The sequence below is a fragment of the Bombina bombina genome, chromosome 1, assembly GCF_027579735.1.
Source record: "Bombina bombina isolate aBomBom1 chromosome 1, aBomBom1.pri, whole genome shotgun sequence".
NCBI lineage: Eukaryota > Metazoa > Chordata > Amphibia > Anura > Bombinatoridae > Bombina > Bombina bombina.
Window position 1 is genome coordinate 1,446,067,739 of NC_069499.1, and position 72,089 is coordinate 1,446,139,827.

The 72,089-nt window shown below is 38.5% G+C and overlaps 1 long non-coding RNA gene across 1 annotated transcript; it reads right to left on the minus strand.

Annotated features, from left to right (window-relative positions):
* Positions 1-382: 382 nt before the first annotated feature.
* Positions 383-55,256, minus strand: LOC128643228 (uncharacterized). Its single transcript, XR_008399788.1, has 3 exons — positions 54,586-55,256; positions 2,380-2,511; positions 383-941 (listed from the first exon to the last, which is right to left on the minus strand). It is a non-coding gene; the product is annotated as an uncharacterized LOC128643228 (long non-coding RNA).
* Between the last annotated feature and the right edge of the window lie 16,833 nt (positions 55,257-72,089).

The following is a 72,089-nucleotide window of genomic DNA, read 5'->3' on the forward strand; positions in this document are numbered from 1 at the left end:
CATTGAAATTTCCCAAGGCAATTTAGAGGAGGAGTGTCCCAATGATCCCACAGATGATACTTATATCCCTCAAGACATTATAGGCAGACACACTACAAGGGCAGGTGTACAAAATCGTTTGGAAATAATTGAAAGATATTTTTCCTGTAAGTATTATTGCAAACTATTTAGCATTGTGTATTATTTTATAACATTTTCTGTATTTGAATTACTAATATTTATTTTTCTTTTTTTTCAAAATACATGTCATCACACTGGGTTTGAATTCTTTTATAAGAACTGTACATAAGCCTTTTATTATTTTTTATGTGTAGTGATATTAAAATTAACTCCACCCATTTGAAAAAATAAAAATTTTGCTTATTTATCATAAATCTTTTCTTTTATTAAGGGATAAATATCTTTATTGAAAATATAACCAAACCAGACTATATATAAATATTAAATAATACAAACTTTCAAACAAACAAAGCTTAAATAAATTTAAACGACAACAAAATGAAAAACAAAAAAATATATACACAGAATTTTTGGGATTATGTGTATCAATTCTGAGATCTACGATTCAGAATTTCTAATTTTCTTTTATAGTAATCACTTTTTATTTCTGAATCACGTTTTAGAATATTGTTCCTTTCTTTCTGTAATTCAATTAGTTCCTTAAAAAACCACTTTGTTCATTTCTAAATGATGATGCCATATCTGTCAGTCCCTGTATGTCATTGGTTCGCTCTGTAATTGGAGGTTGTCTGACTTCTTCGGCTGTTTCCTCAATGTCAGATTCGTTGACCATTGTACTCGCAGCAGGTGTATTTAAATCAGGTGGTGTTGGTCCCTCCTGTGTGTGTGACCATGTATTTGGGTCTCATCATCATCATTCTCTTGATTGATGGTGTCCTCGACTAGTGGTTCCAGTGTCAATTCGACCTGTTCTTCTTCTTCTTCAAAAAAAAACAACATATCTAAGCGTTACAATTTAAAATTTTCATACATACCATCATATAATGCAATTGAACTATCTTGCATAGTTTGGAGCAATGCTCTAACACCTGTTGAGAAAAAAAAAAGGGTTAACAAAATTACAATTATTGTCTTATATTTTAAATTTTTGAGATTTCTATGTACACAATCGTTCATTAAAAAATTATTGTTATTGATAACAATTTTAGGGTATTTATGCATCAAGCTCCATGTAATTGGATAGGAATGATAGAATCCAAAAACATAAAATCAATAACACTTTTCACAAATTGATAATTTAAATTTATTGTGTTTGTTACATTAAAATGCTATAGCACTGACAAAATGTAAATTATCGTTGAGGTCAAACTATTGTAAATTATTTTTGGGTTGATTGACAAATAAAATTTAATTTGTTTGTATCAAAACATTTTGTTGATACTCAAAATTTACATAACTTAACAGTTGTTTGAAAAGGTTTACAATCATTGAACAACAAATTTGTTTTGAGCCATAGGTATTAACCATAAATGTCGAAAAATTGATAAAATTAAGATTCTCAGCAGCCTTATTTACTTTGATCTATAATCTTATCTATTTTAAAATCATCATATTGGTAAACAAAGAAATCATTAAATTAATTTCTCAAAGTACATTCAATTATCTTTGTTAATAAAAATATGTATATCAAAATAGAATATTTTCAATACCCATACAAACATCAAAGATTTTCAATACCCATACAAACATTGTTTGATTGATTACAAATTAAATTCCGTTACAATGTTCATTATATTTATATGATATTATTAATAATATATATTTTTATTTTATTATTTTTGGCTTAATATTGCTTTTTCGAAGCCCATAATAAACTAGTCATTATGCCCGTTCAAAAGGGCAATTTCTGGTATTACAGTAGTCACAACCATTGCTCTCTACAACACCCACCCCCCACCCTCTTTTCCTCTCTGTTTCTACCCGCTATTTTGCTTTTTGTTCGTTCTCCATCTCTATTTCTCACTCTCTATATTTCCCCACTCTTTTTTTTGCTCTCTCTTTCTGTCTCTCCCCCCTCTTTTTTGCAATATCACTCTGCAACTCTCTTTGGCTCTGTCTCTGTTAACCCTCTATTTTACTCTCCCTCTAACCCTATGTTTTGCGATCTCCATCTCCAAACACTTGTCTCTCTTTCTATCTGCAAAGTCTCTTTTCTCTCTCTATCTACCATTCTCTTTTTCTCTCGATCACCCACCCCTCTCTTTTGTGATCTCTATCCCTCTCACTTTCTATCTCTATCCCCTCCAATCTATCTCTCTTCCCTCCTGTGTTATCCATCTTTCTATCTCTACAGTGTTTGACAGCCTCTGACAAACTCACGGTACGATATACACATAATTTATTTTTTATATTGCTTACATGCGCTTTCTTCTCTATCTCTATTTGCTTGGGAAGTTGAAGGTTGAGGTTCCTGAGATGTGGTTTCATGAACAAAAGGTTGGTCCTCCTGTGCATTGACCTCCTCTTCCACACAGACATCCTCATGTTGTTCTGTATATATAAATAAAAAGTTATCAATTCACAATATACCTACAAATTTAAGAACCCCCCCACCCACCAAAAAAAAACAAAAACAAATATACATATTGAAACATACATTGAAACTTATCAAAATAAAAATCTATATCAATATTAATTTAAAATATTGCATTACTTTCTTACGCGGAATTGCGCATTTTTATATCGAAATTAGTTCCATTACTTGGGTACACCCTAGAAATAGAAATCAACACAGCAAGATGGCAAGATGTAGAACAGTGATTTTTAACCTTTTTTTTTTTTGCCGTGGAACACTTTTTTACATTAAAAAATCCTGTGGCACACCACCATCCCAAAATTTTAAAAAAATCACACATTGTAGCCTAATACAGCATATATATAAATATATATACACATATGCACAAACACACACATACTGTATGTATTGTGCTGTTATGCCATGCCTCCTACAAACTACCCCTGCACTGGGAGTAAAAAACAAGCAAAGTTTAAAAAATATGTCACACTGTTGTCAGTCTGCCGTGGCACACCTGAGGATCTCTCACGGCACACTGGTTGAAAAACACTGATCTAGAATATTCTCGATTGGTGAACTATTGATAATTTCATATACAATGGAAAAATATTTTCCTAAAAAAGAAGGGGAATTTACACCTTGGACCAGGATAGGAGAAATAATATTCTCTGTGAAATGGTAAGAAGAGTGAGGCGTACTTCTGGACAGAGGAGAACGAGAAAGCAATGCCTAAAATGCTACAATGATTTGTACCGGAGACAATCTAAATTGAGGACACTTATCCGGTGTTACCTGTGCAAATGTAAGACTTTGACATATTCCAGAATTATTTTTTATTATGTATGTTACACAGAAATGTATATATTACATTTGTAGTTGTAACAATTTCATAACATGTGCATGGCATAAACATTTATTTTCTAAAACTATCAAATTTACTTGTGTGATATAATTTTAGTGTATCTATTGAAATCACTTGCTGTCAGGATTCTCCTTAAGTATCACTTGTTAACAAGAATTAGGGCTGCTGTACCTTTAACAACATTCTGCTTCACTTCCTGTTTCCTATAAAAGATTGCCACTCCTTTAGTTCATTGCTTGGTATTGAGTCAACCTCGATCCTATGCTCTCCTGACAATCTACAGATTACCCTTTTAGTGATTCAGCTTACTTGAAACCTCCTGCGCTGTTCACTCAGCTACTGTATTACTATTCAAGATTCTCCTGCTGCTACGATAACATCAGACATTCCGGCCGGATCTACAAGATCAATCCGCGGTGACGTCACACGCCAACGGGTTCGATCAACCAGGCAATTGCCGCTGCTCACATCCACATCGGAACTCTAAGTTGGCATTGAAGCTACCTCTCAAAATCTATACTTGCCATCCGGCTCTGATAAGGTACCTCTCTCCCTCTCTTTTACTTTGGCTGTCCAAACTAAACATATACTCGCAGCTATCATATTATAATCAATCACTACCTGCAGTATGTATGCTCAACTTAACTCAGCCTGAAGTTTTTTTAATCAGTCTCATTGTAACTTTCATTTTTTCTATTAGAGTTCAGTAAGTTGATACTTTATTGCTACAGTGTCTGAGCCTGTATTTTTTCTATAACTTCTGTCATTATTCCACACAAGTTTCATTCATTAAACTTAACTGCATTTCACTGTAGTAACTCACAGGTGGCAGTTCTAAGTTCTTGTTTATTTTTATTTGAAACATATCAACTGCTTAGAATTATACTTGAGACTCACGTTGTCATTATGGTAACCTATGTGTTTTTCATATAATTCTAATCCACAATCCTAAACTTCTATCTCAGCAGCTGTGGTCTAATTGAAGTTTCTTCTTTGTTCTCTAGATAACTTTGTTTTCCAAACAGACTGTGACAGAATACCAAGCCATTTTTTTAACATGGACCCAGCTGAGATGACCGCACAAATACAATCTCTTAATCAAAAAGTAGATTTACTGGCTGATGGCCTTAACACATTAAAAACAGAGAATGTAGCACTTTAAGCTTACATAAAGGATTACCTAGAGACTAAAGTACATACACCTGAACCACAAGTTAGTCTTCCTGAAAAATTCTATGGAGACAGGGCACACTACAGAGATTTCAAAAATGCATGCCTCCTCCTGTTCACTTTAAAACCACAGTCATACCCTAATGATAGAATCAGAGTCTTGACTATTATCTCGTTCCTTAGAGGGGAACCACGCAGTTGGGCCAATAGTTTTTTTGAGACCAATGAAAATATACTCAATTCATTGGATCAGTTTCTCTTAGCCATGGGTCAATTGTATGAGGACCCTTTCAAACAACAGACTGCAGAGACAGCACTAAGGGCTCTGAAACAAAGAAAAAGGGTAGTCGAAGACTACATTACAGATTTCAAGAGGTGGGCAAAAGATTCCGAATGGAATAATCTCTCCTTAAGGAATCAGTTCCGCCTGGGTCTAGCAGACTCTGTTAAAGATGAACTCTCCCGCACGGATATTCCTCCCACATTAGAAGAGTTAATGAAGCTCAGTATCACTATTGATAGGAGATTAAGGGAAAGACAGCATGAAAGAACATACCCAGAGGCATACACTAAGAAAAATACTAGTAGTACACCTGTCACTTCCTCTCACAAGTCCAATATAGAACCAATGGACATTGGCTTTCTAAAAGGCCCTTTAAGCCCCCAAGAAAAAATCAGGTGCAGGGAAAACAATCTGTGCCTCTATTGTGCTTCAGACGAACACTCAGTTAAGGCTTGTCCAGCCCTGCAGATATCTAACAAGGGTGAGTCCGTTATTTCTAGTAATTGTTGTAATACCTCTGAATTAAGAACAACATACTGTAAACTCTCACTCTCTTTTCAGTGGGATCAACACCGTCTCAACGTGCCCGCAATAATTGACTCTGGAGCAACAGCTTGTTACATTGATAAAGATTATACATTTATCAATAAAATTCCGCTTATCCACAAAAAGTCTCCTGTTTTATTAAAGGGTATTGATGGAAGGCCTATTTCCTCAGGTCTTGTAGAGTTTCAAACAATACCCATACTAGTCTCTACCCCTGAACAACATAGGGAATATCTTACGTTTGATGTCATTGCTTCCCCTGCATCTCCAGTCATAATAGGGTTAAATTGGCTAACATTACACAACCCTGACATAAACTGGACAACTTTGACGCTTACTTTTTCCTCTAAATACTGCAGTACCACATGTTTCCCATTAAACATCATGCACATCACCCCTGTACAAGATGATATACATTTACCTGAACAGTACAGGGATTTTGCAGATGTATTTAGTAAAACTCAGTCAGAAAATCTTCCCCCACACAGGAAGTATGACTGCCCTATTGAGCTAGTCCCAGGGGCACAGATACCCTATGGCCATATTTTTCCTTTATCCAAACCCGAACTTTCACATCTAAAAACCTATCTTGAGGAAAATTTAAGAAAGGTATTCATTCGCCCCTCCACCTCTCCAGCTGGAGCGGGCATATTCTTCGTGAAAAATAAAGATGGCTCTCTACGGCCTATAGTAGATTACAGACATCTTAACAAGATCACAATAAAAAAACGGTACCCCTTACCACTTATCCCTGAATTGATCGAAAGATTAGAAGGGGCTAAATACTTCACCAAATTAGACCTCAGAGGGGCTTATAACTTAATACGTGTAAGAAGTGGTGACGAATGGCTCACGGCGTTCCGTACTCGATACGGCCTGTATGAGTACACCGTGATGCCATTCGGCTTATGTAATGCCCCGGCCACATTTCAACACCTAATCAACGATCTCTTTAGAGATTTTCTAGATGTTTTCCTTGTCATATATTTGGACGACATACTCATTTACTCAAAGACCTTCTCTGAACATATTCTACACATAAGACAGGTACTCTCTAGGTTGAGGAGTAATTTCCTTTATGCAAAACCCGAGAAGTGTATTTTCAACACACAGAGTATAACCTTTCTAGGCTATGTAATAACATCCAATGGAATTCACATGGAACAAGCCAAGATTCAGGCCATTATCGACTGGCCCCCGCCTAAAACCAGGAAAGAGGTACAAAGGTTCCTTGGTTTTGCGAACTTTTATCGGAAGTTCATAAAGAACTTCTCGAACATAACAAAGCCTCTAACTTTCCTAACTAAATCCAATTCACCTTTTAAATGGAATACTGAAGCTCAATCAGCATTTGATATATTAAAACATCGCTTCACTACCGCACCAATCCTGAGATTTCCTAACCCTGACTTACCTTATACCCTGGAGGTAGACGCTTCAGATGTAGCCGTAGGAGCAGTCTTATCTCAACGTTCTGGTATAAACCAACCTCTCCTGTAGCTTACTTTTCTCGCTGTTTGTCCAGCTCGGAACAAAACTACCCTATTGGAGAAAAGGAGCTCCTTGCCATTAAGTTGTCACTCAAACACTGGCGTCACCTACTAGAGGGCACCTCAGTTCCCACTGTCATATATACGGACCATAGGAATCTCCAATACCTTAAAACTACAAGGACACTTTCCGCTAGACAGGTCCGCTGGAACCTCTTCTTCTCTAGGTTTAATTTTCAAATTGTCTACCGGCCAGCGAAGAAAAACCATAAAGCAGATGCCTTATCAAGGTTACCTACCCACACTCGTTTCGATTATCCAAAAGATACTATCATCCCATCAGAAAACTTTGTCTCTTTTGTCATAGACTCCAACCCAAGTCTCTCCCATGAGCAATCTTTGGACTCCAGTAAACCGATCTCCCACTTGCAGAAGAAGGCTGATGGTTTATACTACTTCAAGGATAAATTGTACATCCCTCCTAAATTAAGACAGATTGTTTTGCAGTCCTCACATGAATCTTTACTAGCTGGGCATCCCGGCATTAAAAAGACACAGGAACTTATCACACGTTCCTATTGGTGGCCAGGAATCTGTCAAGACATAAAAAAGCACGTCCTCACCTGTACAGAATGTACAGTTTCCAAAAGAGCTAAACATCCTCCCTATGGACTCTTGATTCCAATACCTACGCCTAGTAGACCTTGGCTAGAGATCGCTCTAGATTTCATCGTTGATCTTCCAAAATCAGACAACACTACCATTTTAGTTGTTGTTGATCTGTTCAGCAAAATGTCACACTTCATTCCTTACCATAAACTTCCCTCTGCATCTGAAACCATTCAACTACTTATTCATCATGTTTTTAAGCATCACGGTATCCCCGATACTATGCTTACTGACAGAGGAACTCAATTTTCTAGCAAACTCTGGAGTGAATTCTGTAAGGTTTTTTCAATTGACAAACGGCTGAGTACGGCTTACCATCCCCAGACCAACGGCCAGACTGAGAGGTCGAATCAGTGGCTTGAGCAGTTCCTTAGGACTTACTGCTCGTCTCAACCACTGCAATGGTCGAAGCATCTTCCCTACGCAGAGTTCTGCTTCAATAACACCACCCACTCCACAACTAAACAAACTCCATTCTATACTAACTACGGATTTCATCCCAGATTTCAACTACTGCCCGACAACCAGAGTTTTTCACCCAACATCTCGGATCTTTCCATTCTTATTTCATCCAATTTTTCCACTGATAAGGCTGCTATAGAAGATGCAAAGAAGACCCAAAAATACTATTATGACAGGAAAAGAATACCATCTCCGTTATACTCGATTGGTGACTTAGTTTGGTTATCAACCAAAAACCTCAAACTTAACATTCCTTGTAAAAAATTTGCTCCACTTTTTATTGGACCGTACCCTGTGACTCACATCGTCAATTCCAATGCTGTTCGTCTCAAGCTGCCTGATTCAATGAAGGTGCACCCCACCTTTCATGTATCCCTGCTAAAACCCTACAAGGCTCTCAGGAACTCCACTTCTGGTATCGTCCATCCTGAGGTTGTTGTGGACCCTAACACTGAATACGAGGTGCTTTCTATCCTGGACTCCCGTATCCATCGTGGTGTTCTTCAATATCTCATCCGTTGGAAGGGTTACACCCCGGATGATGATTCGTGGGAGCCTGCTGTTAACATCTCCGCTCCTAGACTGGTTGCACTGTTCCATCGTAGGAATCCTGACTGTCCCAGTCCTTGAGCCCCGGGGTTGCTCCTTGAGGAGGGGGTCCTGTCAGGATTCTCCTTAAGTATCACTTGTTAACAAGAATTAGGGCTGCTGTACCTTTAACAACATTCTGCTTCACTTCCTGTTTCCTATAAAAGATTGCCACTCCTTTAGTTCATTGCTTGGTATTGAGTCAACCTCGATCCTATGCTCTCCTGACAATCTACAGATTACCCTTTTAGTGATTCAGCTTACTTGAAACCTCCTGCGCTGTTCACTCAGCTACTGTATTACTATTCAAGATTCTCCTGCTGCTACGATAACATCAGACATTCCGGCCGGATCTACAAGATCAATCCGCGGTGACGTCACACGCCAACGGGTTCGATCAACCAGGCAATTGCCGCTGCTCACATCCACATCGGAACTCTAAGTTGGCATTGAAGCTACCTCTCAAAATCTATACTTGCCATCCGGCTCTGATAAGGTACCTCTCTCCCTCTCTTTTACTTCGGCTGTCCAAACTAAACATATACTCGCAGCTATCATATTATAATCAATCACTACCTGCAGTATGTATGCTCAACTTAACTCAGCCTGAAGTTTTTTTAATCAGTCTCATTGTAACTTTCATTTTTTCTATTAGAGTTCAGTAAGTTGATACTTTATTGCTACAGTGTCTCAGCCTGTATTTTTTCTATAACTTCTGTCATTATTCCACACAAGTTTCATTCATTAAACTTAACTGCATTTCACTGTAGTAACTCACAGGTGGCAGTTCTAAGTTCTTGTTTATTTTTATTTGAAACTTATATCAACTGCTTAGAATTATACTTGAGACTCACGTTGTCATTATGGTAACCTATGTGTTTTTCATATAATTCTAATCCACAATCCTAAACTTCTATCTCAGCAGCTGTGGTCTAATTGAAGTTTCTTCTTTGTTCTCTAGATAACTTTGTTTTCCAAACAGACTGTGACACTTGCAGAAAAGCATTTCTAGATATGCTCAGAGTCTGGTGATTGATCGCTGCACATTGGTCTATTGTGATTGGCTAACACATTTTAATAGAATTTTACTTTCACAGTTATCTTGAGTGTTGTTTCTAAAGTTAATTAACTTACATTGTTTTGTTTATCAACTTTACAAGTTTAAAATGAGATAGTGATGTAATTGTTTGGATTCAACAGTAGACACGGTCTCCCTTGAAGAATGACAAGGTTTTTTAAATTTGTCTGATTCTTTCTTTTATCTATTTATACTGAATTATAAGTCAACTTTGTTTTGATGTTTGTAAAAAAAAAAAGAATTATGTGTGTGGAAGTATGTTGTGCACATCCTATAATCTAAATATTTGAAGGCGATTAGAAAAAATAAAAAAAAATGTTTTGCAAGATTATCTAATCTATTTCTAATATTGGAAATATGGTCTGTTTAAAAAACATATGTACACAATAATAATTTCTCATTTCTATAAAATTGTGTATTACATATGATTTTACATTATAAAATCTAAAAAGTGCAACTTATTTGTTTACATTTTGAAATAGTTAAAAACTGTAGAGCACCGAGATATCTCTGTCCAATTGACGAAAAATCCTCTAGTTCTGGTGGAGAGTCTGACCCCTTGCCAAAAGTGTTTATGGACAGGGAGGGGAATGATAACACAAGTATTTATAAATTGTAATAATTGAATTATATATAGATCGATACAATGTTTAAACTAAAACGAACCTTTTTGTGTTTAAGTAATAAGAAGGCTAGGCCTATTATTGAAAATGATGCAAATGAGGAAGAAGAACTTCAGAATCCAAATTTGGAAGGTTAACATAATTTTATTACTTGTTATTGCATTTATAATCAAAATATAATTAAAATTAACTGTAAACCTTTTTTTTTGGTATACATTTAAGATGAAGCAGAAATTCAGGTGGAGAATTACCATCAAGATGGAGAGGGAAATATTAGTAATGAGGAGAGAGAAGAAGTGGCACAAGATTATGAAATAGGACATGTGCTTGTGCAGGAAGAAGATTTAGAAGATAGTAAAAAATACTATAGAAAACTAATTATATTAAAAACCGAATATTGTACTTAAAGATTAATTTGGATTATTAAATGTTATAAATATATATATATATATATATATATATATATATATAGAGAGAGAGAGAGAGAGAGAGAGAGATAGATAGATAGATAGATATAAATATTACAGTTTTATATTCATATATCTAGATAAAAAATATCTCTCTCTCTCTCTCTCTCTATATATATATATATATATATATATATATATATATATATATATATATATAGAGAGAGAGAGAGAGAGAGAGAGAGAGAGAGAGAGAGAGAGAGAGAGATAGATAGATAGATAGATAGATAGATAGATAGATAGATAGAGAGAGAGAGAGAGAGAGAGAGAGATAGAGAGATAAAGAGATAAAAAAAATCTCAAGGATACTGAATTATTTTTAAGATACACAAGGGGAGTAAAATATAAAATTTCATTTTACACAGTGATGCAAGAAGAAGAGGTGGACAGAGAGGTCCATGAGGAAAATAGTTCAAATGATTCCTCTGATACCATAAATTATGACTGTGGTGAGTATATCAGACATGTGTTTATATATGAATTTTAAAATACAGAAGAATAACCTTATTCTTTATTTTATACAGTACCTGAAGATCAAAATATATTAATTAACAAGAAACAGTTATTGGAGGTATTAAAGAAAGCCGAAAAAGGACTTAAAGAAAACTATTCAAGTTTGCATGAAATGCGCCTTAAAATAGAAAAAATGTAACAATACATTTTTATTTTTAATAATGTGACAAAAAATCTTTTTTTTTTTTTTTTTGTGAGAAAAAATAAATATTTATGTTTAAACGTGTATTGGTGTCCCGATAAATTATTATAAACATAACACTGACATCAATATAACAATGTATGAGATTGAATAAGGGACAGTCTACCTTAGAATTGCTATTGTTTTCAAAAGAGTTCACTGTTTAGCATAACCAACACAGCTATATTAACACACTTTTTTTTAACTCTGTGGTTACCTTGGCCTTCTTCCAGCCCCCTGATGACATGACTGTGACTGATTCTTATCTATTCTCTTGCATTAGCATTGTTTTTGTAGTAAATCTTAAATAACCCCTGGTGCCTGAACACAGTGTTATCTATATGGCCAACGTGTAATTTCAAACTCTTTTGAAAAGATATTTCAAAAGCCTGTGATAAGAGGCAGCCATGAAATTAGCATATGAACCAAACTATGTTTAGTTTAAAATAAGATTATTTACAAAAAAGACATTTCACAAGAAAACAAATTTAAAATTTTATTCATATTAATAAAGGTCCAAACGCAATAATTTACTGTCCCTAGAAACACTTTTGCAATAGTCATGTGTCATATGGGTCATGCCAAGGGGGCTTGCATCATGTCAGCTATGAGATAAAAACATATACATATATATATATATATATATATATATATATATATATATATAGGGAGTGCAGAATTATTAGGCAAATTAGTATTTTGACCACATCATCCTCTTTATGCATGTTGTCTTACTCCAAGCTGTATAGGCTCGAAAGCCTACTACCATTTAAGCATATTAGGTGATGTGCATCTCTGTAATGAGAAGGGGTGTGGTCTAATGACATCAACACCCTATATCAGGTGTGCATAATTATTAGGCAACTTCCTTTCCTTTGGCAAAATGGGTCAAAAGAAGGACTTGACAGGCTCAGAAAAGTCAAAAATAGTGAGATATCTTGCAGAGGGATGCAGCACTCTTAAAATTGCAAAGCTTCTGAAGTGTGATCATCGAACAATCAAGCGTTTCATTCAAAATAGTCAACAGGGTCGCAAGAAGCGTGTGGAAAAACCAAGGCACAAAATAACTGCCCATGAACTGAGAAAAGTCAAGCGTGCAGCTGCCAAGATGCCACTTGCCACCAGTTTGGCCATATTTCATAGCTGCAACATCACTGGAGTGCCCAAAAGCACAAGGTGTGCAATACTCAGAGACATGGCCAAGGTAAGAAAGGCTGAAAGACGACCACCACTGAACAAGATACACAAGCTGAAACGTCAAGACTGGGCCAAGAAATATCTCAAGACTGATTTTTCTAAGGTTTTATGGACTGATGAAATGAGAGTGAGTCTTGATGGGCCAGATGGATGGGCCCGTGGCTGGATTGGTAAAGGGCAGAGAGCTCCAGTCCGACTCAGACGCCAGCAAGGTGGAGGTGGAGTACTGGTTTGGGCTGGTATCATCAAAGATGAGCTTGTGGGGCCTTTTCGGGTTGAGGATGGAGTCAAGCTCAACTCCCAGTCCTACTGCCAGTTTCTGGAAGACACCTTCTTCAAGCAGTGGTACAGGAAGAAGTCTGCATCCTTCAAGAAAAACATGATTTTCATGCAGGACAATGCTCCATCACACGCGTCCAAGTACTCCACAGTGTGGCTGGCAAGAAAGGGTATAAAAGAAGAAAATCTAATGACATGGCCTCCTTGTTCACCTGATCTGAACCCCATTGAGAACCTGTGGTCCATCATCAAATGTGAGATTTACAAGGAGGGAAAACAGTACACCTCTCTGAACAGTGTCTGGGAGGCTGTGGTTGCTGCTGCACGCAATGTTGATGGTGAACAGATCAAAACACTGACAGAATCCATGGATGGCAGGCTTTTGAGTGTCCTTGCAAAGAAAGGTGGCTATATTGGTCACTGATTTGTTTTTGTTTTGTTTTTGAATGTCAGAAATGTATATTTGTGAATGTTGAGATGTTATATTGGTTTCACTGGTAAAAATAAATAATTGAAATGGGTATATATTTGTTTTTTGTTAAGTTGCCTAATAATTATGCACAGTAATAGTCACCTGCACACACAGATATCCCCCTAAAATAGCTAAAACTAAAAACAAACTAAAAACTACTTCCAAAAATATTCAGCTTTGATATTAATGAGTTTTTTGGGTTCATTGAGAACATGGTTGTTGTTCAATAATAAAATGAATCCTCAAAAATACAACTTGCCTAATAATTCTGCACTCCCTGTATATATATATATATATATATATTTATATATTACAAATCAATATTTTAAAAACAAAATGAATATATGTCAATTAAATATTGAGGATGTAATGCAAGGCAGATTATATTCAAATGGATTAAACAATTTAGAAAAGTATTATAATATTAGTTATTAAAAAAGAAAGGATAAAAAAAAATTGATATAAACATTATTGGCTCGAAATACTCGACATTGAAAGCTGTTTTAATGATAAATAAGACGCATTCTAAAAAATTGCGGCGAGATTTATCATTAATCCGCCGTATCTCGACAATGGAAATCAGCGTTAAAATACTACCGGTTTATTATACACAGTGCAGCTATCTCCTGCTGTCAGACAGAGCTGGGGGCTGTGACTATACAGCTGGCCTGATGCGCTGTGTGAAAAAAACAGACCCGCTCAAAAGAGCACAGAGAGCGGGTCTGAAAAACAGCCGTTGTTTTAAAAAATTCAAAGGGAATATTATGTTGTATAAAGTTTGCGCTAATATAATGTTATATAATTCTGCACTATGTGCAGAATTATATAACATTATTTTTTAGGTTTACTGACACTTTAAGTAATAAAAACATACTTACCAAAAAGACACCCATCCACATATAGCAGATAGCCAAACCAGTACTGAAACAGTTATCAGTAGACGTAATGGTATATGAGAGTATATCGTCGATCTGAAAAGGGAGGTATGAGATGAATCTCTACAACTGATAACAGAGAACCTATGAAAAAGACCCCCGTTAGGAAAATCATTGCATTCAATAGGTAATACTCTCTATGTCCCTCTGACATTCGCTGTACTCTGAGAGGAATAGTGCTTCAAAATGCTGAGAAGCGCATGTCAACGTAGAAATCTTAGCACAATCTTACTTCACCAACTCCATAGGAGGCAACGTTTGTAAAACTGAATTGTGGGTGTGGTGAGTGGTGTATTTATAGGCATTTTGAGGTTTGAGAAACTTTGCCCCTCCTGGTAGGATTGTAGATCCCATACGTCACTAGCTCATGGTTTCTTGCCAATAACATAAAAGAAATTGATAATTTTGCTCTATATGTTGTTTTTTCTCTTACATTTGCAAGATGTTTTAATCTGATCCTGTCTCAGACACTACTGTTGGATCCCTGCTGCCTGATAACAGTTCTACCAAAGCTAAGTGCATTTGTTGTAAATTTGTGGAGATTATATCTCCAGCTGTGGTATGTAATAGTTGTCATGATAAGCTTTTACATGTAGAGAATGTGTCCATCAGTAGTAGTACATTGTCTGTTGTTCCTTCAATATCTAATGTACAAGATATACCTGTGAATTTAAAAGATTTTATTGCTGATGCAATTCAGAAGGCTTTGTCTGCCATTCCGCCTTCTAATAAACATAAAATGTCTTTTAAAACTTCTCTTAAAGTTGATGAAATTTTAAATGACCGACAACATACTGAAATATCATGCTCTGATGAGGATCTATCTGATTCAGAAGAACCTTCCTCAGATATTGACACTGACAAATCTACTTATTTATTTAAAACGGAGTATATTCGTTCTTTGTTAAAAGAAGTGTTGATTGCATTGGATATTGAGGAAACTAGTCCTCTTGATGTTAAAACTAGTAGAGGTTTAAATTCTGTTTATAAACCTCCTGTGGTTACTCCTGAAGTTTTTCCAGTTCCTGATTCTATTTCTGATATGATTTCTAAGGAATGGAATAGGCCTGGTACTTGTTGTAATCCTTCTTCAAGGTTTAAACAATCGTATCCTTTGCCAGCAGTTAGATTGGCGTTTTGGGAAAAGATCCCCAAAGTTGATGGGGCTATTTCTACTCTTGCTAAACGTACTGCTATTCCTATGGAAGATAGTACTTCCTTTAAAGATCCTTTAGATAGGAAACTTGAATCCTATCTAAGGAAAGCCTATTCATATTATGGTTATCTGCTCAGGCCTGCAATTCCTTTGGCTGATGTTGCAGCTGCATCAACTTTTTGGTTGGAAAGTTTAGCGCAACAGGAAATGGATACTGATTTGTCTAGCATTGTTCGCTTGCTTCAACATGTTAATCATTTTATTTGTGATGCCATTTTTTATATCATCAAAATTGATGTTAAATCTATGTCTTTAGCTATTTTTTAGCTAGGAGAGCTTTGTGGCTTAAATCTTGGAATGCGGACATGGTATCTAAGTCTAGATTACTATCTCTTTGTTTCCAAGGTAATAAGGTATTTGGTTCTCAGTTGGATTCAATTATTTCAAATGTAACTGGGGGAAAGGAGTTTTTTTGCCTCAGGATAAAAGACCTATGGGTAAATCTAAAGCTTCTAACCGTTTTCGTTCCATTCAACAAAATAAGGAACAGAAACCTAATCCTTCCCCCAAAGAATCTGGTTCCAATTGGAAACCTTCTTCAAGTTGGAATAAATCCAAATCATGTAAGAAATCAAAGCCAGTACCCAAGTCTGCATGAAGGTGCGGCCCTCATTTCAACTCAGCTGGTAGGGGCAGATTAAGATTTTTCTAAGAAATTTGGGCAGATTGTGTCCAAAATCAATGGATTCAGAGTATTGTCTCTCAAGGGTACCAAATAGGATTCAGAATAAGACCTCCTGTGAGATGATTTTTTCTCTCATGCATCCCAGCAAATCCAGTAAAGGCTCAGGCTTTCCTGAAGTGTGTTTCAGACCTGGAGCTTTCAGGGGTAATCATACCAGTTCCGTTTTGGGAACAGGGTCTGTGGTTTTATTCAAATCTATTCATTGTCCCAAAGAAAGAAAATTCATTCAGGCCAGTACTGGATCTGAAAATTTTGAATCGTTATGTAAGAGTGCCAACTTTCAAAATGGTGACTATAAGGACTATTCTGCCTTTTGTTCAGCAAGGGCATTATATGTCCACACTCCACAATAGACTTACAGGATGCATATATTCATATTCCAATTCATCCGGATCATTATCAGTTTCTGAGATTCTCTTTTCTAGACAAGCATTACCAATTTGCCGCTCTTCCATTTGGCCTAGCGACAGCTCCAATAATCTTTTCAAACATTCTCGGTGCACTACTCTCTGTAATCAGAGAACGGGGTATTGCGGTGTTTCCTTAGTTGGACGATATCTTGGTACTAGCTCAGTCTTTACATTCTGCAGAATCTCACATGAATCAACTAGTGTTGTTTCTTCAAAAACATGGTTGGAGTATCAATTTACCAAAAAGTTCTTTGATTCCTCAGACAAGGGTCACCTTTTTAGGTTTCCAGATAGATTCAGTGTTTGTCTAACAGACAAAAGAAGATTAAAATTGGTTTCAGCTTGTCGGAACCTTCAGTCTCAATCATTCCCTTCAGTAGCTATCTGCATGGAAGTTTTAGGTCTCATGACTGCAGCATCAGACACGACCCCCTTTTGTTCATTTTCACATGAGACTTCTCCTGCTGTGTATGCTGAACCAGTGGTGCAGGGATTATACAAAGATATCACAATTAATATCCTTAACTACCAATGTTCGACTATCTCTGACTTGGTGGTTAGATCACCATCGTATAATTCTATGGGCTTCTTTTGTTCATCCAACCTGGACCGTAATCACAACAGATGTAAGTTCAGGTTGGGGAGCTGTCTGGGGATCTCTGACAGCACTAGGGGTTTGGAAATCTGAAGAGGCGAGATTACCAATCAATATTTTTGGAACTCTGTGTGATTTTCAGGATTCTTCAGGTTTGGCCTCTGTTGAAGAGAAAACCATTAATTTGTTTTCAGACAGACAATATCACAACTGTGGCATATGTCAATCATCAGGGTGGGACTCAGAGTCCCCAAGTTTGAAAGAAGTATCTTGGATACTTGCTTGGGTGGAATCCAGCTCCTGTCTAATTTTTCTAATCTAATTTGTTGTATAAAGCACAATTAATTCCAAATTCCTTTGTTGATGCTTTTTACTCCTTTCTTTATTACCCCACTACTTGGCTATTCATTAAACTGAATTGTGGGTGTGGTGAGGGGTGAATTTATAGGCATTTTGAGGTTTGGGAAACTTTGCCTCTCCTGGTAGGATTGTGTATCCCATACATCACTAGCTCATGGATTCTTGTCAATATGAAAGAAATGAATTTATCAGGTAAGTTCTTACATAAATTATGTTTTTTTTTTCAAATTATTTTTTTTTTTTTTTTTGGATAATTAGACTATTTAATGAATTAATCTGAATTGAAAAAATGCAAGCTAATAAAATAAATAAATAAATAAATAAAGACAAAAATGTTTCTGCATCCCTACTTAAAACAATATTAAATAGAGCTGCAAGCAGCAATAGAGGTGGCCAGCACATCATTTTTGCAATGCCATATAAGTAGTTATGTCACAAAATAAAGCTATACAACAACTGTTTACAGTTCTAACATAAGCATTTGGAAAAAACAACACATTTTCGAAATGTTTGCGTTTTTTAAAATGGCTGCCACACCATATGACCTATACTTTCAACATGAACAAATGTAACTCTAGGTGACAATATATGGTTATACAGAAAATTTCACAGTTTTAACATAAGCGGTTGGAAAGAAAACACAGTTTCAAAATTTTTGCGTAAACCAATATGGCTGCAACAGCTTGTGACTAATTCCTTCAACATGAACAATGGTGACTCTAGGTCACAATATAAGACTGTACAGCAAATGTCACAGTTCTTACATAAGCGGTTGCAGAGAAAATAGACTTTCAAAATGTTTGCGTAAACCAAGATGGCTTCCCGATCGTAAGATATACAGCCTCTATATTATGCACAATAGTGCTCACTATAGATGTCAATAAACATGGCAAAAATAAAGCATTTTTGTAAAACGGTTTTTGTTTTATTATGAATTTAAATATATTGTTAAGAAATTTTGAACAATTCAAAATGGCTGCCAAACCACATGACGTATCAACTTCTATTGAAGTTGATACGTCATAAGCGGTTTAAGAGAAGAAGATGTTTAAAGATTTTTGCAAAATGCAAGATGGTTGCTACATCATGTGACCAAGTCACTTCTGTTGAGCAATGGCAAAACTAGGTCATAGCAGCACTAAGCATAGCAAGTTTCAAAGTTGCAACATAAGCAGTTCCAGAGCTAAAGATTATTAAGCAATTCTCGAAATTTGTCACAAAAAACAATATGGCTGCGTAACCTTATGACCTATGAGTTCAATATTGCATGAGATGTAGCATTGCAATAGGCTGTACCAGCATACCTGATTTCAAGAGTTTAGCATAAGTAATTTGTGTTTTGTGAGCAATTGACTCAAAAGAGGAAGCATTGAATTACAAATAATTACGATAAACATAAAACCGATATTGCTGCCGCATCATGTGACTGATTCTCTCCTAATGAGCAATTATGAATCTATGTTAAAATATAAGACTGTACATCAAATTTAACAGTTCTTACATAAGCGGTTGCAGAGAAAATAGACTTTTGAAATATTCGCGTAAACCAAGATGGCTGCCCGATCATAAGATATACAGCCTCCATATTACGCACAATAGTGCTCACTATAGATGTCAATAAACATGGCAAAAATAAAGCATTTTTGTAAAACGTTTTTTGTTTTATTATTAATTTAAATATATCGTTAAGCAATTTTGAACAATTCCATATGACGTATCAACTTCTCTTGAACAAATCTGAATGTTAGTCATAAGATAACTCTATAAACAAAATTTCAAGTCTGTCCCATAAGCGGTTTTGGAGAAGAATATTTTTATAGTTTTAAAAAATGGCGCATACGAAACAAAATGGCCACCAAGCTATGCAATGTATGGCTTTCAAATTGCACATACTAATGCTCACTATAGACCTTTACAATTTGCAGAAGTTTCATGAAAATTTGCAAATGTTTTATTTCACAAAGGCGATTGCGCAATGCGAATTTTAACTGCAATATTGTCTTTAAGGGTTTATGTGTAATCATTTGTCTATTACACTGTAATATTGTTAAATATTGTAAAACTAATGTATAAAGTGCAAAATTACGCAATTAAATGGCGATAAAAAGGTTAATGTCTCACAGCAGCCATGTTGATTATGGAAAAATCGCAGTTTTAACAAACTTGGTAGAGGACCTTGCAAGGAGCATATGTACAAAATTGCGCGTCATTCCACTAAGCGGTTTAGGAGAAGAAGATGTTTGAATTTTTTCGCAAAATGCAAGATGGCTGCCACATCATGTGACTAAGGCACTTTTCTTGAGCAATAGCAATTTCAGGTCATAGTAGCACTAAGCACAGCGAGTTACAAAGTTGTAACATAAGCAGTTCCAGAGCTAAAGATTTTTAAGCGTTTGTTGAAATTTGTGGCAAAAAGCAATTTGGCTGCCAGAGCATGTGACCTAAGAGTTCAATTTTGCATGAGATGTAGCACAGCAATAGGCTGTACCAGCATACCTGATTTTAAGAGCTTTGCAAAAACAGTTAAGCAGTTATGGGCAATTGAATACAAAGCTTGGCAGAATAAAAATAATAATAATAATAATAATAATAATAATAATAATAATAAATATAGCTGCAAGCAGCAATAGAGGTGGCCAGCGCATCATTTTTGCACTGCCATATAAGTAGTTATGTCACAAAATAAAGCTATACAACAACTGTTTACAGTTCTAACATAAGCATTTTGAAAAAAAAAAAAAACATTTTCGAAATGTTTGCGTTTTTTAAAATGGCTGCCACACCATATAATCTATACTTTCAACATGAACAAATGTAACTCTAGGTGACAATATATGGTTATACAGCAAATTTCACAGCTTTAACATAAGTGGTTGGAAAGAAAACACAGTTTCAAAATGTTTGCGTAAACCAATATGGCTGCCACAGCTTGTGACTAATTCCTTCAACATGAACAACTGTGACTCTAGGTCACAATATAAGACTGTACAGCAAATTTCACAGTTCTTACATAAGCGGTTGCAGAGAAAATAGACCTTCGAAATTTTCGCGTAAACCAAGATGGCTGCCCGATCGTAAGATATACAGCCTCTATATTATGTACAATAGTGCTCACTATAGATGTCAATAAACATGGCAAAAATAAAGCATTTTTGTAAAACGGTTTTTGTTTTATTATGAATTTAAATATATCGTTAAGCAATTTTGAACAATTCAAAATGGCTGCCAAACCACATGACGTATCAACTTCTCTTGAACAAATCTGAATGTTAGTCAAAAGATAACTCTATAAACAAAATTTCAAGTCTGTCCCATAAGCGGTTTCGGGAGAAGAATATTTTTAACATTTTTAAAAATGGCGCATACAAAACAAAATGGCCGCCAAGCTATGCAATGTATGGCTTTCAAATTGCACATACTAATGCTCACTATAGACCTCTACAATGTGCAGAAGTTTCATGAAAATTTGCAAATGTTTTATTTCACGAAGGCGACTGCGCAACACAAATTTTAACTGCAATATTGTCTTTAAGGGTTATGACTATGTGTAATCATGTGTCTATCGTTAAGCAATTTTGAACAATTCAAAATGGCTGCCAAACCACATGATGTATCAACTTCTCTTGAACAAATCTGAATGTTAGTCAAAAGATAACTCTATAAACAAAATTTCAAGTCTGTCCCATAAGCGGTTTCGGGAGAAGAATATTTTTAACATTTTTAAAAATGGCGCATACAAAACAAAATGGCCGCCAAGCTATGCAATGTATGGCTTTCAAATTGCACATACTAATGCTCACTATAGACCTCCACAATGTGCAGAAGTTTCATGAAAATTTGCAAATGTTTTATTTCACGAAGGCGACTGTGCAACACAAATTTTAACTGCAATATTGTCTTTAAGGGTTATGACTATGTGTAATCATGTGTCTATTACACTGTAATATTGTTAAATATTGTAAAACTAATGTATAAAGTGCAAAATTACGCAATTAAATGGCGATAAAAAGGTTACTGTCTCACAGCAGCCATGTTGATTATGGAAAAATCGCAGTTTGAGCAAACTTGGTAGAGCACCTTGCAAGGAGCATATGTGCAAAATTGTGCGTCATTGCACTATTTAATAGCTATTGTACCTAGTTAAAATAAATACAAGTTGCCTGTAAAATAAATATTAATCCTAAAATAGCTACAATATAATTATAATTTATATTGTAGCTATATTAGGGTTTATTTTACAGGTAAGTATTTAGCTTTAAATAGGAATAATTTATTTAATAAGAGTTAATTTATTTAGTTAGATTTAAATTATATTTAACTTAGGGGGGGTGTTAGTGTTAGGGTTAGACTTAGCTTTAGGGGTTAATAAATTTATTAGAGTAGCGGCGAGGTCCGGTGGGGCAGATTAGGGGTTAATACTTGAAGTTAGGTGTCAGCGATGTTAGGGAGGTCAGATTAGGGGTTCATACTATTTATTATAGGGTTAGTGAGGCGGATTAGGGGTTAATACATTTATTATAGTAGCGGTGAGGTCCGGTCGGCAGATTAGGGGTTAATAATTGTAGGTAGGTGGAGGCGACGTTGGTGGCGGCAGATTAGGGGTTAATAAATATAATATAGGGGTCGGCGGTGTTATGGGCAGCAGATTAGGGGTACATAGGTATAATGTAGGTTGCGGCGGTGTACGGAGCGGCAGATTAGGGGTTAATAATAATATGCAGGGGTCAGCGATAGCGGGGGCGGCAGATTAGGGGTTAATAAGTGTAAGGTTAGGGGTGTTTAGACTCGGGGTACATGTTAGGGTGTTAGGTGCAGACATAGGAAGTGTTTCCCAATAGGAAACAATGGGGCTGCGTTAGGAGCTGAACGCTGCTTTTTTGCAGGTTTTTTTTCAGCTCAAACTGCCTCATTGTTTCCTATGGGGGAATCGTGAACGGGCACGTTTTTGAAGCTGGCCGCGTCCGTAAGCACCACTGGTATTGAGAGTTGCAGTGGCGGTAAATTATGCTCTAACGCAGCCATTCTGTGAACTCTAAATACCAGCGGTATTTAAAAGGTGCGGGGTAAAAAAAGCATGCGTTAGCTACGCTGGACGTTACCGACAAAACTCTAAATCTAGGCGATAGGAAGGCTCCTAGTAAGCAAATGGTGGTAGACCAGCATGACCCCCTAATTTTTCAGGATAATAAGTTAAAAATGTTTATGGCAAAATGGGATAGAGTTATCCTAGATCAACGTAGGGAAGCTCAACTACAATTGATAGATCATTTCTGCTCCTCCCCCTTTTTTCTTCAACTAATATTATTGGAGGATTATCCCATATACTGGAGACAGCATCTTTTTTTAAATTTTTCTTTTGTTCCTAAAATTTTATGAAAGAAGCATTATGTTAGAAGGAATCATAATGTATCATATAACATATATAAGGATTTTTGATATACTGTATATGTTTTCTGTTTTATCTGCTCTTTATTATATGTTTTATGCTGTACTCTTGAAATAAAAGTATAATTTTATATATGTATGTCCTTGTTATAATTCAGAAGACCTTATTATAAGGTTGAGGTTAATGAATTGAATATATGTTAACTAAGTGTAGAAGAATTATCTTAACAATAACTTTATGTAATGATGTAACATGTAAATTCCTATATGTATAGGGATATTTTAACATATTTTCTTTTTTGTTTATTTTTTTATTATTATTTTTTTTCTGTTTAATATTGTATCTATAAACCACAACAGCAGATTATTACAGCGTAATTGTGGAGAGCTTGATTCGCCTTATTTATCAAAGGCTACAGACCTGCAAAAGTAGAATTTTGTGACGTAACATATGATCCGCCGGTCTCAGTCTGACACAGATTGATGCTTATGTCACTACAGATGTTCCGAATGCAAATTTGGACTTTTGCTACTTATCAAATAACTACCAGGTACGCTCACCACTATTCCGGCCGAGTGTACCTTGTTTTCAATCCGCCGCCCTGGAGGTGGCAGATGCCATAGGAATCAATGGGAGTCTGAAAGCAGCGAAAGCTTATGTTCGATGCTGCCCGATATCCCATTGAGTACTATGGGAGAATAAAAATAACATTTACAACTAACATCCTAACAAGTACCCCGAGTCTAAACACCCCTAATCTGCCGCCCCCTACACCGTCGCCACCTACATTATACTTATTAACCCCTAATCTGCTGCCCCGACAATACCGCCACCTAAATAAAAGTTATTAACCCCTATCCCACTGCTCCCGAAGCCCACTGCAACTAAATAAAGTTATTAACCCCTAAACCCCTGGCCTCCAACATCACTAACACTTACTAAACCTATTAACCCCTAAACCGCCAGCCCCCCACATCGCTATTAATAACTTTTATTTAGGTGGCGGCATTGTCAGGGCGGCAAATTAGGGATTAATAAGTATAATGTAGGTGGCGGTGGTGTAGTGGGTGGCAGATTAGGGGTTAATATGGCTATTCCAATCAGCTAATAGAATGCAAGCTCAATCCTATTGGCTGATTGGAACAGCCAATAGGATTGAAGTTCAATCCTATTGGCTGATTGCAACAGCCAATATGATTTTTTTCTACCTTAATTCTGATTGGCTGATAGAATTCTATCAGCCAATTGAAATCTAAGGGATGCCATCTTGGATGATGTCATTTAAAGGAACCTTTCTTTCATCGTTAAACCGTCGGAAGAAGAGGATACTCCGCGTCGGATGTCTTGAAGATGGACCCGCTCCGCGCCGGATGAAAATAGAAGATGCCGTCTGGGTGAAGACTTCTGCGGGCTTGGATGAAGACTTCAGCCGGCTTCTTGGAGGACTTCTTGCCGCTTGGATGAAGACTTCTCCCGGTTCCTTGAGGATGGATGTCGGATCGTCAAAACTGTAAGTCGATCTTCAGAGGTTAGTGCTAGGATTTTTTAAGGGTTTATTGGGTGGGTTTTATTTTTAGATTAGGGTTTTGGGCTGCAAAAGAGCTATATGCCCTTTTAAGGGCAATGCCCATACAAATGCCCTTTTCAGGGCAATGGGGAGCTTAGGTTTTTTTAGTTAGCTTTTTATTTGGGGGGTTGGTTGTGTGGGTGGTGTCTTTTACTGTTGGGGGGTATTTGTATTTTTTTTACAGGTAAAAGAGCTGACTACTTTGGAGCAATGCCCCACAAAAGTCCCTTTTAAGAGCTATTTGTAGTTTATTGTAGGTTAGGGTTTTTTATTTGGGGGGGGGTCATAGGGCCCTTAGATTAGGTGTAATTAGTTTAAATCTTTGATAATTTATTTTTTATTTTTTGTAATTTAGTGTTTATTTTTTTGTGTAACTTAGTGTTTGTTATTTTTGGTAACTTAGTTGTAAGTTTTTTGTAACTTTGTAATTTTTTAGTGTAGATTTAAATTATTTAAATAGGGTTATGTGTTTAAATATAGAATATAGTTAGTTTAATTTGTAGTTTAATGTAATTTTAGTTTAAAAGTTAGGGTAGATTAATTATCATTTTAATATATTTTTATTTCATTTTAAAGGTAAGTTTAAATTTATAATAAGATAGGGATGAGTTAATATTTAATATAAAGTTAGTTGGTTGTTAGGTTTAGGGGTTAATAGGTTAATTTAGTTTATGGCGATGTGGGGGGCTGGCGGTTTAGGGGTTAATAACTTTATTTAGTTGCGGTGGGCTCCGGGAGCGGAGGGATAGGGGTTAATAACATAATGTAGGTGGCGGCTGTGTAGGGGGCGGCAGATTAGGGGTTAATAAGTATAATGTAGGTGGCGGTGGACTCCGTAAGCAGAGGAATAGGGGTTAATAAGTTTACTAGAGTGGTGGTGGGCTCCGGGAGCGGCGGTTTAGGGGATAATAACTTTATTTAGTTGCGGCGGGGTCCAGGAGCAGCGGTATAGGGGTTAAACAGTTTAGTATAGTGTGTGTGTTTAGTGGCAGTATACAAATAAAGCTGGGAAAAGATTGATGACTGTTAGTTAACAACAGTCCGCTGCTCATCGCCCGTACTTGTTGCGCTGCTTTTTGACAGCTTTTTTGTTAAATATGGAAAGCATATTCAGGTCCGCGGCTGCAATGTTAGGACGATATCAGGCGAGCGTATTGGTGCCATCGAATGCAGCACTGTTGACAGCTTTATAAATAGGCCCCTTAATATGTTTGGTCTCAGGAATGGGAAACAATTCATAGTTGAATCTAGTAAATAAAATAATGCCCAGAAGCATTCAGGTGTCTGGAATATACAAATACATGATAACAAAAGTATACAAGTAATCACGGAAGACATAATTTATAAAATTTTGGAAAACCTTTGGAGCATTGCAGAACCCAAATGGCATAACCTAATTCTCATAATACCCAAATTTACTATTGAAAGCAGTCTTCCAGTCATCCTCATCTTTTATCTTGATAAGATTGCATGTCCCTCGTAAGTCTAGTTTGATAAAGTATTTTGTGCCTAGCATCAAATAACTAAAGTATGAGTGGTAATGTATACCTATTCTTGACTGTGATCTGAATCAAGGCAACATAGTCTATACAGGGGTGCAAGCACCATCTTTCTTGGCAAAACTTTTTACGCCTGCACATACAAGTGATGAGGAAGACCTGATAAACCCTTGGGAAAGATTGTCTTTAATGTAATACTTCCATAGTTGCCGACTCATGACAAAGGGAATGTTTGACCTTTAGGGATTGATGTTCCAGGGTGTAAATCAATATCACAAACATTTGGTCTGTGCGGGGCAATACTTCTACTTCTTTCTTTAAGAAGATGTCTTGAAAATCACTGTTGAGGCAAAGATGCCATACTGCCAATCAAGGCAATAGAGGTAATATTAGAGATGACAGGTAAATGTATGCAACATCCCAAACTATCAGTACTCCAGGCAGTTAGTTCTCCTTCAGACCACTGAAATGAGAGTTTGGAGAGTTGCAGCCAAGGTGGGCCATAGATAAGTGGTTCTTAAAACAGTCCTCAGGACCACACAACCTGTCCAGGATTTAGGGATTACCCAGATGTGTGTTTTTGTTTTTTTAAAAAACACCTTAGACACACCTGGGTAATACCAAAATCTTGGACTGGTTGTGGGGTCCTGAGAACTGGTTTAAGAACCACTAGATGACTGGTACATGAGAAGCAGAGATAATATTACATGACAAATATTCAGAATGAAGTACCTGCAGAGGAGCTGTCTCAATAATGCCATTGCTCAGTGGCTGCCCAGACACAGTAGAAACATGGATAGGAAGTGCTTTATCACAGCATGTAATTCCCAGGGAAGAGGCAAAAGAGAAGTCATTAAGCACTTCAGTCTTCATAAACATAATAAAATAGGAAAATAATACTTTTGTAGAGGAGTTTTCTCCTTCTGATTAGTGAGGCTCCTTCACACAAGTCCAGGCATTTCCTAACTGAATGAGGCAAGTTCTCAGTAAGTGTCCATTCTGCACACAATATAAACACAGACTCAACCTCTTGCATCAGAGCCTTTCAGCCTCAGACAACTTAATTCCTCCTACCTGCATTGGCTCCTCTGGAGGTGGAGAAGATGTCTTGTGGGAGGAATGAACCTGGGTGCAAGATGAATGGATGGCCTAGACAAAATGGCTTTCTACCTCCTCTCTCTTGCTGTTGTTAAAGTTGTCAGACATCAATTTTAATGCACAGATTGATGAAGGTATCCAGCAAATCAGAAATATCATGGAACACCAACTCATCTTTCATTTTGTCCAAAAGCCTTTCCGAAAAGCAGCATTTAAAGCACTAGGGTTCCATTCCGTCTTGGCCGCTATGGAATGAAAGTCAATAGGATAGTGGGCTACAGAGTAGTGATGTCGCAAATAGTTAGCCGGCGAATAGTTCCCTGCGAACATAGCTTGTTCGCGTTCACCGCGGCGGGTGAACATATGCAATGTTTGATCCGCCGCCTATTCGTCATCGTTGAGTAAAATTTGACCCTGTATCTCACAGTCTGCAGACACATTTAAGCCAATCAGCAGCAGACACTCCCTCCCAGACCCTCCCAGCTCCTGGACAGCAGCCATTTTAGATTCATTCTGATCCTGCATTCTAAGTGAGAGGAGGGATAGTGTAGCTGCTGCTGATTTTATAGGGAAATTGATAGCTAGGCTAGTGTATTCAGTGTCCACTACAGTCCTGAAGGACTCATCTGATCTATTTGGTAAGGACAGCACCCCAAAAAGCCCTTTTTAGGGCTAGAACATCTTTTTTTTTTTGCCTGTGTAATTTTGACTGTGAAACATCAGTCTGCTGGTGTAATCTAATTGCAGTTTCCTGCCTTCAGTGCCACCACTCATATCTGTTGTAACAGTAGTGTAAAAAAATTTTTTAAAAAACTTTTTTGACTGTGAAACATCAGTCTGCTAGTGTAATCTAATTACATTTGCCTGCCTGCCAGCTTATGTGCCAGGCCCACTTACCAACTATGCCACCACTCATATCTGTTGTAACAGTAGTGTAAATTTAAAAAAAAAACTTTTTTGACTGTGAAACATCAGTCTGCTAGTGTAATCTAATAGCAGTTGCCTGCCTGCCAGCGTGTGAGCCAGGCCCACTTGCCAACTAGTGCCACCACTCATATCTGTTGTAACAGTAGTGTAAATTTTTTAAAAATAAACTTTTTTGACTGTGAAACATCAGTCTGCTAGTGTAATCTAATTGCAGTTGCCTGCCTGCCTGCCAGCGTGTGTGCCAGGCCCACTTGCCAACTAGTGCCACCACTCATATCTGTTGTAACAGTAGTGTAAATTTTAAAAAAAAAACGTTTTTGACTGTGAAACATCAGTCTGCTAGTGTAATCTAATTGCAGTTGCCTGCCAGCGTGTGTGCCAGGCCCACTTGCCAACTAGTGCCACCACTCATATCTGTTGTAACACTAGTGTAAATTAAAAAAAAAAAAAAATTTGACTGTGAAACATCAGTCTGCTAGTGTAATCTAATGCAGTTGCCTGCCTGCCAGCGTGTGTGCCAGGCCCACTTGCTAAGTGCCACCACTCATATCAGTTGTAACAGTAGTGAAAATTTATAAAAACAAAAACTTTTTTGACTGTGAAACATCAGTCTGGTATTGTAATCTAATTGCAGTTGCCAGCCTGCCAGCGTGCCAGCGTGTGTGCCAGGCCCACTTGCCAACTAGTGCCACCACTCATATCTGTTGTAACAGTAGTGTAAATTAAAAAAAAAAAAAAAATTGACTGTGAACATCAGTCTACTAGTGTAATCTAATTGCAGTTGCCTGCCTGCCAGCGTGTGTGCCAGGCACACTTGCCAACTAGTGCCACCACTCATATCTGTTGTAATAGTAGTGTAAATTTAAAAAAAAAAAAAAATTTGACTGTGAAACATCAGTTTGCTAGTGTAATCTAATAGCAGTTGCCTGCCTGCGTGCCAGCGTGTGTGCCAGGCCCACTTGCCAACTAGTGCCACCACTCATATCTGTTGTAACAGTAGTGTAAATTAAAAAAAAAAAACTTTTTTGACTGTGAAACATCAGTCTGCTAGTGTAATCTAAATGCAGTTGCCTGCCTGCCTGCCAGCGTGTGTGCCAGGCCCACTTGCTAAGTGCCACCACTCATATCTGTTGTAACAGTAGTGTAATTTTTTTTAAAAAATAAACTTTTTTGACTGTGAAACATCAGTCTTATAGTGTAATCTAATTGCATTTGCCTGCCTGCCAGCGTGTGTGCCAGGCCCTCTTGCAAACTAGTGCCACCACTCATATCTGTTGTAACAGTAGTGTAAATTAAAAAAAAAAAAAAAAAAAAAAACGTTTTTGACTGTGAAACATCAGTCTTATAGTGTAATCTAATTACATTTGCCTGCCTGCCAGCTTATGTGCCAGGCCCACTTGCCAACTATGCCACCACTCATATCTGTTGTAACAGTAATGTAAATTTTAAAAAAAAAACTTTTTTGACTGTGAAACATCAGTCTGCTAGTGTAATCTAATAGCAGTTGCCTGCCTGCCTGCCAGCGTGTGAGCCAGGCCCACTTGCCAACTAGTGCCACCACTCATATCTGTTGTAACAGTAGTGTAAATTTTTTAGAAATAAACTTTTTTGACTGTGAAACATCAGTCTGCTAGTGTAATCTAATTGCAGTTGCCTGCCAGCGTGTGTGCCAGGCCCACTTGCCAACTAGTGCCACCACTCATATCTGTTGTAACAGTAGTGTAAATTTAAAAAAAAAAAAACGTTTTTGACTGTGAAACATCAGTCTGATAGTGTAATCTAATTGCAGTTGCCTGCCTGCCAGCGTGTGTGCAAGGCCCACTTGCCAACTAGTGCCACCACTCATATCTGTTGTAACAGTAGTGTAAATTTTTAAAAAATAAACTTTTTTGACTGTGAAACATCAGTCTGCTAGTGTAATCTAATGCAGTTGCCTGCCTGCCAGCGTGTGTGCCAGGCCCACTTGCTAAGTGCCACCACTCATATCAGTTGAAACAGTAGTGTAAATTTATAAAAACAAAAACTTTTTTGACTGTGAAACATCAGTCTGGTATTGTAATCTAATTGCAGTTGCCAGCCTGCCAGCGTGCCAGCGTGTGTGCCAGGCCCACTTGCCAACTAGTGCCACCACTCATATCTTTTGTAACAGTAGTGTAAATTTAAAAAAAAAAATTGACTGTGAAACATCAGTCTACTAGTGTAATCTAATTGCAGTTGCCTGCCTGCCAGCGTGTGTGCCAGGCCCACTTGCCAACTAGTGCCACCACTCATATCTGTTGTAATAGTAGTGTAAATTAAAAAAAAAAAAAAATTGACTGTGAAACATCAGTCTGCTAGTGTAATCTAATAGCAGTTGCCTGGCTGCGTGCCAGCGTGTGTGCCAGGCCCACTTGCCAACTAGTGCCACCACTCATATCTGTTGTAACAGTAGTGTAATTTTGTTTTTTAAAAAAACTTTTTTGACTGTGAAACATCAGTCTGATAGTGTAATCTAATTGCAGTTGCCTGCCTGCCAGCGTGTGTGCAAGGCCCACTTGCCAACTAGTGCCACCACTCATATCTGTTGTAACAGTAGTGTAAATTTTTTAAAAAAAAAACTTTTTTGACTGTGAAACATCAGTCTGCTAGTGTAATCTAATAGCAGTTGCCTGCCTGCCAGCGTGTGTGCCAGGCCCACTTGCCAACTAATGCCACCACTCATATCTGTTGTAACAGTTGTGTACATTTTTAAAAAAAAAAACTTTTTTGACTGTGAAACATCAGTCTGCTATTGTAATCTAATTGCAGTTGCCTGCCTGCCTGCCAGCGTGTGTGCCAGGCCCACTTGCTAAGTGCCACCACTCATATCTGTTGTAACATTAGTGTAAATTAAAAAAAAAAATTGACTGTGAAACATCAGTCTGCTAGTGAAATCTAATTGCAGTTGCCTGCCTGCCAACATGTGTGCCAGGCCCACTTGCCAACTAGTGCCACCACTCATATCTGTTGTAACAGTAGTGTAAATTTTTTTTAAAAAATCTTTTTGGACTGTGAAACATCAGTCTGCTAGTGTAATCTAATAGCAGTTGCCTGCCTGCGTGCCAGCGTGTGTGCCAGGCCCACTTGCCAACTAGTGCCACCACTCATATCTGTTGTAACAGTAGTGTAAATTAAAAAAAAAAAACTTTTTTGACTGTGAAACATAAGTCTGCTAGTGTAATCTAAATGCAGTTGCCTGCCTGCCTGCCAGCGTGTGTGCCAGGCCCACTTGCTAAGTGCCACCACTCATATCTGTTGTAACAGTAGTGTAATTTTTTTTTAAAAAAACTTTTTTGACTGTGAAAAATCAGTCTGATAGTGTAATCTAATTGCAGTTGCCTGCCTGCCTGCCAGCGTGTGTGCAAGGCCCACTTGCCAACTAGTGCCACCACTCATATCTGTTGTAACAGTAGTGTAAATTTTTAAAAAAAAAAACTTTTTTGACTGTGAAACATCAGTCTGCTAGTGTAATCTAATAGCAGTTGCCTGCCTGCCTGCCAGCGTGTGAGCCAGGCCCACTTGCCAACTAGTGCCACCACTCATATCTGTTGTAACAGTAGTGTAAATTTTTTAGAAATAAACTTTTTTGACTGTGAAACATCAGTCTGCTAGAGTAATCTAATTGCAGTTGCCTGCCTGCCTGCCAGCGTGTGTGCAAGGCCCACTTGCCAACTAGTGCCACCACTCATATCTGTTGTAACAGTAGTGTAAATTTAAAAAAAAAAAATTGACTGTGAAACATCAGTCTGCTAGTGTAATCTAATTGCAGTTGCCTGCCTGCCAGCATGTGTGCCAGGCCCACTTGCCAACTAGTGCCACCACTCATATCTGTTGTAACAGTAGTGTAAATTTTTTAAAAAAAAACTTTTTGGACTGTGAAACATCAGTCTGCTAGTGTAATCTAATTGCAGTTGCCTGCCTGCCAGCGTGTGTGCCAGTTGCACTTGCCAACTAGTGCCACCACTCATATCTGTTGTAACAGTAGTGTAAATTTAAAAAAAAATACTTTCTTGACTGTGAAACATCAGTCTGCTAGTGTAATCTAATCTTATCTTCAGGAACCTCTCAAGTTACCACTACTCGCTCGCCTGCCGCCACCACCAACACTAGCACCACAGCCGCTTCACTTGATGTGTCAGAGGAGTTTTTTACACATCTGTTGGAAGAAATGAGTGATGTGCAACCATCATTGACAGAGGATGTAGATAACAGTGATATGTCTCAGTCAGGCAGCATTACAGACATGGACGTACAGTGTGATGATGATGATGTAACCGCTGCTGCTTCCTTTGTTGATTTGTCAGATACAAGTGAAGCGGTTGATGATGATGATGCGTCCGTGGATGCCCGCTAGAAGAGAAGGAGAATAGGGGGAAAGTTCAGATGGGGAGACAGAGAGGAGGAGGAGGAGATGAGTTGGAAGCAGGGGGAGGTCGTCGCAAGGAGCTAGTGGCACAGTCAGAGAGAGCATGCATCGGCACCCAGGGTCAGCCAGACAGCACGCCAATCACGCATGCTGTAGCCAACACCAGAATTCCGTCATCGCAGAACTCAGCAGTGTGGCATTTTTTTTGTGTGTCTACCTCTGACAATAGCGATGCCATTTGCAACCTGTGCCAAAAGAAACTGAGTCGTGGGAAGTGCAACACCCACCTTGGTACAACTGCTTTGCGAAGGCACATGATCGCACATAACAAACGCCTATGGGATCAACACATGAGTAGAAGCAGCACACAAACTCAAAGCCGCCATCCTCCTCCTGGTCCAGCATCTTCAGCCACGTCAACCACTGCTTTCCTCCTTGCCCCCTCTCAACCATCCGCCACTCCGTCTCTCTTCCGGAGCAGTTCCTGCTCATCTGCCCACAGTCAGGTGTCTGTCAAGGACATGTTTGAGCGTAAGAAGCCAATGTCACAAAGTCACCCCCTTGCCCGGCATCTAATTACCATACAAGCTGGTGGAGTCTGAGGCATCCAAAAAATTTGTAGCTATTGGGACACCGCAGTGGAAGGTACTCGGCCGAAATTTCTTTTCACAAAAGGCAATCCCCAACCTGTACTCGATTGTGCAAAAGGAAGTAATGGCATGTTTGGCACACAGTGTTGGGGCAAGGGTCCATATGACCACTGATAGCTGGTCTGCAAAGCATGGTCAGGGCCATATATCGCAGACACTGCGCATTGGGTAAAACTGCTGATGGCTGCCAAGCATCGAATGCGTGGCTCTGCCGAGGAGGAGTTGGTGACACCACCACGACTAGCAGGCAGGCCTGCTGCCACCTCCTCTACTCCTCCTACTCCATCCTCTTCCATAACCTCCTCGGCTGAGTCCTCTTTTGCTGCGGCGTCTTGCTCCTCATCAACGGCACCCCCCCCAGCTACGCAGGTACTATTCCGAATCCCTGGATACGGCAGTGTCACGCCGTCTTGGGTTTGACTTGCCTGAAAGCAGAGAGTCACGCCGGACTAGCACTCCTGTCCGCTTAACGCACAGGTGGATCAGTGGCTGACTCCGCACCAACTGGAGATCGGCAAAGTGGTTTCTGACAATGGAAGTAATTTGGTGGCGGCATTGAAATTTGGCAAGTTGACACATGTGCCGTGCATGGCACATGTGTGTAATCTGATCGTACAACGCTTTGTGCATAAGTACCCAGGCTTACAGGACATCCTGAAGCAGGCCAGGAAGGTGTGTGGCCATTTGAGGCATTACTACACGGCCATGGCACACTTTTCCGATATCCAACGGCGAAAAAACATGCCAGTGAGGCGCTTGATTTGCAACAGCCCGACACGTTGGAATTCAACACTCCTAATGTTCGACCGCCTGCTCCAACAAGAAAAATCTATTAACGAGTATTTGTATGACCAGGGTGTTAGGACAGCCTCTGCGGAGCTGGGAATTTTTTTGCCACGTTACTGGGTGCTCATGTGCAATGCCTGTAGGCTCATGCGTCCTTTTGAGGAGGTGACAAACCTAGTAAGTCGCACCGAAGGCACCATCAGCGACATCATACCTTTTTTTTTCTTCCTGGAGCGTGCCCTGCGAAGAGTGCTGGATCAAGCCGTAGATGAGCGTGAAGAGGAATAGTTGTGGTCACCATCACCACCAGAAACAGCCTTATCAGCATCGCTTGCTGGACCTGCGGCAATGCTGGAAGAGGATTGTGAGGAAGAGGAGTCAGAGGAGGAATGTGGCTTTGAGGAGGAGGAGGAAGACCAACCACAACAGGCATCCCAGGGTGCTCGTTGTCACCTATCTGGTACCTGTGGTGTTGTAAGTGGCTGGGGGGAAGAAGATACCTTCAGTGAGATCGGGACATGAGTAGCTCGGCATTCAACCTTGTGCAAATTGGGTCTTTCATGCTGTCGTGCCTGTTGAGGGACCCTCGTATAAAAAAGCTGAAGGAGAACGAGCTGTACTGGGTATACACGCTACTAGACCTCCGGTATAAGCATAAAGTGCCAGAAATGTTACCAAATTACAACAAGTCGTAAAGGATACAGCATTTCCAAAATAAATGAAAAAGTATTCTTTACACAGTGTATAAGAATAATAACACAGCACAACGTGAATCTAACAGGGGAAGAGCTGAAAGTAATTCTCCGACTCCCACGACCACGCCGGCAAGGACAGGATGCTTTACAGACGTGTTGTTGATGGAGGACATGTGGAGCTTTTTAACTCCTATGCATCGCCACAGCCCTTCGAGGTCCACCCTCAGAGAACGACTCGACCGACAGGTAGCAGACTACCTCGCCTTAACTGCAGATCTCGACACTCTGAGGAGCGATGAACCCCTTGACTACTGGGTGTGCAGGCTTGACCAGTGGCCTGAGCTATCCCAATTTGCAATCAAACTTCTGGCCTGCCCCGCTTCAAGTGTCCTGTCAGAAAGGACCTTCAGTGCAGCAGGAGGTATTGTCAATGAGAAGAGAAGTCGCCTAGGTCAAAAAAGTCTAGATTACCTCACCTTTATTAAGATGAATGAGGAATGGATCCCGAAGAGACTGACATTGGGCGATACATTCAAGTAAAAAAGGCTTGATGAGATGAGCTGCCTTGGGCTAAAAATGGTCCACACGCTGCTGTATTTTATCTTCAAATCCCGGATGACTTGCGTGACTTATCCGCCACCAACTACGGTTCAAGCCGCAATGTTTTAGGGCGCTTTCTGCCTGGGAAACAAACATCAATTTTTCTGGCCGCTGCTACAGCAGCGGCTGCAACAATACCTAATTTTTCAGGCATGTATACATGCCAAATTTTTCTGGCCTCTGGTGCTGCACTGTGGCTTCGAAAACAAAACCAAAAAAAAAAACACTTAACTGGATTAAACTGATAGGAATAGTACTACTTAACACACCACTCCTATCTGGTGGCACATTAGATTGCACGCGCAGTGTCCCAAATTTGAAGTAGGAGGACCGAACAAGCATATTTTTACATCTCCCGGTTCCTAAAATCCATGCCATATACACATCCCCTGATAGGGGACACCGCAGTGGAAGGTATCCGGCCGAAATTTCTTTGCACAAAAGGCAATCCCCAACCTGTACTCGATTGTGCAAAAGGAAGTAACCTTACCATGGGTCCCAGATGGCACGTCTTGTAATTCTCTGTCTGGGAAATTATATATCTATCAAATCTATCTATTTATCTATCAAATCTATCTAACTATCGTATCTATCAAATGTATATTGCATCTATTGATCTATGTATCTATGTATCTATCTATCTATCTCGTGGCTGGACGGTTTTGTGACAGCCACTTGTGTTTCGGCCAATTGTCCATTGGCTAAAAGTCCGGCCACGATTGCACGCGCAGTGCCCCAAATTTGAGGTAGGAGGGCCGACCAAGCATCTTTTTCCATCTCCCGGTTCCTAAAATCCATGCCATATACACGTCCCCTGGCGCCGCAACTGCCTCAGGGAACCTTACCATGGGTCACAGACCGCACGTCTTGTAATTCTCTGTCTGGGAAATTATATCTATCAAATCTATCTATTTATCTATCAAATCTATCTAACTATCAATCGTATCTATCAAATGTATATTGCATCTATTGATCTATGTAATCTATGTATCTATCTATCTATCAAATCTATCTATCTCGTGGCCGGACTGTTTTGTGACAGCCACTTGTGTTTCGGCCAAATGTCCGTCGGACAAATGTCCGTCGGCCAAATGGCTGTCGGCTAAAAGTCCGGCCACGATTGCATGCGCAGTGCCACAAATTTGAAGTAGGAGGACCGACCAAGCATCTTTTTCCATCTGCCGGTTCCTAAAATCCATGCCATATACACATCCCCTGGCGCCGCAATTGCCTCTGGGAACCTTACCATGGGTCCCAGACCGCACGTCTTGTAATTCTCTCTCTGGGAAATTATATATCTATCAAATCTATCTAACTATCTATCGTATCTATCAAATGTATGTTGCATCTATTGATCTATGTAATCTATGTATCTATCTATCAAATCTATCTATCTCGTGGCCGGACTATTTTGTGACAGCCACTTGTGTTTCGGCCAAATGTCCGTCGGCCAAATGTCCATCGGCTAAAAGTCCGTCGGCTAAAAGTCCGGCCACGCTTGCATGCGCAGTGCCCCAAATTTGAAGTAGGAGGACCAACCAAGCATCTTTTTCCATCTCCCGGTTCCTAAAATCCATGCCATATACACGTCCCCTGGCACCGCAACTGTCTCTGGGAACCTTACCATAGGTCCCAGACCGCACGTCTTGTAATTCTCTCTCTGGGAAATTATATATCTGTCAAATCTATGTATCTATCTATCAAATCTATCTCGTGGCCGGACTATTTTGTGACAGCCACTTGTGTTTCGGCCAAATGTCCATCGGCCAAATGTCCGTCGGCCAAATGTCCGTCGGCTAAAAGTCCGTCGGCTAAAAGTCCGGCCACGATTGCATGCGCAGTGCCCCAAATTTGAAGTAGGAGGACCAACCAAGCATCTTTTTCCATCTCCCGGTTCCTAAAATCCATGCCATATACACCTCCCCTGATAGGGGGAGTAACAGGTATTAAACTGATCAGAATAGTACTACTTAACACACCACTCATATCTGATGGCACAGGAGATTGCATGCGCAGTGCCCCAAATTTGAAGTAGGAGGACCAACCAAGCATCTTTTTCCATCTCCCGGTTCCTAAAATCCATGCCATATACACGTCCCCTGGCACCGCAACTGTCTCTGGGAACCTTACCATAGGTCTCAGACCGCACGTCTTGTAATTCTCTGTCTGGGAAATTATATATCTATCAAATCTATCTATTTATCTATCAAATCTATCTATCTATCGTATCTATCAAATATATATTGCATCTATTGATCTATCTAACTAATCTATGTATCTATCAAATCTATCTATCTCGTGGTTGTGCAAATAGACTGTTTGCAGTTGTTTGCGGTGCGTTAAACGGGGAGTTTGGTCTGTCACTGTGAAGCGGGCGTAACCCTTACACTACCTGATCGATACAACATCATACCTGATGTTTTAAAGCACGTTATTCCAAACAATTTAGGAATGTTAGGTGATTTATGCCCTTTATGCATCAACTGTTTAATTTTCTGTGGGAGTTTTGCCATGGATCCCACTCCGGCATGCCACAGTCATGTGTGGCTAGAAAGAGTCCCTGTGGGTTTTAAAATTCACCTGCCTATTGAAGTCAATGGCGGTTCGCCCAGTTCGCCCGTTCGCGAACAGTTGCGGAAGTTCGAATCCGCCGTTCTCGAAAGGAAAATTTTAAGTTTGCGACATCACTACTAAAGAGTGGATATAATGCTTTAAATCAAGAAAAGACACTTCAGCATCTGCCCTGCGACTAGGCACCTCAAAAACTATAGTAAAGCCTCCATGAATCTGTCAGCATCCTGTAGAAGTTTAGCACACAGCTAAAGCAACATGCTTTAATGTAATGTAAGACCTGATGGAATAAACATTTAAAAAATATTTTGGGTGTAAATATTATAGTATTAGCTTTATTAATTATGTTATTTGCATTTACTGGGGTAGAACCTGATCCACAAAGAACCTGCTACCTCAGTAACCCTATCTGGCCATAAATCCTATATATTCAACAACTATTAACCATTTACTGTTCTTACTTTCTATTGCTGTGAATACTCACCACACTAACCCAGCACTGTAATCCCCTCAGCTGCATTATTAACTTATAAGGACATCCCTGCACATTAACTCTAAGCACTCTCCCCAGCACAAAAAAACCCATGAGATCCTTACCACCCAAAATTCTTGATTGCACAGCCTAGCATCCAAGGATACCTTTCACATTCCCTCTAATGGAATCCACCAACATTTAAAGAAAACCCTTTATATGAGAGAAAAGGAACACCATACCCCCTTAAAAAAATTAAACCTGCCCATATACCCTACCTGTTATAACAATATCCACTGGTCAAGAAGACAATTTTTTTAGTCTTAGTAGGAGCGGCGTTCCTAATCCAAATCAAGTGGTGTCTCCACCCACCGCCCTGTGGTGGCAATCCTGGCCCCGTAGACCTTGCAATGTGAGGTGGGGAGGTGGCTGCCATCTGGCCAGAGTTTCTCCAAGTATTTTTTTTTTCATTTTCTTATTTATATATATTTTTTTATAAATAGTTTTAATTGAGGTAAAAAAAAACAGAACATTGTACAAAAGGTAAATCAATAACCGAATGTGAACAAAAGCTGAGCGGAAGGCATCCTTCCGGGTAGATACAGTACATACAGTGATCAGAAATCAATATCACTTATAGTAAACCCTTGAAGGAATAAACCTCAAAGTATAGAGTTTTTAACATTTTGAATATATTAATCATTTTGTAGAAGTAAATATTACATGAGAGTTGAAGTTCAGAGACTAAGTCAAAGTGATCAACAATCTACGCTTGCATACCTAAGGGCAGATAGAGGTTGATTTGGCGATTATCCACCTAAAAGATTCCATAGGGGAGCGGGGCAGAGGGTAGTAGGGGGGATAGCAGAGCGAAGAGGGAAATAAAAAAAAAAAAAAAAAAAAAAAAAAAAAAACCCTTTTTGTGACCTGCCAGTCTCGGGGAGGGGGGGGGGATTATGCAGTCCCCTCCCTACTGGTACATTCCTGTAGCAGTATCTACTGCTTTCCTTTTACATAAAGGAGATCATGCCTTCCCCCAGTGTTTCCCAGGGCTCCCAGATCATGGCGAACAGGTCTGTTTGTTGGCGGGAGCTGTATACATGGCTCTCCATAGACCAAAATAAGAAATAAGTTAAATCAAAGCCTGCCAGTTAGGGGGATTAGATTTTTTCCAGTTTCAGGCGATTAGGAGTTTTGCTGCCATTGTGTTCGTGGCCAGCATGCACCAGGGCTGTTTCCAGGGGCAAAGATGCCACCAATCCCAGGTGACAGCACAAGGCCTCCATTGCGTTCCACAGGGGTGTAATGGCGGGGCAAGCCAACCAAATGTGATGGGGGTCACCCACCTGTTGACAACCTCTCCAACAGAGGGGGGAGCTGCCTGGAAACATTTTATGTAACTTTGAAAGGACATAGTAAGTAACTTGTAAAACAGTTAGTACAGTGTCATGCAATGAATTGACGATTTGGTGTATTGGACTGCATCGGTACAGTCCTCTACAGACAAATCCACTCTCCAGTTTCTCTCCCAGTCCCCCATCTGCCTGGTTTTAGTAAGTTCTGAGGCATTGAGAAGAATTTGATAATGGGAGGACAGGGGGGAAATGTGTTGGGAGCCTGAAGATATACGGGTCTCCCAAGGTGTCTGCTGTCTAGGAGGAGCGCTGAGAAATCCCCATGACTTCTATATAGAAAGAAACCTTAAGAGGTCAAATCTAAACCTGAGCTGGATGGCATGGATGTGGGCCAGGACATCGGGGGGAACTGGGTTTCCTCCAGAGAAGAGGTCCATAATTTTAAGAGTAGAGAGAGCTTGTCGCACAGCAAGGCCTGCAAGAGAAAGGCCGAGTAGGAGACCCGACACAGAATGACAGGGAGAGGAGTGTGGAGAGACCAAGTTATGATAGCGGAGTTGTAGCCATGAGTTCCTACAGTGCCAGACGATGTTATTGTGAGTTGTAAAATCTGAGGCACAGTGAGGTGAGATCCAAATAAAATCCATCAATGTTAGGTGGGCCGGTAAGGACACCTGCTCTAGTTCTAGCCAGTGGGGGACTACCTCTTTAATATTCCATTCTGTTATATGGGATAGAAGGTTGGCTTCGTAGTAGAGCCTAACATTCGGAAGGCCTAGACCCCCAGCCACAACTGGGCATTGTAATAAAGAGGCTGCAATACAAGGCCTCTTCCCATTCCATATGTACCGGTTGATTACTGCTTGGAATTTGTTAAGCAGAGAGAGTAGGACTTTTATTGGCAGACATCTGAAGAAGTATGTTAGCTTGGGGAGATGTATCATCTTAACCGCAGCAATTCTCCCAAACCTGGAGATTTCATCTTATCTTCTGGAACACAGGTATTTTTTGAGTTGGGTAAGAAAGGCATGAAGGTTCTTAGATAGGACTATGTCTGTATCATGAGAGATGAATACCCAGAGGTGCTTGAGGCCTGAAAGTGACCATTGGAATTTATATTGCCTCCTGAGAAAGTTCAATACAGAGTTGGACAGGTTTAAGGGATAGGCTTCAGTTTTGCTTAAGTTCAATTTATAATATGAAATGCTGCCAAACCTTTCCAGTAGGTCGAATAATGCTGGAAGGGACTCTTCCGGTTCTGTGACGAAAAGAGTCAGATCGTCTGCATAGAGGGCTAATTTCTGGGGGGGGTCATGAAGAACTAAGCCCTTGACTTGGGTCGAAAATCCTGATTGCCGCAGCCAAAGGCTCGATGGCCAGGGCAAACAGCAGGGGGGAAAGGGGACAACCCTGTCTTTTGCCATTTGTGATCTGCACTGTGCCCGAACAAAAGTTCAGGCCTCTCACCCTCGCTGTGGGACAGGAATACAAGGATCTCACTGCTGTGATGAAGGACCCCGGGAGTCTGAGATCTCCAAAGTATTTTTAATAGATGATTAAAGTTTAATCATCTTTTAAAAAATAAACCTCACACAACATAATCAAGGTTTGGAGTCATCTGTATGAGCGGGAGAAGTACAGGGAGTGCAGAATTATTAGGCAAATGAGTATTTTGACCACATCATCCTCTTTATGCATGTTGTCTTACTCCAAGCTGTATAGGCTCGAAAGCCTACTACCAATTAAGCATATTAGGTGATGTGCATCTCTGTAATGAGAAGGGGTGTGGTCTAATGACATCAACACCCTATATCAGGTGTGCATAATTATTAGGCAACTTCCTTTCCTTTGTCAAAATGGGTCAAAAGAAGGACTTGACAGGCTCAGAAAAGTCAAAAATAGTGAGCTATCTTGCAGAGGGATGCAGCACTCTTAAAATTGCAAAGCTTCTGAAGCGTGATCATCGAACAATCAAGCGTTTCATTCAAAATAGTCAACAGGATCGCAAGAAGCGTGTGGAAAAACCAAGGCGCAAAATAACTGCCCATGAACTGAGAAAAGTCAAGCGTGCAGCTGCCAAGATGCCACTTGCCACCAGTTTGGCCATATTTCAGAGCTGCAACATCACTGGAGTGCCCAAAAGCATAAGGTGTGCAATACTCAGAGACATGGCCAAGGTAAGAAAGGCTGAAAGACGACCACCACTGAACAAGACACACAAGCTGAAACATCAAGACTGGGCCAAGAAATATCTCAAGACTGATTTTTCTAAGGTTTTATGGACTGATGAAATGAGAGTGAGTCTTGATGGGCCAGATGGATGGGCCCGTGGCTGGATTGGTAAAGGGCAGAGAGCTCCAGTCCGACTCAGACGCCAGCAAGGTGGAGGTGGAGTACTGGTTTGGGCTGGTATCATCAAAGATGAGCTTGTGGGGCCTTTTCGGGTTGAGGATGGAGTCAAGCTCAACTCCCAGTCCTACTGCCAGTTTCTGGAAGACACCTTCTTCAAGCAGTGGTACAGGAAGAAGTTTGCGTCCTTCAAGAAAAACATGATTTTCATGCAGGACAATGCTCCATCACACGCGTCCAAGTACTCCACAGCGTGGCTGGCAAGAAAGGGTATAAAAGAAGAAAATCTAATGACATGGCCTCCTTGTTCACCTGATCTGAACCCCATTGAGAACCTGTGGTCCATCATCAAATGTGAGATTTACAAGGAGGGAAAACAGTACACCTCTCTGAACAGTGTCTGGGAGGCTGTGGTTGCTGCTGCACGCAATGTTGATGGTGAACAGATCAAAACACTGACAGAATCCATGGATGGCAGGCTTTTGAGTGTCCTTGCAAAGAAAGGTGGCTATATTGGTCACTGATTTGTTTTTGTTTTGTTTTTGAATGTCAGAAATGTATATTTGTGAATGTTGAGATGTTATATTGGTTTCACTGGTAAAAATAAATAATTGAAATGGGTATATATTTGTTTTTTGTTAAGTTGCCTAATAATTATGCACAGTAATAGTCACCTGCACACACAGATATCCCCCTAAAATAGCTATAACTAAAAACAAACTAAAAACTACTTCCAAAACTATTCAGCTTTGATATTAATGAGTTTTTTGGGTTCATTGAGAACATGGTTGTTGTTCAATAATAAAATTAATCCTCAAAAATACAACTTGCCTAATAATTCTGCACTCCCTGTATATAGCTGTGGCTACGTTAGACAACTAACTCTCTGTGCCTAGGTACACAGACTGCACCTCTATTATTTCTCAATGCACACTGAATTGTACCCTGCACATGAACAATATTTGCAGTGGTCTCCTTTATAAACAGTGGCTTGTGATGCTTTTAGCATTATGACCCACTATTTATCATGGAAAGCTAATGTGTAGACTACACTGTGAGTGCACACTCAATAGATATGTGTAAGCAGCTGAGAACACTGGTCACCTTCTGGTTGGAAGAAATGCCTGACACTTTAAAGAAGAAAACATCTCTCTGGCTTACTGGGTGACCTGGAGAACCCTCTGATGGTGTGTGAAAATATCATGTTTACAAGCAACCACAGGGTTTATGCTTCACCTGGTAGGAAATATATAATTATTATGTTAACTACATTTATTTTGATTTAAACATCTGAAAGTTTTATTGTCTCCTTGTACCGTGATACACATTTGCTAATCTATTGAGCATCTTAGTAATCAGACTCACATGCAATACAGTTCTTTCTAGAGCCAAGTCTGTTGGCCATAAAGAAAAGCTGTAAGGAGGATAGGTGAGAATTGGTGCTTATATCAACCCTAATGCCAAGTATAGAAGGGTCTCTCTCTAAGAACCCTGAGGAGGATAGTAGAATAATTTAAGCGGAAATACTGGCGCTGAAAGCAGGGTAGTACACAAATACAATATACGGGTAACCTAAAAGGGTCTACCTTAGCAGAAATATAATCGTTATAAAAAAGTTAATAAATGGTAATAGCCTAATATATATCTTAGAAAATATATTTAATAGTGTAAAATTACAATACAATCAAGATTATAAAATCAGTGTTAATAAAATCAGTACATATACACTAAAAAGTAATTAATGGGGCCCTTTAAATTAGTTTGAAAAAACATACAGAAAGGGGAAAGATTAACCACAAATCTATATATATATATATATACAGTGATTGAGGATAGAAGAAAACTATACTCAAATAAATATAAGTATACAAAGGGCAGAGATATTCAAACAGAATAAATAAAAACAAATAGCAATACAGACAGACTTAACTGGACGTCCAGCGTAAAAACCAGGGGTTAAAACAGTAATAATCTGGGGTTAAAACAGTATTAACCTGAAAGTGCACTATAGTGAACAAAAACACTCGTGACTAGATGATCATACTAATAGCATTGGATCAAGCTAATGGGCGAGTGAGGTACCTTGCGCTAATCTGTGGAGCACAGATTGAATATTGTTCGTCCTGTAGGTGGGTGATCCTCTGGAGGTGGGTGTGTACTCCTAGCGTAGTCCACTTACATCACCCTTTCTGAAAATGTCCAGCTGATTTCGGGAGGAACAGAATGTAAACAATCTCTGGGGTAATAGCAATCCTTTAGATGATGGTAGATAGTAACTTCAAGGCACTCTTATTCCGTGATGCTTAGTGCAGGTACGAGATCATCTGGCAGTATATTCAATTTGTAGACTGGTGCGCTCCCTCAGAGGGCTGTATTCAAATTCACAGGCCTTGGGGGTAGTGAGCCAGGCGTTGGTAGTTGTCCTGTGTGCTTTTTCAACACAATAGCGATCCTTTCGGTGGCTGTATCAAGTTCACAAGCCTTAAAGGAGTTCAGCTTAGCAGTAGTTCTTCTTGTAGGAAATGAGACACAGTCATCAACCGGTTTCTCCCCTCACTTGGGGCTTTTTCAAGATGTGTTCTCATTGCCGGCAGGTATTCCTTTATAGGGCTATCCTGCATCCTTATTGGTTAGTTCAAAGGGGTGTGTGATCCCAGTTAAGGTGGAAATTGAGTTATATCCCTTAAACTTTTAAGGAGGTATCTTATTGTCTCTTGTAGATTTTTGGAAATGTCCCGTTGTTAATTTTAGTTTAACAACTAGTATACTTAAAGTACATATTGCTCCGGAAAGGAACAACCATACGTGTAATATGGTTCCATCCATGGTGTCAAGTGAAATAGACTTAAATTATGAGTAAAGTCTGTTCAAGAGTTAGTATTTTTTGGAGTCCTCAATTTGATTAAACACATAGGTAGAGGTAAAAGACATATGTCAGTATTGTACAGGGAATATAAAGTTTTTACAGAGTTTTACATTTGATAGTTACAAACAGAAGTAAATTAGGGACAAAAAGAGAGAACTGGGGGTTCTCATTGTCTTAGAGTTAAAGTTAAACACATAGGTAAAGAATTTTTCGCATATGTGTATATGATACAGAAAATAGACAGACATTCTAGATATTTCACGTATGGTGGTTGCATATTTGGGCATACTTATCTGATCAAGAGTCAGTATTGTTTGGGGGATGATAGTATGATTAAACACATAGTTAAAGGTTAAACACATATGTCGATATTTGTTCTCTTTTTGATAAATATTATAAAATCTTACATTTGGTACTTGCAAACGGAAGTTAATTCTGAAAAAAACGGTTCTCAGTGTATTAGGGGTAAAGTTAAACACATAGGTAAAAGTTAAACACATAGGTAAAAGTTAAATACATATGTGTATATGACATGGACAGACTATTCCAAAGTTTTACATTTAGTACTTGCAGGCGGAAGTTAGTTATGAAAAAACAGTTCTTAGTGTATTAGGGGTAAAATTAAACACATAGGTAAAAGTTAAACACATATGTGTATATGACATAAAAAATGTAGACAGACTATTCCAAAGTTTTGCATTTGGTGGTTGCATACTTGGGCAAATAATGAAAGGAGGTTCCGATTGTTTTTAAAAGGCATATCTAATAGAGACCCTTAGGGGAAGTTTTAGTCAAACATAAAAGGAACTACATCAAGTTCTGAGTTTAAGCCTAATGGGTCCAGTGTTTTCATGGTATAAATTAGTTCGGCTTCCTTTTTTAGGAGCTTTGTTTCAAAATTCCCTCCTCTCCATTCTGGTTTGACTTTCGAAATCCCCCAGAATTTAAAGTCTTTAAGTCGGTTATTATGGACCTCTCTAAAGTGTCTGTATAGGTGTGTTTCCTTGTTGCCTTTTTCTATGATACAAAGGTGTTCTCTAATTCTTTCGCGGAGTGTTCTAGAGGTCTCTCCTAAATATTGCATATTACAACTACACTGTATGAGGAATATGATTCCTTTATCTGTACATCTGATAGTGTCATTTATATGGTAGGTAATTCCTGTTTGAGTTGACGTATATTCTTTGGTTTTATTTGTGTAGTGGCAGGATCTGCAGCAATGGCAGGGAAAGAAGCCTTTGACTATGTTCCCTAGTAGGTCATGTTGTTTGGACTGATTATTTGTTTTAAACTCGCTGGGGGCCAATGTGCTCTTTAGGTTCTTTGAATTTTTTATATATAAATCTCGGGTTAATATAGATCTTATCTCCAATAATTGGATCCTCTCTAATTAGGTGCCAATGTTTTTTAATAATACGTTCGATAGTCTTATGGTCCCCATTATAGTTTGTAATGAAAGGGACAGATATATCCTCCGTTTCTTTTATGCCTATAGGATCTTCATGTCTTTTATATTTAAGTAAATCTTTTCTATCTATGTCTTTTATTTTATTGAAATTATCCTGAATTGTTATATCATCATACCCTTTGTCATTAAATTTCTTTATTAGAATTTTAGACTGTTCTTCGTAGTCTATTAGGTTAGTGCAGTTTTTTCTAATCCGCAGAAATTGTGCTTTGGGTATATTTTCTTTCCACTTTGAAAGGTGGCAGCTTGTAGCATGAATAAAGTTGTTGGAATCTATTTTCTTAAAGAAAGTTTTGGTATTAAATTGGTCATTGTTGGTTTCAATGTCCAGATCTAGAAACAAAATTTTATGTTTATTTATTTCGTAAGTGAACTGTAATCCCCTGTCATTTTGGTTCATGGAGGAGAAAAGTTCTAATAGTGTTTCTTCAGTACCTTTCCAGATAATCAGAATGTCGTCAATGTACCGCTTATAGGTCACCAGATACTGCACCAAGCTATTGGTTCCCAAAAATTCGGACTCCCAATACCCCATAAAAAGATTGGCCTAGCTTGGTGCAAATCTGGTGCCCATAGCGGTACCTTTAATCTGTAGATACATCTTTTGATTAAAAGAAAATGTATTGTTTTCAAGAATGAATCTGATGCTGTCTAATAGGAATTCTCTTTGTTCTTTGGATATAGTTTCATCTTTCTTTAGAAACTTTGTAACTGCTTTAACACCTAGTATGTTTTTTCAAACTAATTTAAAGGGTCCCATTAATTACTTTTTAGTGTATATGTACTGATTTTATTAACACTGATTTTATAATCTTGATTGTATTGTAATTTTACACTATTAAATATATTTTCTAAGATATATATTAGGCTATTACCATTTATTAACTTTTATAACGATTATATTTCTGCTAAGGTAGACGCTTTTAGGTCACCCGTATATTGTATTTGTGTACTACCCTGCTTTCAGCGCCAGTATTTCCGCATAAAGAAAAGCTGCCATATCTGGTCTCAGTGACCGGATCTGTAGTCATAGTGGTTTACAACATTTCATGGAGTTTATGATTCACTCAGAATGGTTTAAAGCATCAGTGAATGGCACAATAGGCATTTCTTTTAAGCATTTCAACAAGAATATGTCTACACAAATACAAGTGACGGTTAAGTGTAAATGTTTGGTTTGAAAATACAGGAGTTTAAAAAATGTAATAAAACAAAATATTCCAATCAAGGGTCTTGTGTTGGATTGTGTTGTTGCCAACATTGCCAAACACAGATCTTGCATCTTAAAAGGACAGTCTGCATCAGAATTGTTATTATTTAAAAAGATAGATAATCCCTTTTTTAATCATTACCCAGTTTTGCATAACCAACACTGTTACATTAATATACTTTTTACCTCTGTGATTACCTTCTATCTAAGCCTCTGCAGACTGCCCCCTTATTTCAATTCTTTTTACTGACTTGCTTTTTAGCCAATCAGTGCTGATTCCTAAGTAACTCCACGAACACAATGTTATCTATCTGGCACACATGAACTTGTTCTGTCTAGTTGAAAAACTGTCAAAATGCACTAAGATAAGAGACAGTCTTCAAGGGCTTAGAAATTAGCATATGAGCCTACCTAGTTTTAGCTTTCAACAAAGAATACCAAGAGAGCAAAGCAAATATGATGACAAAAGAAAATTGGAAAGTTGTTTAAAATTGCATGCCCTATTGGAATTATGAAAGTTTAATTTTGACTAGACTGTACCTTTAAAGGCCTACCAAAATCCATAAATCTGAGTATCTTCATTGCAGTTAACAGACCATGGCTAGGTCGGGGCAGCCAAGGGTTAACTTGTTTTATGGTAACAGCATGCACCTGAGATCATAACAAAATAAACAATACACTTAACAGCTTATACTGCAAAGGCAGCTCCCCTTTGATTTCATGCAGACATTACTTTCGGCTAGATTTAGAGTTCTGTGGCCAAAGGGGTGGGTTAGCTACGCGTGCTTTTTCCCCCCGCACCATTTAAATACCGCTGGTATTTAGAGTTCACAGAATGGCTGCGTTAGGCTCCAAAAAAGGGAGCGTAGAGCATATTTACCGCCACTGCAACTCTAAATACCAGCGTTGCTTACGGATGCGGCCAGCTTAAAAAACGTGCTCGTGCACGATTCCCCCATAGAAAACAATGGGGCTGTTTGAGCTGAAAAAAAACCTACCACCTGCAAAAAAGCAGCGTTCAGCTCCTAACGCAGCCCCATTGTTTTCTATGGGGAAACAGTTTCTAAGTCTGCACCTAACACTAACATGTACCCCGAGTCTAAACACCCCTAACCTTACACTTATTAAACCCTAATCTGCCGCCCCCGCTATCGCTGACACCTGCATATTTTTTTTAACCCCTAATCTATCGCTCCATACACCGCTGCAACCTACATTATACCTATGTACCCCTAATCTGCTGCCCCTAACACTGCCGACCCCTATATTATATTTATTAACCCCTAATCTGCCCCCCACAACGTCGCCGCCAGCTACATACAATTATTAACCCCTAATCTGCCGACCGACCCACCGCTACTATAATAAATGTATTAACCCCTAAAGCTAAGTCTAACCCTAACACTAACAACCCCCTAAGTTAAATATAATTTAAATCTAACAAAATAAATTAACTCTTATTATATAAATTATTCCTATTTAAAGCTAAATACTTACCTGTAAAATAAATCCTAATATAGCTACAATATAAATTATAATTATATTGTAGCTATTTTAGGATTAATATTTATTTTACAGGCAACTTTGTATTTATTTTAACCAGGTACAATAGCTATTAAATAATTATTTACTATTTAATAGCTAAAATAGTTAAAATAATTACTAAATTACCTGTAAAATAAATCCTATCCTAAATTACAATTAAACCTAACACTACGCTATCAATTAATAAATTAAATAAACTACCTACAATTATCTACAATTAAACCTAACACTACACTATCAATAAATAAATTAAATAAAATACCTACAAATAAATACAATTAAATAAACTAACTAAAGTACAAAAAATAAAAAAGCTAAGTTACAAAAAATAAAAAAATATTTACAAACATTAGAAAAATATTACAACAATTTTAAACTAATCACACCTACTCTAAGCCCCCTAATAAAATAACAAAGACCCCCAAAATAAAAAAATGCCCTCCTACCCTATTCTAAATTTAAAAAGTTCAAAGCTCTTTTACCTTACCAGCCCTGAAAAGGGCCCTTTGCGGGGCATGCCCCAAAGAATTCAGCTCTTTTGCCTGCAAAAAAAACCATACAATACCCCCCCCCAACATTACAACCCACCACCCACATACCCCTAATCTAACCCAAACCCCCCTTAAATAAACCTAACACTAAGCCCCTGAAGATCTTCCTACCTTATCTTCACCTCGCCGGGTATCACACCGATCCGTCCTGGCTCTGATGTCTTGATCCAAGCCCAAGCGGGGGGCTGAAGATGTCCATGATCCGGCTGAAGTCTTCTATCAACGGCATCTTCAATCTTCTTTCTTCCGGATCCATGTTCATCCCGCTGACGCGGAACATCCATCTTCACCGACGACTTCCCGACAAATGACGGTTCCTTTAAGGGACGTCATCCAAGATGGCGTCCCTCGAATTCCGATTGGCTGATAGGATTCTATCAGCCAATCGGAATTAAGGTAGGAAAATTCTGATTGGCTGATGGAATCAGCCAATCAGAATCAAGTTCAATCCAATTGGCTGATCCGATAAGCCAATCAGATTGAGCTCGCATTCTATTGGCTGTTCCGATCAGCCAATAGAATGCAAACTCAATCTGATTGGCTGATGTTGGGGGGGGTATTGTATGTTTTTTTTTTACAGGCAAAAGAGCTAAATTCTTTGGGGCATGCCCCGCAAAGGGCCCTTTTCAGGGCTGGTAAGGTAAAAGAGCTTTGAACTTTTTAAATTTAGAATAGGGTAGGGCATGTTTTTATTTTGGGGGTCTTTGTTATTTTATTAGGGGGCTTAGAGTAGGTGTAATTAGTTTAAAATTGTTGTAATATTTTTCTAATGTTTGTAAATATTTTTTTATTTTTTGTAACTTAGTTCTTTTTTTATTTTTTGTACTTTAGTTAGTTTATTTCATTCTATTTATTTGTAGATATTGTATTTAATTAATTTATTGATAGTGTAGTGTTAGGTTTAATTGTAGATAATTGTAGGTAGTTTATTTAATTTATTTATTGATAGTGTAGTGTTAGATTTAATTGTAGATAATTGTAGGTATTGTATTTAATTAATTTATTGATAGTGTAGTGTTAGGTTTAATTGTAACTTAGGTTATGATTTATTTTACAGGTAATTTTGTAATTAATTTAACTAGGTAACTATTTAATAGTTATTAACTATTTAATAGCTATTGTACCTGGTTAAAATAATTACAAAGTTGCCTGTAAAATAAATATTAATCCTAAAATAGCTACAATATAATTATTATTTATATTGTAGCTATATTAGGGTTTATTTTACAGGTAAGTATTTAGCTTTAAATAGGAATAATTTATTTAATAAGAGTTAATTTATTTAGTTAGATTTAAATTATATTTAATTTATGGGGTTGTTAGGGTTAGGGTTAGACTTAGCTTTAGGGGTTGATACATTTATTATAGTAGCAGGGAGATCCGGTCGGCAGATTAGGGGTTAATAATTGTAGGTAGGTGGAGGCGACGTTGGGGGCAGCAGATTAGGGGTTAATAAATATAATATAGGGGTCGGCGATGTTAGGGGCAGCAGATTAGGGGTACATAGGGATAACTTAGCTGGCGGCGGTGTACAGAGCGGCAGATTAGGGGTTAAGAAATTTTAATAGAGTGGCGGCGATGTGGGGGGACCTCGGTTTAGGGGTACATAGGTAGTTTATGGGTGTTAGTGTACTTTAGAGCACAGTAGTTAAGAGCTTTATAAACCGGCGTTAGCCCAGAAAGCTCTTAACTACTGACTTTTTTCTGGGGCTGGAGTTTTGTCGTTAGATTTCTAACGCTCACTTCAGCCACGACTCTAAATACCGGCGTTAGAAAGATCCCATTGAAAAGATAGGATACGCAATTTACGTAAGGGGATCTGCGGTATGGAAAAGTCGCGGCTGGAAAGTGAGCGTTAGACCCTTTCCTGACTGACTCCAAATACCAGCGGGCGGTAAAAACCAGCGTTAGGAGCCTCTAACACTGGTTTTGACGGCTACCGCCCAACTCTAAATCTAGGCCTTTATTTCTAATAAAAGGCATCAAACACACCAGTGCCAGCGGCAATATTTATTACCATGTTACATGCACAGGGTGCCCTCACCTTACATACATTTTTCATTTAAGAGAGTCCCAGCTTGACCTGGTGAATTTTTCCTTTGAAAATGCCATGGAAAAAAAAAAGTCATATTACACCACTACTAAAATATACTTTGTCCAGAAAAAGGCCTAAAACCGGGGGGGGGTAGAGGATAAGCAGAATTTTAAATGCCTAGGACAGCTCAAAACTTAATATACCACTAATTACAGCTTTTATTGTGCACAGGATAGCTATGCTCTATGTATCCGTATGTATACACTACATTGACACAGCCACTGCAGCCTTTCTGAGCTGGAGTGGTATTTGCTTTTCCTGGTCAAGGGTGCACCTCCATTCAATCACTCAAACAGCACTAGATTGTATAGGAAGCATTTTTGTTTCTACAAGTGGGTTACAGACATGCTTCTATTAACAACTAACATGCACTAACTGCAGAGAAAGTGCACATCAAATATTTCTATACATTTTCGAGTGTGTATGAACTTACATGCATATCAGCATGTGCCTATATGTGAGTGTGTATAAAGTTTTCATATTATATTTTTCTTGAGTAGGAAATTTAAATATTGTCAGTTCCCACTCTTATAAATAGGGGCCCTAAATCTGTAATCATGTGAATTCCACAAAACACAGAAAGCAGTGATGAACCTATTGCTACCTGTAGGACATTGATTTACCACCCTAGCAACAGACATCTACCCTCTTTTTGACAAGCAATGAAGAAAAAAATGTGCATAACTCCATGGCTTCCAAAAACACACAGTGGATAGTTTGGCTTTCCATATAACAGTAACATATAAAAGTTCTTTGATAAACCATCTTGTCTGCATATAACACACTATGGAAATAAAGGGTTGGGAAGGAGTATATATGCAAAAAGTTAGTACATGTTTAATAGACAGCTAAATAGGAATCATAATTATAAGAACAAAATTAGAATTAAAATATGCAGAATTAAAAACACAGTATACGGGACTTATAAGAACTATAAATAGTTAAAATATGACAACACATGACCAGTGATCACTTGGTGTTGGATATTACCCAAGATGGGGTGTGTGCACAAAAAAAGAAAAAGAAATTAAAACTGGGAGCAATATGTGTCAGTGATGACAGTAGAAAAAGTATATGAAAAAATATGAATATATATATATATATATATATATAATGTTCATTAGTGTCAAAAAGTAGGAGAATGCGTAGTCCCAGAACTAAGTGTAAATACAATGTGCAGAATCCAAAAAGAGATAATGTGTATAGCACAAAAAGAGATATAGAATCCAAAAAAGAGGAAATAAAACTTTGTGTCCAGAAAAAAAGTCTGTGTCCAGAAAAGGCAATAGGTGTATGCGGAATGAGATTTGAGGGATATACGTCCAAAAGGGTGGGTGTTCTTGGGAAACCTGTGGAAGGAAAATAATACACGGTGCAAAAATTCTGAATAGTAGATTAGGCCTATATGGTAATAGGCTTACCTATAGATAGGACAGGAAACTCAGGCTGGTAGATCCAGTGGATCGTTGACGCGTTTCAGCCTTTAATAAGGCCTTTAACAAGACTCTTGTGATAATTGTGCTCTAGTATTTCAAGTGGCCTGCAATTCAATCGCTTTCGCGTTGCATGGAAGCTTTGTGCTCAATAGGCTCCAATGTTAGCTTCATTCTCATGACGTGAGACACGGCATGAGAAGCTAGCGCAGCAAAGGTTCTAAGTCACGCAGCAATGGGCAGCAGATTAAAAAAATTAAATATATATATATATACTGTAAATACTGTATATATATATATATATATATATATATATATATATATATATAGCTTGTGCGATAACCCAACGGCAGAAGTTACAATATTGCGACCGCGTTCACGTTCTGTACCATTGACTTTAATGGAGAGATAAAAGTGGAAAAAAATCTTACACCCATATTCACACACTAAACCGAGTCACCATAAGCCCCCTACTCTAATAACCCCATACACTATTAACCCTGAAACCACAAATACCCCCATCACAAAGTAACTCACTACACTATTAAACCCTAAACCGCAGCAACCTCATCGTAAAGTAACCCAATACACTATTAACCCCTAAACCGCCACACCCCATCACAAAATAACTCACTAAACTATTAACCCCTAAACCACCACACACCCATCGCAAAGTAACCAACTAACATTTAAAACCCCTAAGTTACTCAAAAACAGAATTACCTTACTTGTTAAAACTAACAAACCTAACATTGCTTTAAAAAAAAAAACTAACATTACTAAAAAACAAAAACAAAACTTAGCGTTACTTAAAAAAACTACCATTACCAAAAAATAAAAAAAGAGTTATGCCTATTCTAAAACCCTATTTTAAAATTATTTCCAAAATAAAATACCCATACTTACACTAAACTACAGAAATAGCCAGGGCCAGACTGGGGATAAAAAGCAGCCCTGGAAAAATATAAAGACTAGTCCTATTTTTTGTCAGTAGAATGCACATGTCCCAATTTTCTCAAAGGGGATTACTGGGATACTCCTTCCCCCAATATTTTTTTCAGAATTAAATTATTTTTATATGCATTTAAAAAAGTGCCAGATTGTCGTTATATAGGCGCCATAGAACCCAACTGCATTCATTAATCACCTCTATAAATTGTAGCTTTCCATACCCAGCTGCTGCAGCCCATTGGGATATCTCCTTAAAAGGGCCTTTTGTAGGAAATTGCCCTAAAGTGTCAGTTCTTTTTCTGAAAAAAAGTCTACAAAACTCTACAATTAACCCTCCACTCCCCCTTAAAAAAAAGTCTATCTTAAAAAAACTACTCTAAAAATTGCCCTGAAAAGGGCATTTGGATGAGCATTGACCTTAAAAGTAAAAGTTATTTTGCTGCCCAGGAAAAAAAAAACCTACTCTAAAATAAAACCTACATAATACTAAACCCCGAAGATGGTACTCACCAAAGATGAATCCGGGTGGTGGTGCTCCATCTTCATCCCAGCGGTGGCCCATCTTCATCCCAGCGGCGGTCCATCTTCTTATCTTCATACTGAAAATGAAATTGAAAGCATGAGCGGTAAATGCATTAGCATTGGAGCGATTTCCTTTACTTTCAATTGCAATATGAGTTGAAATTGAGGCAATTCAACCCCTTAGCCCATTAAGGGCTATGTTACAAGTGGAGCCCTAATTTATTGAGCGCACGCAAATGGGCTAATTCACCTGTTTATAGGCTCGCAATAAATAATCAGTCATTACAAGTGTACAAGTACAATTAGTGCTCAAAAAAATTAACCACAGTTCAGACCTCTGGTTAATTTTTTACCACTTTGCCAGCAAAATAGCTTGTGAAGTCCCTTTTTTTTTTAAAAGGAAAATGTAGCATGTATTTTTAGAAAAAAACACAACTGCACTAAGAAATTTTTGGGGGCTAAATATGGCAGGTGTGGGGCATTAGAAAAAAAAAACGGCACTGAAAAGTGCCTTCACATTGTGGTCTTTGGGGACTGTGTGTTCCCAGTAAATATATATGTATACGCTTATATAAATATTTATTTATGTGTTAATATATGTAAATACACATATAAACACATACATATATATGTGTATATTCATATACATTATACCTCACTTGTAAACCAGTGCACATTTGCGTGCACTGGTATTATTAAATTGAGCACAAATATCGCTTTTGCGGAAGCGATATTTTGCGCCTAACTTGTGATCTATTCCTAAGACGTATATATATATATATATATATATATATATATATATATATATATATATAGTGCAGTACTTTGCTTATCGTACTGCACAACGTATCTATACATCGGAGCTGCAGGAAGCAACAAAAGTCTTGGCTGTTAAGTTACATCTGAGAGCTATGGTTCCTGAGTTCCAGGCATCTGCCCGCATAAAGGACTGGAGCACGATCTGTGTGTGTGTCACTGTCTGTAACTATCCTCTGCTGGTGCCAGCGTGAGGTGTGGGAAGAAATCCAGGAGGCTGGTGGGCAGTCCAGCAGCAGAGGGGGAGGGAGGGAGGAGCGAGGCAGAGGAAGTGGAATGCCCCTACATTAAAAAAATAAACAAATAAATAAAGGGAGAGGGAGGGATGGGGAGCTACCCTACAGAAAAAAAGGTGATGTGGATCCCTAACTAACAATCGTGGGAGGGGGAGGTGGGTGAACCACTACACTACAGAATTAAAAAAATGTTTTTTAAAAAATACATAAAAAACTGTTTAGTAGGTAAAATTGTCTAAAATTTTCATATTGGCAGACTGTCTGCCAGTACCTAAGATGGGAGTGACCAGTGGGGCATGAGGGAGGGAAGAGAGCTGTTTGGGAGGGATCTGGTAAGGATTAGGGGGTAGGAGGTGTCAGGTGGGAGGGTAACCTCTACACTAAAGCTAAAGTTATCCTTACAAACTACCTGATTAACCCCTTCACGGCCACAAATTTCAGAGGTGTGGTGCGCGGCTGTAATTAGCAGCCTCCTAATTATCAAAAGGCAATGGTAAAGCCATGCATGTCTCCTATTTATAAACAAAGGGAATCTCAGAGAAGCCTTTACAACCATTTGTGTCATGAATGCACAAGCAGTATGTAAATAATTTCAGTGTTTTTTTCTTATATGATTGCATTTGTCGGTGAAATGGTGGAATGAAATATACTAAAATGGGCCTAGATCAATACCTTGGGTTGTCTGCTTAAAAAATACTGTATGTATGGTTTTGACAGGTAAATGAAAAAAAATAAGGCTCTATTTCTATTTAAATGGAGTGATAAGAAAAATGCTAAAAATTCTCCAGTATTTTGGGCAAGTTCTTCTCTGAAAGTCCCGGTAGTGATGGGGCTAAACAGAGAACCACTTGTAATATGGATATGAGCATAAAGAACACTGATATCTCCCGATTGTGTTTATGCTCCTCACTCTAAAGATAGGGCTCCACTCGTAATCTGGCCTAAAATAATTTCCTTAAATGTCTGCTATTTGTAAAGTAAAGTATGAGGTAGCAGCGTTTCCTGGAGTGGTTCATGCTGTGGAAGGTTGTCTAAACCACAAAGCACAATGCTAATATCCATAACCTTCTGAGCACAGTAATGTAAGGTCCCGTAATACCACAAGGATTTACTTAATGAGCAAGCAAAGATTGTAGTATATCTTTGCTGGGACTTTATATGTAGTATAACTTAGCTGTGACTTCGGGGCCTATATAACAAATGTCTGTCCAATATGATTTGTTCATCGGATCATGTTCGTCAGACATTGCTGAATGTGGAGAGCAATATGCTCTCTGCATTCAGCATTGCACCAGCAGCTCTTGTGAACTGCTGGTGCAACGCCGCCCCCTGCAGATTTGCAGCCAATCGGCCGCTAGCAGGGGTGTCAATCAACTCGATCGTATTCGATCTGGTTGATTTCCTGCGATGTCTGTCCGCCTCCTCAGAGCAGGTGGACAGGTTATGGAGCAGCAGTCTTTATACCTTTGCTTGATAACTGGTGTTTCTGGTGAGTCTGAAGGCTCGCCAGAAACACGGCCCTTCAAGCTCCATACGGAGCTTGATAAATGGGCCCCTATATATTTGATAGACGTTAGCAGTCAACTCAGCATTTATTTCCACTTTATTGGGGGAAGATGACAACATGACGTTGATTGTGCAAAGTGGTACACATGGTTTAATAATACATTCTTTAAAATACAGAATTTAATGAGAGTCCACACAAATAAGTTTACAAAAAAGAATTTAAATTTATTACAGAAATTGAATAAAATTAACAAGTCATACAGTGGGGCAAAAAAGTATTTACTCAGCCACCAATTGTGCAAGTTCTCCCACTTAAGAAGATGAGAGAGGCCTGTAATTTTCATCATAGGCATACCTCAACTATGAGAGACAAAATGTGGAAACAAATCCAGACAATCACAATGTCTGATTTGGAAAGAATTTATTTGTATATTATGGTGGAAAATAAGTATTTGGTCACCTACAAACAAGCAAGATTTCTGGCTCTCACAGACCTGTATCTTCTTCTTTAAGAGGCTCCTCTGTCCTCCACTCATTACCTGTATTAATGGCACCTGTTTGAACTTGTTATCAGTATAAAAGACACCTGTCCACAACCTCAATCAGTCACACTCCAAACTCCACTATGGCGAAGACCAAAGAGCTGTTGAAGGACACCAGAAACAAAATTGTAGACCTGCACCAGGCTGGGAAGACTGAATCTGCAATAGGCAAGCAGCTTGGTGTGAAAAAATCAACTGTGGGAGCAATAATTAGAAAATGGAAGACATACAAGACCACTGATAATCTCCCTCGATCTGGGGCTCCACGCAAGATCTCACCCCGTGGGGTCAAAATGATCACAAGAACAGTGAGCAAACATCCCAGAACCACAAGGGGGGACCTAGTGTATGACCTGCAGAGAGCTGGGACCAATGTAACAAACGCTACCATCAGTAACACACTACGCTGCCAAGGACTCAGATCCTGCCGTGTCAGACGTGTCCCCCTGCTTAAGCCAGTACATGTCCGGGCCCGTCTGAAGTATGCTAGAGAGCATTTGGATGATCCAGAAGTGGATTGTGAGAATGTTTTGAGAGAGAATGCTGAGTTGCATCCAAAGAACACCATACCTACTGTGAAGCATGGGGGTGGCAACATCATGCTTTGGGGATGTTTCTCTGCAAAGGGAACAGGACGACTGATCCGTGTACATGAAAGAATGAATGGGGCCATGTATTGTGAGATTTTGAGTGCAAACCTCCTTCCATCAGCAAGGTCATTGAAGATGAAACGTGGCTGGGTCTTTCAGCATGGCAATGATCCCAAACACACCGCCCCTGCAATGAAGGAGTGGATTCGTAAGAAGCATTTCAGGTCCTGGAGTGGCCTAGCCAGTCTCCAGATCTCAACCCCATAGAAAACCTTTGGAGGGAGTTGAAAGTCTGTGTTGCCCAGCAACAGCCCCAAAACATCACTGCTCTAGAGGAGATCTGCATGCAGCAATGGGCCAACAAGCCAGCAACAGTGTGTGACAACCTTGTGAAGACTTACAGAAAACGTTAGACCTCTGTCATTGCCAACAAAGTATATATAACAAAGTATTGAGATGAACTTTTGATATTGACCAAATACTTATTTTCCACCATAATTTGCAAATAAATTTTTTCCAAATCAGACAATGTGATTGTCTGGATTTGTTTCCACATTTTGTCTCTCATAGTTGAGGTATGGCTATGATGAAAATTACAGGCCTCGCTCATCTTCTTAAGTGGGAGAACTTGCACAGTTGGTGGCTGACTAAATAATTTTTTGCCCCACTGTATTTTCAAATATTTGGGGAATCATAGAAATATAGACACACTAATTTAACAATAAAAACCCAATCTAATAACAGAGCATTGTACCATATTAATATTTTGTTTTAACCAATGATATTTTATTATCCTAATTTTAAGAGAGTATTAAGAGCCTACAAGACAGTTTGAGTGAATAAAAGCAGCATTTGTAATTTTGCAAAGAAAAATAATACAGTTTACTACTTCCCTTCTTCACTGTACTAGGGAGAACAAGCCTTTTGAGACATCACAAGGTTGGGCTTGTATCATCTGTATAAAAGAAATTGAGCATTATACTTATTTATAATCTCTATATCTTCAATTTTATTTAAAATGCTTTTTGATTTTAAAAACAAATGTCTGCTTGCCTCTACCGTTATATCATTACATATTGACTATATATGTTATCACTATTACCTCTCAACTGTAAAATCTGATTGGTGAATGTAGTATAAGAAGGGATAGCTAGAACTGATTCTTATTAATCAGTGTCTCCCTAATAAATACTTAAAGGGACACTCAAGTCAAAATTTTACTTTAATGATTCAGATAAAGCATGCAATTTTAAACAACTTTCCAATTTACTTCCATTAACAAAATATGCACAATCTTTTTATATTTACACATTTGAGTCTTTAGTTCCTACTGAGCATGTGCAAGAATTTAAAAAAATATAAATATATGCATTTGTGATTGGCAGATGGCTGTCACATGATGCAGGGCGAGTGAAAATAGACATAACTGAAAGTTGTCAGAAAAAATCTACTACTCATTGGAAGTTCAGACTAATTGCTATTGCATTGTTTGTTATCATGCATTTGTTGATTATGCAAATCTACTATATTTACTTGTCCTTTAATGTAAAAATGCAACCCTTGTCTTAGACCAAACATTAACCCATAATGCAACTACCAGCAGTGTACACGATTTATACGCCTTAATGTAAACACCTTAGATTTCATCCTCAGTTATAAAAAAAAACATTTTAAATAAGCATGTAATACAATTTAACACAATATTTAATTAATAGGTACAATTATGCATAGTTAATAATTTTAATACATAATGCACAAACAATGAATTATCTTTTCCCACTTGAAAAATCAGCTAGCTGAGGTAAGAGCTATGTGCTTATAAATAAAATTACCCAAAGGATAACCCATTTGCCATCCTTGATGTATACATTCTGGGAATCCATCAAAAACATTCTACCCATGTTATGGTAACAAACTTATTGACCTAATTGACCTAGTACATAAGTCCTGAAACATTAGGGATTCTTTATCACACTACTACAAACATCCATGGTTTTGAGTAAAGGAAATATGAAAGTGTTACCTCATGGAAGTTACATACAGCATTGGGGTAAATGTTGACTGAGCCATTCTGCTAACAATAGCCTAGGATGATCAAAACACCATACAATTTAAAAAAAATTAGGATGAGTGTGTGGCACAATCCATGCTAATAAAAATTCTATTAAATCTTCTAATTTGTTTATGTAAACTTTAAATGTGTACAGAGTATTTTTTCCATAAATATTGATGTTACAAAATGAATGGTCCAATAGTAACCTATTGTGCTTGTTAAAAACTGTATTAAAGGGATTAGTTAAATACGCAAGTGAATCAATGAAACAATGGATCTGACTATGAATGAGAACATTGTTATATTATGGAGAAGAATGAAAGGGACAAATCTTGTAACAGGGGCTGTGATAGTATAAGGGAGTAAGAGGTCCAGCCAGTGAGAGGGACTAGGCCAAATAGTGGACAAGTGAGATGACCCTACTAGTGGCATTGTCTGGGCAAATGCAACAGTAGAAGAGAATATGGACCAATATGTGAGACTAACTTGTCTAATGAGACAGTGTAGAATGAGAATACTATTACACCAGCTGGTGGCAGGTAATGGTGAGACAGAAATGTGTAGTGACTTTTGCTTCCTATTATGGCTGGGCCAGTTTGATTGCATTATGTTAGAGATGGGTGCGTGGGAAATCCATCTTATTGCAGCATTCAGAAAGATTGAATTAGATTCATAAGACCAGAGTACATTGAATATTGTATCTTATTGCATTACTTTAAATAAGGAGGAATGTAGTACTGACTGGACCAATCCAAATCTTCTTCAGTATGTGCTTCTCAAGTATTGTTTTAAATGAGTATCTCATGCTAACAGGACAGTACCATTTTCTGATGGCTCATAGGGTGTGCTCCAGGGGTTTATTTATTTTTCCACAAAAAAAAAAAAAGATCTGTCTTTCCCTCTCAATGAGATTTTTATATATACTCAATATAAATTATTGTTTTCATTTTGCTTGACACAGGGGGAATAAATGCATGAATTATTTGTTGAGGCAGATTCTTTTCATAGGCATATTACACCCTTCATGAAAGTTTGCAAATGCCAAACTAAAAACAACATTGAAGAGACATTAAAGTCAGAACAAAAGTTTTATGATTCAGACAGAGCATGCAATTTTAAATAACTTTCCAATTTGTTTTTATTATCAATTTTGCTTAGTTACCTTGGTATCCTTTGTTTAAGAGTATACCTAGGTAGGCTTAGAAGCAGAAATGCACTACTGTGAGAAAAACACTTCAAATTGAATTAGATTGGCAAATTTCATAAAATTGTATGCTCTATATAAGACATGGTGGCTGATTTATCAGTGTGCTGGCGGACATGATCCGCTGTAGCGGATCATGTCCGCCTCACATCGATAAATGCAGACGACATATGCTATCAGCATCTATCAATGCACAAGCATTTCTCGTAAAATGCTTGTGCAATGCGCCCCCTGCACTTTCACTGCAAATCGGCCACTAGCAGGGGGTGTCAATCATGATTGCTGTCTGCCACCTCAGAGGTAGCGGACGAGTTAAGGAGCAGCGGTCTTAAGACCATGGCCCCTAGTTATCAAGCCGTCAACCTCAAATACGCTGGAATTCCGCAGCGTATTTGTGGTGAGGCTGATTCGTCTTAGTTATCAAGCCCTAGACACCGGCAAAAGTAGAATTTTGTGACGTAAGCTTCGATCCGCCAGACCCATTCCGACACAGATCGATGCTTACGTCGCTACAGATGTTACACACACAAGTTCGGCACAATCTGACTACTTTTGCTAGTTATCAAAAAACTAGCAGGTACGCTCGGCACTTTTCCGGCCCAGCGTACCTGGTTTTCAAACGGCCACCGAATCAATGGGAGTCTGACCATAGCGAAAGTTCATGTTCGCTGCTGCCAGACATCCCATTGATTCCTATGGGAGCTGTCTACACCTAACACCCTAACATGTACCCCGAGTCTAAACACACCTAATCTTTCCCCCCTACACCGCCGCAACTAAATAAAGTGTTTACCCCCTAAACCACCGCTCCCAGAGCCCACCGCAAGCTATAATAAATATGTTAACCCCTAAATCGTCACTCCCGGTCCCCACCGCAACTATAATATATGTATTAACCCCTAAACCACCGCTCCCGGACCCCGCCGCCACCTACATTATACCTATTAACCCCTATCCTGCCCCCCCTACACTGCCGCCACTATAATAAATTTATTAACCCCTATCCTGCCCCCCCTACACCGTCACCACCTATAATAAAGTTATTAACCCCTATCCTGCCCCCCCTACACCGTCACCACCTATAATAAATGTATTAACCCCTATCCTGCCCCCCCTACACCGCTGCCACTGTAATAAAATTATTAACCCCTAAACCTAAGTCTAACACAAACCCTAACACCCCCCTAACTTAAATATTAATTAAATAAATCTAAATAATGTTTCTCTTTCTTTTTCTCTCTTAACTAAATTAATCCTATTTAAAACTAAATACTTACCTTTAAAATAAACCTTAATATAGCTACAATATAAAAAATAATTATATTGTAGCTATTTTAGGATTTATTTTTATTTTACATGCAAATTTCAATTTAGTTTAACTAGGTACAATAGCTATTAAATAGTTAATAACTATTTAATAGCTACCTAGCTAAAATAAAGAGAAATTTGCCTGTAAAATAAAAACTAACCTAAGTTACAATTACACCTAACACTACACTATACTTTAATAAATTAATCCTATTTAAAACTAAAAACTTACCTGTAAAATAAACTCTAAGATAGCTACAATGTAATAAACCCCTAAACCGCCGCTCCCGGCCCCCGCTGCCACCTACATAATACCTATTAACCCCAATTACATTGTAGCTATTTTAGGATTTATATTTATTTTACAGGTAACTTTGTATTTATTTTAGCTAGTTAGAATAGTTATTAAATAGTTATTAACTATTTAATAACTACCTAGCTAAAAGAAATACAAAATTACCTGTAAAATAAATCCTAACCTAAGTTACAATTAAACCTAACACTACACTATCATTAAATTAGTTGAATAAATGAGCTACAAATAACTACAATTACATTCAATTAAATAAACTAACTAAAGTACAAAAAATAAAAAAGCTAAGTTACAAAAAATAAAAAAAATAAGTTACAAACATTTCAAAACTATTACAACAATTTTAAGCTACTTACACCTAATCTAAGCCCCCTTATAAAATAACAAAGCCCCCCAAAATAAAAAAATTCCCTACCCTATTCTACATTAAAAAGTTACCAGCTCTTTTACCTTACCAGCCCTTAAAAGGGCCTTTTGCGGGGCATGCCGCAAAGAAAACAGCTCTTTTGCCTGTAAAATAAAAATAAAACCCCCCATCAACATTAAAACCCACCACCCACATACCCCTAATCTAACCCAAACCCCCCTTAAATAAACTTAACACTACCCCCTGAAGATCATCCTACCTTGAGCCGTCTTCAGCCAGCTGACCACCAATGGAACCGAAGAGGAGATCTGGAGCGGCAGAAGTAATCATCCTGGCGGCACTGAAGAAGTCTTCCATCTGATTGAAGTCATCATCCAGGCGGCGCTGAAGAGGTCTTCCATCCAATTGAAGTCTTCATCCAAGCGGCGTCTTCAATCTTCATCCATCCGGAGTGGAGCGGAGCCATCTTCAGACGAGCCGAGGTGGAGCCATCCTCTTCTTCCCGACGACTAGCGGCGAATGAAGGTTCCTTTAAGGGACGTCATCCAAGATGGCGTCCCTTCAATTCCAATTGGCTGATAGGATTCTATCAGCCAATCGGAATTAAGGTAGGAAAAAGCTGATTGGCTGATTGAATCAGCCAATCAGATTGAAGTTCAATCCGATTGGCTGATCCAATCAGATTTTTCCTACCTTAATTCCGATTGGCTGATAGAATCCTATCAGCCAATCGGAATTGAAGGGACGCCATCTTGGATGACATCCCTTAAAGGAACCTTTATTTGTCGTTAGTCGTCAAGAAGAAGAGGATGGCTCCGCATCGGCTCATCTGAAGATGGCTCCGCTCCTCTCCGGAATGGATGAAGATTGAAGACGCCGCTTGGATGATGACTTCAATCGGATGGAAGACTTCTTCAGCGCCGCCTGGATGATGACTTCTGCCGCTCTGGATCTCCTCTTCGGTTCCATCTGTGGTTGACTGGCTGAAGATGGCTCAAGGTAGGATGATCTTCAGGGGGTAGTGTTAGGTTTATTTAAGGGGGGTTTGGGTTAGATTAGGGGTATGTGGGTGGTGGGTTTTAATGTCGGGGGGGTTGTATTTTTATTTTACAGGCAAAAGAGCTGTTTTCTTTGGGGCATGCCCCACAAAAGGCCCTTTTAAGGGCTGGTAAGGTAAAAGAGCTTGTAACTTTTTAATGTAGAATAGGGTAGGGAATTTTTTTATTTTGGGGGGCTTTGTTATTTTATTAGGGGGCTTAGATTAGGTGTAAGTAGCTTAAAATTGTTGTAATAATTTTGAAATGTTTGTAACTTATTTTTTTTATTTTTTGAAACTTGGCTTTTTTATTTTTTGTACTTTAGTTAGTTTATTTAATTGAATTTAATTGTAATTATTTGTAGCTCATTTATTTAACTAATTTAATGATAGTGTAGTGTTAGGTTTAATTGTAACTTAGGTTAGGATTTATTTTACAGGTAATTTTGTATTTCTTTTAGCTAGGTAGTTATTAAATAGTTAGTAACTATTTAATAACTATTCTAACTAGCTAAAATAAATACAAAGTTACCTGTAAAATAATTATAAATCCTAAAATAGCTACAATGTAATTATTAATTACATTGTAGCTATCTTAGGGTTTATTTTACAGGTAAGTATTTAGTTTTAAATAGGATTAATTTATTAAAGTATAGTGTAGTGTTAGGTGTAATTGTAACTTAGGTTAGTTTTTATTTTACAGGTACATTTCTCTTTATTTTAGCTAGGTAGCTATTAAATAGTTAATAACTATTTAATAGCTATTGTACATAGTTAAAATAAATTGAAAGTTGCCTGTAAAATAAAAATAAATCCTAAGATAGCTACAATATAATTATTATTTATATTGTAGCTGTATTAGGGTTTATTTTATAGGTAAGTATTTAGTTTTAAAATAGGATTAATTTAGTTAATAAGAGAAATATTATTTAGATTTATTTAATTAATATTTAAGTTAGGGGGTTGTTAGGATTAATGTTAGACTCAGGTTTAGGGGTTAATAATTTTATTACAGTGGCGGCGGTTTAGGGGGGGCAGGATAGGGGTTAATACATTTATTATAGGTGGCGACTGTGTAGGGGGGGCAGATAGGGGTTAATAAGTTTAATATAGGTTGCGGCGGGGTCCGGGAGCGGTGGTTTAGGGGTTAAACAATTTATTTAGTTGCAGTGGGGTCCGGGATCGGCAGGATAGGGGTTAATAAATTTATTACAGGTGGCGGCGGTATGGGGGGGGCAGGATAGGGGTTACTAGGTATAATGTAGGTGGCGGCGGTGTCCGGGAGCAGCGGTTTAGGGGTTAATACATTTATAAGAGTTGCAGCTGGGTCTAGGAGCGGCGGTTTAGGGGTTAATAACTTTATTTAGTTGCGGGGGGCACCGGTATAGGGGGTAGAACAGTGTAGTTTAGTGTGGGTGCTTAGTGACAGCTTGTCAATAAAGCTGTCAAAAAGCCGAAGAGCAGCAAGATCAGATGAGTGATAACTCTCACAGTCCGCTGCTCATCGCCCCGTACTTGGTGCGCGGCTTTTTGACAGATTTTTGATAACATAGGCGAAATTTTTCAGGTCCGCGGCGGCGATGGTAGGCAAGCTTAGGCGGGTGTATTGAACCAGCGAAGGCAGGTAAAGTAGACACGTTGATAACTAGAGGCCCATTGCTTCTTAACTTCAGTTTCAGGGGAACTTGAAACTACGGGGGTAGATTGCAGCATCCGCTGCTTGATAAATCTACCCCATGTCCTTTTACACCATATGTGATATGTATCATATAAATCTAAAGCACATGGATTAGGTTAACATGCTACAGAGAATTTGCTCTTAGTTTTCCCTGGGTTTTTGCAGGGATTTCCACTGACCTACACAAAGTCAAAATAGGACTGCCAATGTAATAGAAAAATGTAACAATTATTTGATTCAATATTGAAGAAGACAATGGGGCTGATTTAACAAGTCCTGTATCGGCCCCAATGTTCCTGTTTCCGCGCAAGTCTTTAGGCATGCCAGAAACAGAAGTTAAGAAGCAGCGGTCTTAAGACCACTGCTCCTTAACTCGTCCACTGCCTCTGAGGCTGCAGACATCAATCTGTCAATCCTAAATGATCGGGTTGATTGACACCCCCTGCTAGTGGTCGATTGGCCGCAAATCTGCAGGGGGCGTCATTGCACAAGCAGTTTACTAGAACATATGCTGTTGGCATTCAGGGATGTCTGGCGGACATGATACGCTACATTGTATCATGTCCACCAGACATTGATAAATCGGCCCCTATGTATGTATTTAAAGTAAAGGTAAATCCAAGCGTATAACAAACAAAAGGATTTACGAACACTAAAAATAAACATTAGTTTCTCTCATAGTTTTGTAAAAAATGATGTTAAACTCACCCTATCTGTAAGGAAAGTAGATCGCTAACACAGCACCTCTGGCGACCCACAGCACAGCACTTTCTTCAATGAGGTGACATTTTCATCTCTAGACTAATAGCCATGCTAGGATGTCAGTTGACACGCATGGCTATTGGTCTAGAGGTGGAAACATCAGCTCATTGAAGAAAGCGCTGTGCCGTGGGCGGTTGGCTTAAGGACAGAAAACAAAGTGTCTTAGTAAATGGAGTTCATTCAGCAGATAGGGTGAGCTTAACATAGTTTTTTATGAAACGATGAGAGGAACTAATGTTTCATTTTTGTGATGGTAAATCCTAGTGTTTGTTATGCGCTTAGGTTTACCATCACAGTTATAACTAATAATATCCATATTATTTTGTGAATAGGAATACCACCAGTGAAGTCACTCCAGATCAGAATCTTCATATAAGTGAATATTTTTCCCTATTGGGCCTATATCCCAAGATGCACCAAAATATCTTACAGTTTGACAAAAAAAATTGTCTTAACTGTAAAAAAACATAAAAATGTTGTTTAGGGATTTAAAATTCATTTTGAATTTGATCAAAAGACCTATTTACCTGTGATCCTGTCTCTTCCAGCTGGAATAGAAACTTAAATCCTTTTAACTTCCAAATCTGAAAAACCTTTGAGTCTAATCCTGTTAAGAAATCAGGATTACCAACAAATGAGAGATATATCGGGAAAATCTAAAATTTACATTTAATTCACAACACAATTTCTGCCACGCCAATATTACATTTCTAATAACACTTCTTAAACGACTCTAGGAAGATGGAGCATTGCTTTCAAGGAATAAGGCTTAATCAAGTTTTCCTCTATATCAGTAAATGAATAATAATTTTTCTCTGTAATCCAGTCTGCTGCAACTTTAACCATTGTGACCCAATTATAGAACCTAATATTTGGAGGCCCAAAACCTCCAAATTCCTTCTCAAGGGACAAGATTCGTAGAGAGAGTCGTAGCTTCCCCCCTTCCAACAAACATTTTAGGCATAACTTATTATATTGTTTGATATCAAAATTCTTGAGAGGAAGTGGTAAGTTTTGCATTATATATAAAATTTGTGGAAACAGAAAGGATTTTAGAAGAGTAATTTTAGCGGAAAGCGAAATGGGTAGAACAGCTTGGAACGGGTGGTCCAAACAACTATCTTTGGTATAATTAATCCATAACAATTCCGACTTCTTTTAATTGATTGTGTAACCTGAACATTGACTAAATCAATTAACAATGCTTAGAAGATGGGGGATACTCTTTTTTGTTTTAGAGAAAAATAGTAATAAATTGTCGGCATACAGAGACATAAAAAGCTTGGAGTCCCCAAGCCTTATTCATAGAAAACATAATTTATGTAAGAACTTACCTGATAAATTCATTTCTTTCATATTAGCAAGAGTCCATGAGCTAGTGACGTATGGGATATACATTCCTACCAGGAGGGGCAAAGTTTCCCAAACCTCAAAATGCCTATAAATACACCCCTCACCACACCCACAATTCAGTTTAACGAATAGCCAAGAAGTGGGGTGATAAAAAAGTGCGAAAGCATATAAAATAAGGAATTGGAATAATTGTGCTTTATACAAAATCATAACCACCACAAAAAAAGGGCGGGCCTCATGGACTCTTGCTAATATGAAAGAAATGAATTTATCAGGTAAGTTCTTACATAAATTATGTTTTCTTTCATGTAATTAGCAAGAGTCCATGAGCTAGTGACGTATGGGATAATGACTACCCAAGAAGTGGATCTTTCCACACAAGAGTCACTAGAGAGGGAGGGATAAAATAAAGACAGCCAATTCCTGCTGAAAATAATCCACACCCAAAATAAAGTTTAACGAAAAACATAAGCAGAAGATTCAAACTGAAACCGCTGCCTGAAGTACTTTTCTACCAAAAACTGCTTCAGAAGAAGAAAATACATCAAAATGGTAGAATTTAGTAAAAGTATGCAAAGAGGACCAAGTCGCTGCTTTGCAGATCTGGTCAACCGAAGCTTCATTCCTAAACGCCCAGGAAGTAGAAACTGACCTAGTAGAATGAGCTGTAATCCTCTGAGGCGGAGTTTTACCCGACTCAACATAGGCAAGATGAATTAAAGATTTCAACCAAGATGCCAAAGAAATGGCAGAAGCTTTCTGGCCTTTTCTAGAACCGGAAAAGATAACAAATAGACTAGAAGACTTACGAAAAGATTTCGTAGCTTCAACATAATATTTCAAAGCTCTAACAACATCCAAAGAATGCAACGATTTCTCATTAGAATTCTTAGGATTAGGACATAATGAAGGAAACACAATTTCTCTACTAATGTTGTTGGAATTCACAACTTTAGGTAAAAATTCAAAAGAAGTTCGCAACACCGCCTTATCCTGATGAAAAATCAGAAAAGGAGACTCACAAGAAAGAGCAGATAATTCAGAAACTCTTCTGGCAGAAGAGATGGCCAAAAGGAACAAAACTTTCCAAGAAAGTAATTTAATGTCCAATGAATGCATAGGTTCAAACGGAGGAGCTTGAAGAGCCCTCAGAACCAAATTCAAACTCCAAGGAGGAGAAATTGACTTAATGACAGGTTTTATACGAACCAAAGCTTGTACAAAACAATGAATATCAGGAAGAATAGCAATCTTTCTGTGAAAAAGAACAGAAAGAGCAGAGATTTGTCCTTTCAAAGAACTTGCGGACAAACCCTTATCTAAACCATCCTGAAGGAACTGTAAAATTCTCGGTATTCTAAAAGAATGCCAGGAAAAATGATGAGAAAGACACCAAGAAATATAAGTCTTCCAGACTCTATAATATATCTCTCGAGATACAGATTTACGAGCCTGTAACATAGTATTAATCACAGAGTCAGAGAAACATCTTTGACCAAGAATCAAGCGTTCAATCTCCATACCTTTAAATTTAAGGATTTCAGATCCTGATGGAAAAAAAGGACCTTGTGACAGAAGGTCTGGTCTTAACGGAAGAGTCCACGGTTGGCAAGAGGCCATCCGGACAAGATCCGCATACCAAAACCTGTGAGGCCATGCCGGAGCTACCAGCAGAACAAACGAGCATTCCTTCAGAATCTTGGAGATTACTCTTGGAAGAAGAACTAGAGGCGGAAAGATATAGGCAGGATGATACTTCCAAGGAAGTGATAATGCATCCACTGCCTCCGCCTGAGGATCCCGGGATCTGGACAGATACCTGGGAAGTTTCTTGTTTAGATGGGATGCCATCAGATCTATTTCTGGAAGTTCCCACATTTGAACAATCTGAAGAAATACCTCTGGGTGAAGAGACCATTCGCCCGGATGCAACGTTTGGCGACTGAGATAATCCGCTTCCCAATTGTCTACACCTGGGATATGAACCGCAGAGATTAGACAGGAGCTGGATTCCGCCCAAACCAAAATTCGAGATACTTCTTTCATAGCCAGAGGACTGTGAGTCCCTCCTTGATGATTGATGTATGCCACAGTTGTGACATTGTCTGTCTGAAAACAAATGAACGATTCTCTCTTCAGAAGAGGCCAAAACTGAAGAGCTCTGAAAATTGCACGGAGTTCCAAAATATTGATCGGTAATCTCACCTCCTGAGATTCCCAAACTCCTTGTGCCGTCAGAGATCCCCACACAGCTCCCCAACCTGTGAGACTTGCATCTGTTGAAATTACAGTCCAGGTCGGAAGCACAAAAGAAGCCCCCTGAATTAAACGATGGTGATCTGTCCACCATGTTAGAGAGTGTCGAACAATCGGTTTTAAAGATATTAATTGAGATATCTTCGTGTAATCCTTGCACCATTGCTTCAGCATACAGAGCTGAAGAGGTCGCATGTGAAAACGAGCAAAGGGGATCGCGTCCGATGCAGCAGTCATAAGACCTAGAATTTCCATGCATAATGCTACCGAAGGGAATGATTGTTACTGAAGGTTTCGACAAGCTGTAATCAACTTTAGACGTCTCTTGTCTGTTAAAGACAGAGTCATGGACACTGAATCCATCTGGAAACCCAGAAAGGTTACCCTTGTCTGAGGAATCAAAGAACTTTTTGGTAAATTGATCCTCCAACCATGATCTTGAAGAAACAACACAAGTCGATTCGTATGAGATTCTGCTAAATGTAAAGACTGAGCAAGTACCAAGATATCGTCCAAATAAGGACATACCACAATACCCTGTTCTCTGATTACAGACAGCAGGGCACCGAGAACCTTTGTAAAAATTCTTGGAGCTGTAGCTAGGCCAAACGGCAGAGCCACAAACTGGTAATGCTTGTCCAGAAACGAGAATCTCAGGAACTGAAAATGATCTGGATGAATCGGAATATGCAGATATGCATCCTGTAAATCTATTGTGGACATATAATTCCCTTGCTGAACAAAAGGTAAGATAGTCCTTACAGTTACCATTTTGAACGTTGGTCTCCTTACATAACGATTCAATATTTTTAGATCCAGAACTGGTCTGAAAGAATTCTCCTTCTTTGGTACAATGAAGAGATTTGAATAAAACCCCATCCCCTGTTCCGGAACTGGAACTGGCATAATTACTCCAGTCAACTCTAGATCTGAAACACATTTCAGAAATGCTTGAGCTTTTACTGGATTTACTGGGACACGGGAAAGAAAAAATCTCTTTGCAGGAGGTCTCAACTTGAAACCAATTCTGTACCCTTCTGAAACAATGCTCTGAATCCAAAGATTGTGAACAGAATTGATCCAAATTTCCTTGAAAAAACGTAACCTGCCCCCTACCAGCTGAGCTGGAATGAGGGCCGCACCTTCATGTGGACTTAGAAGCAGGCTTTGCCTTTCTAGCTGGCTTGGATTTATTCCAAACTGGAGATGGTCTCCAAACTCACAGATAAAATTATTAGCATGTTGAAGAAGAATAATAATATCATGAGAATCACGATGTGTTACTTGTTGCGCTAAAGTTTCCAACCAAAAAGTTGAAGCCGCAGCAACATCAGCCAAAGATATAGCAGGTCTAAGAAGATTACCTGAACACAGATAAGCTTTTCTTAGAAAGGACTCAATTTTCCTATCTAGAGGATCCTTAAACGAAGTACCATCTGATGTAGGAATAGTAGTACGTTTAGCAAGGGTAG